The sequence below is a fragment of the Leptodactylus fuscus genome, chromosome 8, assembly GCF_031893055.1.
Source record: "Leptodactylus fuscus isolate aLepFus1 chromosome 8, aLepFus1.hap2, whole genome shotgun sequence".
NCBI classification, from domain to species: Eukaryota; Metazoa; Chordata; class Amphibia; order Anura; family Leptodactylidae; genus Leptodactylus; species Leptodactylus fuscus.
Genome location: NC_134272.1, coordinates 1,457,073 through 1,529,161, shown reverse-complemented (window position 1 = coordinate 1,529,161; position 72,089 = coordinate 1,457,073). Strand labels below are relative to the sequence as shown.

The 72,089-nt window shown below is 47.9% G+C and overlaps 4 protein-coding genes and 1 long non-coding RNA gene across 5 annotated transcripts; all 5 read left to right on the top strand.

The window, feature by feature from the left end:
• The first annotated feature begins 2,284 nt into the window (after window positions 1-2,284).
• Window positions 2,285-3,229, top strand: LOC142216825 (taste receptor type 2 member 40-like). Its single transcript, XM_075284862.1, has one exon. It carries the CDS (start codon window positions 2,285-2,287, stop codon window positions 3,227-3,229), a length of 945 nt encoding a protein of 314 aa, XP_075140963.1.
• A 4,537-nt stretch (window positions 3,230-7,766) lies between these two features.
• Window positions 7,767-8,669, top strand: LOC142216814 (taste receptor type 2 member 40-like). The gene has a single exon (XM_075284848.1). The coding sequence runs from the start codon at window positions 7,767-7,769 to the stop codon at window positions 8,667-8,669; it is 903 nt and encodes a 300-aa protein (XP_075140949.1).
• Window positions 8,670-15,808: 7,139 nt separating this feature from the next.
• LOC142216813 (taste receptor type 2 member 9-like) lies at window positions 15,809-16,855 on the top strand. Its single transcript, XM_075284846.1, has one exon. The coding sequence runs from the start codon at window positions 15,809-15,811 to the stop codon at window positions 16,853-16,855; it is 1,047 nt and encodes a 348-aa protein (XP_075140947.1).
• Window positions 16,856-24,644: 7,789 nt separating this feature from the next.
• Window positions 24,645-66,195, top strand: LOC142217638 (uncharacterized). The gene is made up of 10 exons (XM_075285962.1): window positions 24,645-24,736; window positions 25,877-27,842; window positions 41,820-41,919; window positions 42,648-42,731; window positions 49,535-49,606; window positions 50,052-50,187; window positions 51,864-51,975; window positions 52,045-52,163; window positions 58,319-58,393; window positions 65,932-66,195. The coding sequence occupies exons 1-10, from the start codon at window positions 24,700-24,702 to the stop codon at window positions 66,015-66,017; spliced, it is 2,787 nt and encodes a 928-aa protein (XP_075142063.1). The 5' UTR covers window positions 24,645-24,699; the 3' UTR covers window positions 66,018-66,195.
• On the top strand, window positions 54,043-55,097 carry LOC142216316 (uncharacterized). The gene is made up of 3 exons (XR_012717338.1): window positions 54,043-54,077; window positions 54,169-54,250; window positions 54,996-55,097. It is a non-coding gene; the product is annotated as an uncharacterized LOC142216316 (long non-coding RNA).
• Window positions 66,196-72,089: the final 5,894 nt, after the last annotated feature.

Here is a 72,089-nt window from a genome sequence, read left to right as displayed (position 1 = left end):
ATTCAGTCACTCAAATTAGTATCCACAAGACTGAAGACATTCCTATAGTGCCAGGTCTATATAGGAGAAGATGGCGTCCATGTTACCTGCTCCATCTCCTGTGTCTAAGTGAAGCTCCTACAACCCACAGAAGGAGACGAGTCCGAGGAGCTACGAGACCTCTCAGAATTTTTCTTGCATTGACCCTTTCCCTCCACTGGTTGTGTACACCCATCTATGACATGATTGTTCATTCTGTAAATAAATCCTTATTGTCACCTTATTATGTGCTTGTACTTATAGATTATTACATCATCATCGTGCTCATCACATATTACATCATCATCGTGCTCATCACATATTACATCATCTAAACACTGCTGTGTCTATAGGCATTAGTAGCACTATTTATTTATAGAGTAGCATTAATCCCAAAGTAGTATATACATTATTATATTAACCCCATGGTGCTCTACATTATTATGGGGTCATTCTTGTTTGGGACGTGTGGGTATGGGTGGGAGTGGGGTAGGCGGGCGATGGGGGGATTAAAGGTCTTTGGGTGGTGGGTTGGGGGTTTGGGGGTTGGTGACCGCTATATGGGGAGGTGGGGCTGAGTATTTGGTGCAGTGTAGCAGGAAGTGGGTCTCGTCTTCTAGGGCCCCCTGGTCACAGTGCTGGCACAGTCTGTTCTCCCGTGGCTTGTACGTCTGTCTGTATCGCCCTGTCTCTATCTCTAGGTTGTGGGCGCTCAGTCTGTATCGGCTCAGGGTCTGTCTGTGCTTGGGGTGGCGTATTCTCTCCAGGTAGGTGGCCATGGTGTAGTCCCTTTGTAGGGATTGGTACACGGTGAGTTTCTTGGAGTTACTTATTTCGTTTCTCCATTCTTCAATGTACCGCTCTCTGTTTGCCTCTGTGGTCGCCTTTATTTCGGCCTTGGTTATCATCTGTTGGTGTTTTTGGTTTGGTGGTTGGCTGTTGTTTGGTTGGTGAGTGTCTGGTTTGCTCCGGTGGCTTAGCCATGCTTGGTGGTGGTAGGAGTCGCTCCCCTGGATGTGTGCCTGGAAAGCTAGCGCCCTCTTCTGTATGGTGAGCCATAGGGGGAGTCTGCCTAGCTCTGCCCTGCAGGCTATGTTGGAGGTGTTGCGATGGACATGGAGCAGGTATTTGCAGAACTCCAGGTGGAAGTTCTCTGTTGGGCTGGAATCCCACTTTGACTGGTCTGGGTAGGTGGCTGGGCCCCAAACCTCGCTGCCATAGAGAAGGATCGGGGAGATGACAGCGTCAAATATCTTCATCCAGACCCTCACCGGTGGTTTGAGGTGGTACAGTTGTCTTCTGATGGCGTAGAAGGTTCTGCAGGCTTTTGCTTTCAGGGTTTCTATTGCTGCTTTGAAGCTTCCTGATTGGCTGAGCTCCAGCCCCAGGTAGGTGTAGCTGTTGGTTTTCTCCAGTGTGGAGCTGTTCAGTGTGAATTGTGGGGTGGTGGAGGCTTTATTGTGGCCCTTCTTCTGAAATACCATGACTTTGGTCTTCTTCTGGTTGATGGGTAGGGCCCATGAATTTTTCCAGCACTGATAGGCTGTCTTGGAGGTCTCTCTCTGTGGGGAACATGTCCAGAGATCTGGTGAGTGTCTCATGTGACATCTGGACAATGACCCGAGGGACAGGTTAGTATCACACAGACTACACAGTGCGGACCTATCCCAAGTAGTAACCGCAGGTATCAGGAAAAACTATGTCATCCAAGGTGTCAGATGACATGGATCCAACCAGAAATGGTGAAGACCGTCTGTGCTCTGAGCTCACCACTTCTCCGATGAACAGATCAATGGTGAGCCAGCAGGGACAGTGAGTTCTGGATCTTACTGTATGTTGTGGGAAAGTAAGATCTGGAAGTCACAATGGAGAGCCCATATAGAATAGACCAGATGAGCAGCTCAGTCTACTGCACTGACCACCATTATGGCTTCCAATCAGTCTGTCTTGTGTCTTTAGGTCACTTTGTGAACGTACTAATAAAACGTCATCCCAGTCTGTTAGTGTAGAATACAGATAACGCCCTGACTGGTCATACACCAGGTGATAACCAGTGATTGGGTCTGTTGGAGGAATAAGCCCTACTGTTGTAGTCACAATGCACTTCCTCTACCGGGACATCCAAATGAACACGGAAACCAAAACCTCCCAGATTTGCATTAAGATCTAATATCTGCCTAGTGGGGCAGAGAAGTCGCTCACAACTGGCTGAGGTCACACAGAGCGTGGAATCAAACACCACTCTCCAGTCTACACAGGAGCCATGATGTCGGCTCTGGAGATTTCCAGGGTGGTTGTAGGTATCACCATGGGCTTCACAGGAATGTGTTTGAACACAATGATCGTGTTGGTGAACCTCTGGGACTGGCTGATGGGCATCCACGTAAGTTCTTGTGACTTCGTTTTGAGTTTGATCGGGTTGGTTAATATCTTCTTTAATTTTGATTTAGTCTTGGACACAATATTTAGGGGATTTCAGACTTACATAACGTTATCAGGAGAAATTCTCCTAAGGATCCTCGGCCTCCTGATATATTTGGCTTCCTGCAACTTTTGGTTCACCGTCTGCCTCTGCACCTACTATTGCCTGAGAATTGTCTCCTTCACAAACGGCCTCCTCTTCCTCCTGAAGATGAGAATATCCATGTACTTGCCTAAGCTTTTGGTGATATCAGCCTTGGAGTCTTTCTTCATTGCAGTTCCGTCTATCTGGAACATCCAGCTGGAGAATTCTCACCAGTCTTTGCCGAACATTTCTTCTCCTTACCAGGTCATCTCCATAAAGTTTCCTTACAAGGTGACGTTGATGAGTGGGACAATTGCACCTTTGATATTAACCCTGATCCCCACAGTCTTCACCCTGAACTCTCTCTGGAGACATACTGTGATGATGAAGAAGAAGGTGTTGGGGTCAAGTAGCGCTCAGACACAGGCCCACGTCACAGCTGCCAGGACCATGGTGCTTCTCCTTGCCCTCCACGTCTTCCTATACATGGCCTCCATCACAGTCATATGGCATTCATTTAATGTAGATGACATCTCCCAGTACTTCAGCTGGTTCCTCGTATTCTCCTGCCCTACTTTACAGGCCCTGGTCCTTATAAATGGAAACACCAAACTGCGCAAATCTGCAAAACATATTACAGAGCAAATTAGAACAAGATATCAGATGTTTTGGGGAGAGCGGACCGGATCTCATCTCCAAGACTGAATCTGAAAAGGTCTCAGTGCACTTTAGAAGAGATGTCCATGGACATGGTCCCAACTGAGACTTAAGTATCATTAGAATCCCTCCCTTATTCTAAGTACATGTAGGAGTCGCCTTAAGAAAGTCTCTTCTTCTCTTACCTTTATTATTCTGATCCTGAGAAATGTCTTTTTTCTTCCTTATGTAAATGAGTTTCACTGGAGGCGTCCCCTATGATGTCTGAAAACTCTCCAGTGACGCCTCCCTCTTCTGCTCCAGACGCCTCTTCTCTTGCGCTCTTATTGCGTCCTCGTCCAAAAGTGCCGACTGCGCATGGTCTTCAGGAGAGGTGAGAGAAGAGGCGGTCCGGAGACGAAGATGGAGGCGTCACTGGAGAGTGAAACTCATTTACATAAGGAAGAAAGAAGAGATTTCTCAGGAATGGCGGGGCGGATCAGAATAATAAAGGTTAGAGAAGAAGGCGACATATGATTGAGCGTAATATTTTCAGACCCCCCTCTCCTGTGCTACAGACAGCCACCAAACCTCAGGAATATGATTATTAGCAGCTCTCTGTCACCTCCAACTAACAAAGGAACATTTCCATGTGGACAGAAGAGGTGCAAGACCTGCCCGCACATACTGACCACTGACAGGATAGAGATACCAAACTCTAACAGGGAATATAAAGTCCCAGGTACCTTCACCTGTAACACATCGCATGTAGTGTATGTAATAATGTGCACCAAGTGTCCCACTGATAATCTGTATGTTGGAGAGACTGGTCAGAAACTCCGAATGAGAATTAATTCACATCGCCATGCAATCAAACAACAGAGAACTGATCTTCCCGTGCCAAAACACTTCTGCCAGGAAGATCATAACATCATCAATGACATGAAAATCTTTATCTTAAAAGGGAACTTTAAATCAAGGAAACAGCGACTGATTTATGAGTACAAGGCCATGACCCTATTCCAGACGCTGGACAATGGAATGAACATCTCACGTGGGTTTATGTCTTTTTATACAAATCATTAAGACAGCCATTAAGATAAGAACCTGGGATCTGGCAATTGATTGTTTGTTTTTATAAGTATATAGTAATAAGCCTCTTCCCCCCTCCCTCCTGTAATCCTACCCCTGTGTCCAGTTATAAATATGCAGCCTCTACAGAGTGTTTTTAGTTATATCTGAAGAAGAAGCTCAGAGGAAGCTTCGAAACGTCATATTCTGTCATCATTATGAGTTAGCCATTAAAAAAGGTATCACCTACTGAAGACTTGCAAAGTTTTTTTGTTTTTTTATATTTCATAACCACTGGCTAACACGGTACCAAAACAAACATTTTCCTTTTACCATAGAGCCTTTGGTGAGATGAAGAAGAGGTTGTCGTCTTCCATCATAACAATCCTCGTAGTGAAGTCCTTTGGGCTGTTCCTCACTAACCTTCCCTATATCAGTCAGAATGGAAGTGTTTGCCAATAAGACCATCATCGTTCATCAGGAGGACACGTTCACTGTCTTTAATGTATTCCTTGGCTGATTCCTTCCAGTGGTGGTGACTCTTGTCTGTATTGGGCTCAGTGTGGGGTCTCTGGTCAGACCGATGTCCAGGATAAGACACAATGCTTCTCAGTTCAGCTCTTCTCCTCGGCTCCAGGGCCACGGCCGGGCTGCCAGGACAATCACCCTACAACTGCTCCTGAGCTTATTTCTCTATCTTTCTGTCTTGGGTTTGTCTTTTCTTCTCAGGCTTTGACTTTGATGTCTTGGAGCAGCATCATGATAAATCCCTGCGCTCAGACCCTCATCATCATCCTGGGAAATCCCAAATTAAAAAAGATATTAGTTGGTCAGTGACTCGACCAAGATCTTCTGCAGAAATTGTGGTCTTTCCCGGCCGTTACCCGCTTCTTACATTTCATCCTTCCTTGTCTCATCTTAGTCTAGAAATGTCCTGAACTACTCCTAAAGGTTTAGATGTTTGGCAGATGTGTCCCTCAAAGTTTATTAAATCCTGAAATCTTATAACATTTCATCCACACATCCCCACAGAACGTGGCTGCTGCTGACCACTGATGGTGGACGAGACCACCATAAAAGCTCTGACCCCTGCGCCCTCCAGCACTACACACTGACCCCCATGCACTGGCCTACAAGAGCTAAGATGGATTCTCCCTCTTCAGGATTGTTGGGGTGTTTTAGAGCCCGGAACAATCTTTACAAATTGTAAGAATTGATCTGCCTAAGAGCACAGAGCTACAGGAAAAAGATACAACAAGACAGAAATCTGAGCGGTCAGTGCCCAAAATACAGACGTCTTACTAAGCCCGGCCATGGAGCTGGGCAAGAGGACAGATTACAAGATTGGTTGCATCTCCAGGTATAATCGAGTCCCATCGACGACCAAACCGAATCCTCCCAATTGTGACCAATTTTGGCCATTAACATGTTAATAGTTATCATTGACCTGACTTATCATTGGAATAGGCCAGAACTAAAAGTAAAACATAAAAAATAAAAAAAACCTACTCACCTTCCGTTACCAGTTTTGGGTCTCCTTGCCATGTTCAGGGCTCTTCTGGTGACTTCATAAGCCTGGGGTCACCACTGAGGACTGTGATTGGACCACAGCAGTCACATGGGTACGCTTAGCATCATGACATCACTGAGGAAACCAAAAGAGTCTCAAGAGACTCGAGCCATCTGAATCTGAAGCAAGTCTTGAGAAGTTTGCCCTTCTCTAGTGATAAGTTTCAAGAAGCCTCCGGACTCCTCCCCCCATCATTCTCTATTACTCTCTTTGCTTATTTGACATATATACTGTGACAGGACCAAGGGTAGAAGGAGCTCGCAGTACGAAAGCTGTGCTCCTTGCTGGAGGATTGTATCTCTCCTTCCTTCCTTCCTTCCTCCCTTCCTCCCTCCCGGATTGTAGGTAGTAGCTGAGAGCTCATTGGCTGATGTCCGGTGGGAGGCTGTGGGCTCATTGGCTTATGTCCGGTGGGAGGCTGTGGGCTCATTGGCTGATGTCCGGTGGGAGGCTGTGGGCTCATTGGCTGATGTCCGGTGGGAGGCTGTGGGCTCATTGGCTGATGTCCGGTAGGAGGCTGAGAGCTCATTGGCTGATGTCTGGTGGGAGGCTGTGGGCTCATTGGCTGATGTCTAGTAGGAGGCTGAGAGCTCATTGGCTGATGTCCGGTGGGAGGCTGTGGGCTCATTGGCTGATGTCCGGTGGGAGGCTGTGAGCTCATTGGCTGATGTCTGGTGGGAGGCTGTGGGCTCATTGGCTGATGTCTAGTAGGAGGCTGAGAGCTCATTGGCTGATGTCCGGTGGGATGCTGTGGGCTCATTGGCTGATGTCCGGTAGGAGGCTGAGAGCTCATTGGCTGATGTCTGGTGGGAGGCTGAGAGCTCATTGGCTGATGTCCGGTGGGAGGCTGTGGGCTCATTGGCTGATGTCCGGTGGGAGGCTGTGGGCTCATTGGCTGATGTCCGGTGGGATGCTGTGGGCTCATTGGCTGATGTCCGGTAGGAGGCTGAGAGCTCATTGGCTGATGTCCGATGGAAGGCTGAGAGCTCATTGGCTGATGTCCGGTGGGAGGCTGTGGGCTCATTGGCTGATGTCCGGTAGGAGGCTGAGAGCTCATTGGCTGATGTCTGGTGGGAGGCTGTGGGCTCATTGGCTGATGTCTAGTAGGAGGCTGAGAGCTCATTGGCTGATGTCCGGTGGGAGGCTGTGGGCTCATTGGCTGATGTCCGGTGGGAGGCTGTGGGCTCATTGGCTGATGTCCGGTGGGAGGGCAGTCACTTGTTGTCCTGCTCTGCATTGCTGAGGTCTTAATATGGCCGTTGATGGAGACATTCTGAACGTCCATCAGTGGTCAAATTGGGGCTGCAGCTCTGTGAATATGTGTGAGCAGCTGACGACCCCCGAGTGGCCTTTAGGAGGTTGGGAGCCACACTTTGGGAATCCCTTCTTCAGGGTTCACACCAATAAGTCCATCCTGTAGCGTACACACATACATGCCGGGCTCCTGATTTTTCTTGTGAGCTTTTCATAGTCAATATATGGTTAACAGGCAACAGCTCGTTTGCTCGGTCATGTTCATGAATGTTCCGTCACGTGAGATGATATTTACTAGAGATCACGGAACCAGTTCAGATCAAATCAAATGTTTGGTATGAACCAAAGAACCCAAACCAGAATGGGGCCTAGAAAGGAGATTCTTCTGTACGGCCTCGATCTAACCTTCTTCCTGAAAGACTAGATGCCCATTGTATATAACAGGAATGACAAGACCAGCAGGACATGGTCTTCTATTCTTCACATTCTGTCTAGACGTCCATGGCTAGCTCCTACATGTGGACATCATGTGACTATGAGTGGCCGGTCAGTGCACTTGTCTCCAGGCTTGCAGCATAGATATGATGTATTGGTCATTTGCATTTCTTACTTGATTCATCCAAACAGCTGTAAACCCGAGCGAGATCATCTGTGCTCAGTCCCAGCTCAGGTATCTTCAGCTGCGTCCAGCCACGGTCCAGAAGATACAGAATGATGACCCCTCTAGACCTATTACAGATCCTCATCGCCATCATTACGTTGCCTCCAGGGACAGTTCTGAATTCCTTCATTGTCTCTGTCTACTTCAACCTCAGCAGGAAGAAAAATGTCAGTGCCTGTGACCAGATCTTCTTCTCCACGGCTCTCACCAGCCTGGTCCTCCAGTGGTTCTCCATCCTCATCACTATGACATTTTATGTTATTATGGAGTTCCCAAGGGTCGGGATGATCTACCTCTACGTATGTGTCTTCCTCTTTTGTATGAGCTACTTCTACTTCTGGAATACGGCCTGGCTCTCCATTCAGTACTGTCTGAAACTTTTTACCTTCTCCAGTATCTTCTGGACTTGGCTGAAGGTGAAGTTGTCCTACTTCATGTCTCAAGTCCTTGTTGCTTCATTGATCTGGGTTTTCATTATTAGTATCCCAGTCTATTGGACGGTCACACTGGATAATGCCAATGGGACTGATCATAGTGGTGTGACAGTGAACATGGAGTGTTTGGTGTGGAACGTTCTGCTGGGTTGTGTCCTTCCGTTTATCCAGACTCTCATCTGTATTGGGTTCAGCGTGATGTTCCTCTTAAGACACGTGTGGAGGATCAGACAGAATCAGTCCGAGTTTGGTTCCTCTCCTCAGGTCAGTGGTCATGTCCGGGCTGTCAGGATCATGATAGTACAAGTGCTCCTGAATACGGCTCTGCAGGCGGCCATCACTGGCAAGACCATATCAGCCTTCTTCCCGACAGCCTTCACTTCTGGTACAATGTTCAAAGAAATCACCGAGATTATCCTCATGACATATCCGTCAGCCGAAGCCTTAACTATAATCCTGGGGAATCCCAAACTAAAGAGTAGACTAAGGAGAAAGCTAGCCATCTTCTATCCCAAGTAACATCTATCTCCTATCTATCTATCTATCTATCTATCTATCTATCTATCTATCTATCTATATATCTTCTATCTATCTATCTATCTATCTATCTATCTATCTATCTCCTATCTATCTATCTATCTATCTATCTATCTATCTATCTATCTATCTCCTATCTATCTAGCTATCTATCTATCTATCTCCTATCTATCTATCTATCTATCTATCTCCTATCTATCTATCTATCTATCTCCTATCTATCTATCTATCTATCTATCTATCTATCTATCTATCTATCTATCTATCTCCTATCTATCTATCTATCTCCTATCTATCTATCTCCTATCTATCTATCTATCTCCTATCTATCTATCTATCTATCTATCTATCTATCTATCTATCTATCTATCTCCTATCTATCTATCTCCTATCTCCTATCTATCTATCTATCTATCTATCTATCTATCTATCTATCTATCGATAGACACTTTCTATACTGTATATTAAGGATTAGATTTTGTATTAGATACAAGTCGTCTACACGGATGGATTGCCCGGTGCGGATACTTTGTGGCCTGATATCTTTTTGGACGCGCTTTGCCCTGCAGGCTCTTGGGATGTCAATCTGGCCCAGGACATGGACTGTAACACTGGGGCTGATGTATTCAGACTGGGGTATTTAGGGTTTGGCTTCTTTCTTTCTCCTTTGTGTCACCCATTGATTTCAGTGTAGAAAGTTCTCTTGGGGTGGACACAGGTGGACGTAGCGGCCCGGCGCAGATACATGACACATTTCCGCCATCCTATTTCAGGATCTGGGGCTCATTTTCATAGTAAAATATATGATATCCATCAGAACAAACAATGTGACACCCGAGACGCCTCCTGGAACTCGATAGGACACCCCGGCTCTATGACATGGCCCTCGTAGATTTGCATGTCTGATGGATTGACTGGACTTGGCTGAGATTCCTTATCTTCTATCTCTGTGGTATTAGGGATGTTGCGGCCTCACATCTGTAATGGTGTCCAGAACAATGAAGGCCTGGCCTGGGCCTGAAGGTTTCTCTTCAGATCTCCGCACCTTTCTAGTAGGTTTCACATTCTGGACTCTGTTTCTGTGGCGTCCACTTGTGAGGTTGGTCCAGCGTCTTCTCCTAGGTTCTCCACTGATGACCTCCATCTCCTACCAAGGTCCCACTGGTGGTTCTTGGCCTCATTCGCTCAGCTGGGTCCCGGCCATTGGTTATGTGACGTGTCCACAGAATATTCTGCTCCACCTTCCTCTGCCTCGGCCCCAGCGGAGAAGCTTCTTGTGATCGGTTCCTATATGTGATTGCTTCTATACAATAAAGAAATGTCTATAAGATCCCGAGGTTTGGATTTACTTGTAAAGTTACACATAGAAAGTGACAAAGTCTTCCCTCCCTGCAGATATACCGAAAGCCTCCGGAGAAACCGTATGGTTGTAGTTTGTTCTCTGGTACTTGGTTTTATCAGGACGTAGAAAAACCCTGGTCACTGACTAGGTCTATCTATGAGACATAGAAAGAGGGGGAAGAAAAATATAGAAGTCTATGGAGAGGGGAGAATGATGGAGTATGAGTATAAGTGGAGAATGATGGAGAGAAAGAAGGTGAAGAAAATACAAAAGAAACCAAACTGTCTGTAATACTGAGTGTGACCAGCAGGGGCCTGTGCCGCTACATGATGTGAGACGGGATTTACATTATTAGGGTGACGACAATCCCTGGAGGACGGCGACAAAATGAGGAAGACGGTGATTTCTCCATCTCTGACAGTGACATCCCGCACCATAAGATCTGCACACACAACACGACAGCCTAAGATCACCAAAGATAATCACACAAGAGACCGAGGAAGGATAGTGGGGTGCGAGGTGAGCGGGAGCCTCCTGAAATCTCCCCCATGTACACATATACAGTAATACCCCCTATATACATATATACAGTAATACCCCCTATACACATATATACGGTAATACCCCCTATACACATATATACAGTAATACCCCCTATACACATACATACAGTAATACCCCCTATATACATATATACAGTAATACCCCCTATACACATATATACAGTAATACCCCCTATACACATATATACAGTAATACCCCCTATACACATATATACAGTAATACCCCCTATATACATATATACAGTAATACCCCCTATATACATATATACGGTAATACCCCCTATACACATATATACAGTAATACCCCCTATACACATATATACAGTAATACCCCCTATATACATATATACAGTAATACCCCCTATACACATATATACGGTAATACCCCCTATACACATATATACAGTAATACCCCCTATATACATATATACGGTAATACCCCCTATACACATATATACAGTAATACCCCCTATACACATATATACAGTAATACCCCCTATATACATATATACAGTAATACCCCCTATACACATATATACAGTAATACCCCCTATACACATATATACAGTAATACCCCCTATACACATATATACAGTAATACCCCCTATACACATATATACGGTAATACCCCCTATACACATATATACAGTAATACCCCCTATACACATATATACAGTAATACCACCTATATACATATATACAGTATTACCCCTATACACATATATACAGTAATACCCCTATACACATATATACAGTAATACCCCCTATACACATATATACAGTAATACCCCTATACACATATATACGGTAATACCCCCTATACACATATATACAGTAATACTCCCTATACACATATATACAGTAATACCCCTATACACATATATACGGTAATACCCCCTATACAAATATATACAGTAATACCCCCTATACACATATATACAGTAATACCCCCTATACACATATATACAGTAATACCCCTATACACATATATACGGTAATACCCCCTATACACATATATACAGTAATACCCCCTATACACAGTAATAGCCCCTATACACATATATACAGTATTACCCCTATACACATATATACAGTAATACCCCCTATACACATATATACGGTAATACCCTCTATACACATATATACGGTAATACCCCCTATACACATATATACAGTAATACCCCCTATACACATATATACAGTAATACCCCCTATATACATATATACAGTAATACCCCCTATACACATATATACAGTAATACCCCCTATACACATATATACAGTAATACCCCCTATACACATATATACAGTAATACCCCCTATACACATATATACAGTAATACCCCCTATACACATATATACGGTAATACCCCCTATACACATATATACAGTAATACCCCCTATACACATATATACAGTAATACCACCTATATACATATATACAGTATTACCCCTATACACATATATACAGTAATACCCCTATACACATATATACAGTAATACCCCCTATATACATATATACAGTAATACCCCCTATATACATATATACAGTAATACCCCCTATACACATATATACAGTAATACCCCCTATACACATATATACAGTAATACCCCCTATATACATATATACGGTAATACCCCCTATACACATATATACAGTAATACCCCCTATACACATATATACGGTAATACCCCCTATACACATATATACAGTAATACCCCCTATACACATATATACAGTAATACCCCTATACACATATATACGGTAATACCCCCTATACAAATATATACAGTAATACCCCCTATACACATATATACAGTAATACCCCCTATACACATATATACAGTAATACCCCCTATACACATATATACAGTATTACCCCTATACACATATATACAGTAATACCCCCTATACACATATATACAGTAATACCCTCTATGCACATATATACAGTAATACCCCCTATATACATATATACAGTAATACCCCCTATACACATATATACAGTAATACCCCTATATACATATATACAGTAATACCCCCTATACACATATATACAGTAATACCCCCTATACACATATATACAGTAATACCCCCTATACACATATATACAGTAATACCCCCTATACACATATATACAGTAATACCCCCTATACACATATATACGGTAATACCCCTATATACATATATACAGTAATACCCCCTATACACATATATACAGTAATACCCCCTATACACATATATACGGTAATACCCCCTATACACATATATACAGTAATACCCCTATACACATATATACGGTAATACCCCCTATACAAATATATACAGTAATACCCCCTATACACATATATACAGTAATACCCCCTATACACATATATACAGTAATACCCCCTATACACATATATACAGTAATACCCCCTATACACATATATACAGTAATACCCCCTATACACAGTAATAGCCCCTATACACATATATACAGTATTACCCCTATACACATATATACAGTAATACCCCCTATACACATATATACAGTAATACCCCCTATACACAGTAATAGCCCCTATACACATATATACGGTATTACCAGCAGCAGCCTTAGGAGGCCATACAGTGCCCAGGGACAGAGAGGGGCGGTGGGTGGCACATACACTACCTGCTGTCCATGGTGGCACTTGGCATCAGGCGGTGGCAGCATCAGAATAGCAGCGGAGTTTGGTAACCAAAAGACATCGGTCTCTTTTGATAAGGTTTGGGTGAGACATCAGGGATAATTGGTGGGTGGAGGTCCAGGCTGATCCGCGCCTCATTCATCTCCATAAAGCTCAGTCTCTCCACATTTTGGGTGGACAGGCGAGTTCTCGTTGGGGTAACTATGGCCCCTGTTGCACTGAACCCCCGCTCTGATGTCACTACTGGACAAGATAACTGCGGAGATTAGTAATATAGATAGATAATACTATTTTTGGCGGTAATTTTGGGGTGCATTGGTATAATGACAGTCAGTGCAGTAAGTCGTCGTATGGTAACGCCCCAGGTGACCCCTGACCTGCTCCTCTATTCTGGATTATTCCTCCCTCTTCTTTGAAGAGCAAAATCTCAGTTTCTTGTGTTTTCTCCCGCTGTCCGCGGCACCTGCTGACGTCTGTCCCTGCACTAAGTATCACTGGGAAATGCCTGAACCTAAGATGGCGGAGGGTATGTATAGGGCTGTGACATCACCGGGGCGGCTGCTGATTGGCTGTACACATAGTATTGTGGGTGATCCTGCATTCTCAGGATCCATGTCCTAACGTGTGCAGCCGCCATTATAGGAAAAAGTGTGATTCGTTACCACAAAGTGTCTGGAAATCCGGATCCTATGCAAATTGAATATTTCCTGAAATTCGGATAGAATTCCACTGCATCAGCTTCAATTCACTCATTTCTACCTGGCACCTACCTGCCCGGTAATGTATACCTACCTCCCAACTTTCTCGATTTCCGCGGGACAGTCACGATTTCGGTGTCCTGATCCACGGTCCCGGTCGGCAGGAGGTATGTCCCGATTTCAACTCAGATCTGCATCCGGAGTTAAATACATACGTTAAAGCAAGGAGCTGTCACAACCCAGCTCCTTGCTTTACCGCTGCGCTCTGGCTAGTAGAGAGAGGCATGAAACTGTGCAGAGATGGGGGGACATGAAACTGGGGGCAGAGGTGGGGGGGACATGAATCTGGGACAGAGGTGGGGGGACATGAAACTGGGGATAGAGATGGAGGGGACAAGATACTGGGGGCAGAGATGGAGGGGACATGAAACTGGGGGCAGAGGTGGGGGGACATGAAACTGGGGGCAGAGATGGGGGGGACATGAAACTGGGGGCAGAGGTGGAGGGGACATGAAACTGGGGGCAAAGGTGGAGGGGACATGAATCTGGGGGCAGAGATGGAGAGGACATGAAACTGGGGGCAAAGGTGGAGGGGACATGAATCTGGGGCAGAGGTGGGGGACATGAAACTGGGGATAGAGATGGAGGGGACATGAAACTGGGGGCAGAGGTGGGGGGACATGAATCTGGGGGCAGAGGTGGGGGGACATGAAACTGGGGATAGAGATGGAGGGGACATGAATCTGGGGGCAGAGATGGAGGGGACATGAAACTGGGGGCAGAGATGGGGGGACATGAATCTGGGGGCAGAGATGGAGGGGACATGAAACTGGGGATAGAGATGGAGAGGACATGAATCTGGGGGCAGAGATGGGGGGACATGAAACTGGGGATAGAGATGGGGGACATGAAACTTGGGGAGAGATAATTTACGGGTGACTGTAGGAGGATTATACTATGTGGGAGCACATAAAAAATAAATGAGATTGGGCGGAGTCAACATAAAAGTGGGTGGAGCTAAATTATGCGCACCGCACATTTTTTCCCTCTTTCAGTTCTTCAAAAGTTGTGAGGTATGATGTATATATCCTGATATCTACCTGCCCGGTAATGTATATACCCCGGCACCCATCAGTCCTGGCACCTACCTGCCCAGTAATGGGATATCAGATATCACGGCCATTCATGGTTGACTTGGGAAAGACGGGGAAGGGGGGGGATGTGCAAACACTCATTGTGTATAATGGAAGAGGAAGCTACAAAATAGCGAAACCCCAAGATTTTCACAATGGTTGTAGAATAGAGAAGTGGGATGGTGGTTGTCCCTGCAAAATGCAGAGTATACAGTGTCCTGGGGTGTGGAACGTCCCCTATAGATTCTATAATGTGAAGTACATGAGGCCCGTGAAAGAGAGCCAAGAGGTAAAGGGTAAAAGTAGAAAAAGAAGATGCCATCGGTTTCTAAGAAGGAGACCATTGTGCCCGTGCTCTTACTATAGGTGCCTTAGTGGGTCACACATAGATTGGACAGTACACTATGAGGTCTTAGTGGTTGGAGATGATGGGCTCTTCTACAACTTCTGATATCACTTACAGCCACAGCTTAGAGAATCCCTGTCGTTCCTCCAGGAGATAATAGCCAACTAGTGACTCCCCAATGGCCAATATCACGGCTAATACTCCTGACGTGATGAATAATCACAACGCACTGTGCGATCCTTCAAGTACCAGATGGTTTTCCATTCTGGCCTTCTGTATAGACCTCCGGTCCTTGGCTATTACTGACGGTGTGTCCTCCATGCGACCATCATGGGTGTAGCCATATCCTTTGCGTGAGGACGGAGAATGAATCTTCTCAGATATTTGCATGACGACAAGGTCAATCAATCTCTGATGGTGAAAACTCCTGAACTTGTCTCCAGTCAACGTCAAATCCATCTGAAGCTTGAGGAGACCACGGAGAATAGCTGGGGACAAATGACGCCCTTTTCCTGGGGATCTGTGTTCATCTTTGCGGTGGTTGAATGTATTTTGGGGGTTCTTTTTAACTCCTATATTATAATGCAGAATGTCGTGGACTGGAGACAAGGGAGACGGTTGAGCCTGTGCGATCAGATCCTGGTCCTCATGGCTGTGAACAATATCTGCCTTCAGTGTGATATGAATGTCGCCACCTTCTTGTACATTGTCTTCCCTGAAATGGTTCAGTATAAGGACACTTACTCCACCTTGTCGGTTTTCCTGATCTTCCAGTTTTACTTCAGCTTCTGGGTCACGGCTGGTCTCTGCATCTTTTACTGCCTGAGGATTGTCAGCTTCAAGCATCGTCTCTTTGTCCGGCTGAAGATGAACATATCTGACGTGATCTCCAGGTTTCTCACGTTGGCAGCCGTGGGCTCCTTTGGCCTTAGTGCTCTCTCCATTTGGCATGTTAAAGTGGGTCCTACCAGCCAGAATGTCAATGTCTCCACTGGCATCTTCATGAACAATGTCACCATAGTCTTCAGTCCCACCTACAAGGTTCTGACCATCCTTGTGGGCTGCTGCTTGCCCTTTGTGCTGACTCTCCTCTCCATTCTTCTCACTCTGTCCTCCCTTATTAGCCACATCTGGAGGATGAGGAACAACAAGGCTGGCGTCAGTATTCCCAGGCTGGACGCTCATATTCGAGCTGCTCGGATCATGGTTCTCCTCACAGTCCTTTACGCTGAGTTTTACGTTTCTGAGATCTGTCTCCTGGCATCTACATTTTCTTTGGACAACTTCTGGGAATTTTTGTCATTGGTTTTTGTCTTAATTTATCCCACGGCTCAGTCTTCGACCATCATCTTAGGGCACTCGAAGCTTCGTCCTTCATGTCTACGGAGGAGCTGCTGTACCGGACATCTATAAGTTCCCACCGCCTGCATTCAGCCCTGGTTTCCACTCAGACTCCTCATGAACTTTTGTTCTATCAGATTAGAATGAACCTTAGAAGATTCGCGAGGTTTGTCGGACACTTTTGTTTTAGAATGAACTAGAATCAGCGGAGTCCCGGGGGAGTAAAATATGATATCTGGCCTCTTCTGGCCTCCTGGGTGACATCACAGGCCTTGGGGACAGCTGAGGACTGTGATTAGGGTTTTTGTGGTCTAAAGAGACCCCGGAGTATGATAGTGATTTGTGGGTAACAAACCCCAAAAATTTCAGGTGGCCGAACAAAATATTTTTGATAAATGTGTAATTTGTCTTGTTATGAATCGGTTCATTCATCTCTAGCCCGGAACCCATTCTAGTCGGTTGTGTGTGTGAAGTTAGAGCTGTGTACACACTGGAGCTTGTGTAGACATTTTCAGAGGTCTTGTGCACCAGAGCTTGTGCCATGTCTGACCACGAGCTCTCTGGTCTACAGCTATGGGACATGTAGAGTAATATCAGGTCTCAGCCTCATCAGGCTGGTTCTGTGGAGTCTCCATTGTGGGGCTATGGAAGGATTATCTTAGAGGTGGGGAGGTCCAGCATATTGGGTGGGATATGGAAGACCTCTTGTAGGGCCACTTCTTGTTCTGTGTAGTAAAATAATAAATGTCAATGTTTGTGACCCCCTGCTCTCATGTTATTGCTCGTGGAGGGGCCAGGACTGGGAGAGATGAGACAGAAGATCAGAGGACATTAGGAGGGATCCAAGTCAGAGAACCCATCGATCAGGTCAATCCATCCACCGACCACACAGTACAAAACTGGGCCCAGTGCTTTATATGGGGAACCCATGGTCTGTAATATGAGGGGGATCGTGAATGGTTTATGTGCAAGATGCCCAAACACCCATCAAACTGTGGGCTGGAGAGAAGCGTCGCTCACCGAGGGCCATTATCCATAGTGGCTTTACCCAGATACATGGTAATGATGGGGAGGGGGATCTAATTCCAAGAACAGGACGGACCACGGGCCACATTTATCAATACTGTCTATCTCTGCACTTGTCTTACACTATGAATCCCATTCGTAGCTTTAGACATATTTATGAATCTGTCCTACCGACCATCATAAATGCGGGGTTTCTAGAAGCTCCAAAATTCTGTCCCACCAGGAGATAAATATGAGCCGTACATAACATAAGAGACAATCATCTGTGGTTCGTGGATAAGTCAGACATATCATTCACTATACAAGTTTACACCAATGTAGACAGGAAGGTGTCGGACTTGGATTGATAAATGTGAGGGGGCCATGGATGCAACAACACATTACAGTGGAGGTCTGAGCCCACCGCCCATACATGTGCTGGTGACAGCTCTACTATAGGCAGCACACGGAGGTAAAGCCCCAGGATAGATGGGGGGTCCTGGAGGTGTTATCTCATCATTCACTCCACAATCAGCTGCTCCATCTCCTGGAACTCCTATCACAGTATAAAGAGAAACGTAGTGAGCAAGGGGGTGCACGATGGCGGTGGTAGTCCAGGGCTGATGGGCTAGTAGTCACAGATGTGTCACAGGCCTGAGTGCTATACACCCCTGTTCCCCTGTCACATACATGGACCTTTCCTTACTTGTCTACAGTGCACAGGGTGCAATGACTTCTGTGAGTCCGGTAACAACGGTTTGGAAGAACTTTACTTGGAAATCTGTTGTGCAGGCGAAGTCCAGGTATCTCAGTGTCTTCTCACAAGTCATTGCAGCACGTCAGTCCCAGTCCCATATCCTCTGCAGTAGCAGGTATACAGATTCTGGGTAGGTAATGGTTAATCAGTCACAGTCCCATATCCTCTGCAGTAGCAGGTATACAGATTCTGGGTAGGTGATAGCTCATTGATATACAGTCCAGTGCAGCTTCAGCTCTACCTTGGCAGATGTAACACAGCTCGGCTATACTGTACAATGTGGTGCAAGAGAGAACTTACAGAGCAGGTGCTAGAGCAATGAATCAGCGACGTGGAAGCCGCTTAGGTTAGATCCAGCTGGGGAACCCATGAGAAGCGTGGATCCAGGCAGAGGACTTCTTTATCTAACAGGTTATTTCTCTGATTTAGGATAATAGGACAGGATTAGACTTTAGGATGATCTCCCAGGCGTGGACTGGCAGGACTTCAGTAGTCGGGATGGACTGGTCGCTGTATGTAGCCCATGTGAGGTTCTGACTGGCCTGGAGCAATGCTGGCAGACATGTGGACTGGCTGGAGCCCGGGCTTACACTCCATTCTGCAGTCACCTCTAAGGGTGCATTCAGACTACGTAACGCCGGGCGTGTATGAGAGCCGTACACGCCGGCGTTACGGCAGACTGCCGAACACTTCCCATTCACTTCAATGGGAGCGCTCGTAACAGCGGCGTTTACGAGCGCTCCCATTGAAGTGAATGGGAAGTGTTCGGCAGTCTGCTGTAATGCCGGCGTGTACGGCTCTCATACACGCCCGGCGTTACGTAGTCTGAATGCACCCTTACTGTGAACGCAGGGGCTGGACTGGGACAAATCTCATCTCCCCCAGAAGCAGCTTGTGCTCCTATAGGCTGAGAGCAAAACATGTGACTGAAGCTGCAAGATGCTAAAACATGTGGGTTTGCAAAGTTAAAACAAGGTGCAAAGCTAGTTAACCTCTACACTGCTGCAGACAATGCTAAGTGTATGCCAAGTAATACAATACAATACAATACACTATACAGCACACAGAAAATGGCTGACATCAGACATTACCATCCGACAATATAAGAGACAAAATAGTGACAAAACATAACAGAACATCAACATCTTGTTCTGGGACACTGCAGTAATAACTCCAAGAAACTCACCAATGTGTACCAATCCTTACAAAGGGACTACACCATGGCCACCTACCTGGAGAGAATACGCCACCCCAAGCACAGACAGACCCTGAGCCGGTACAGACTGAGCGCCCACAACCTAGAGATAGAGACGGGGCGATACAGACAGACGTACAAGCCACGGGAGAAGAGACTGTGCCAGCACTGTGACCAGGGGGCCCTAGAAGACCAGACCCACTTCCTGCTACACTGCACCAAATACTCAGCTGTGAGGGCCGTCTACTACCAAAGACTCTCTGCCCACATCCCAGACTGGGAGAAGAGGAAACTCTACATCCTACTGGGAGAAGAAGAGGCCACTGTGGAGATCGCTGCCCAATACGTGTCCAGCTGTCACCAAACCAGAGGAAGATGAGACTCCACAGACTGTTATATTTATCCCAATACACCCGCCCCACCCACCCCCACCTCCCCATATAGCGGTCACCAACGAAGAGGAAGATGAGACTCCACGGACTGTTATATTTATCCCAAAACACCCGCCCCACCCCACCTCCAACCCCCCCATATAGCAGTCACCAACGAAGAGGAAGATGAGACTCCACGGACTGTTATATTTATCCCAATACACCTCTGCAATGTAACTGGGCCAGCAGGGGGCGCATGTCTGGGGGCATCTAACACCCCAAAGCCCCTCTATTACCCCACTATCACAGCCTAACAACTACACACTATACACACTCACTACAACCTCTATCACAGTGGGGGGAAAATACCGGGAAACCTTCTTTACTCCCCAAATGGAGGGACACAAACCCCAATGTAAGCTCCACAAACATTACCAAGCCCCCCTTTATATCACATTGCCCATGACACCCACAGATGGAATAGACAATGGGAAATCCTTCAGTCCCCCCCTGACCTGTCATTGTGGATGTGTGTGATGTGTATATGTATATATATATGTGTGATGTGTATATATATATGTGTGTGATGTGTATATGTATGTATGTATGTATGTATGTGTGTATATATATATGTGTGTGATGTGGGGAGACCTTCCAAAATTCACTTTTATAGCCCTTAACATGAGCCCGTACAATCTCTGCTGAGCTCCAGCAGAGATTGGGGCCCTTCAGGTGACTTCAGCCTCTACCTGCAGAGATTTAGATTTTGGCCTTTAAAAAGCAGAGTTTTTGACTGGACCCCCAGCTGGACATCCTCGCCCACATCCTCGCCCCCGTCCTCGCCCACATCCTCGCCCCCGTCCTCGCCCACATCCTCGCCCCCGTCCTCGCCCACGTCCTCGCCCCCGTCCTCGCCCACGTCCTCGCCCCCGTCCTCGCCCACGTCCTCGCCCCCGTCCTCGCCCACGTCCTCGTCCCCGTCCTCGCCCACGTCCTCGCCCCCGTCCTCGCCCCCGTCCTCGCCCCCGTCCTCGCCCCCGTCCTCGCCCCCGTCCTCGCCCCCGTCCTCGCCCACGTCCTCGCCCCCGTCCTCGCCCCCGTCCTCGCCCCCGTCCTCGCCCACGTCCTCGCCCACGTCCTCGCCCCCGTCCTCGCCCACGTCCTCGCCCCCGTCCTCGCCCACATCCCCTGCTGCTGTATGGTTTACAGATTGATTTATATTTAGCTCTGAATAGATCTGTTATTTCCGGCCTACCTAAAGCTAAATGCCCTGTATCGCCCTGACACCGCGCTCTCCCTATCACTCCAAAACTGAAATGAGATGAAGATGGCCGACACTATTCTTATGAATGGGAGGTCACCTGATTTCAGCAGCCAATGGGTTTTTTCATTTTCTTTCCCTGCCTCCGTTGTCGTAGTTCCCGTCCCACCTCCTCTGCACAGTTATTGGTTCAAAAAAGCGCCAGGGAAGGTGGGAGGGGACACGAATTTTTACTGCGTTTACGGCCTTGTATTCGATTGGAATTGAATATCCTGAACGGCCTGATATCTGATTGAACGGCGTTGGCTCATCTGTACGTAGTAATATTCCATGGTGATCTGGGACATATACTTGCCTTTGTCTGGTCCCTGAGCGGCGGGGCCGATGTGGAGTTTTCGCCCGATCACATGACCTGCTGTTACGTCTCTGGGATAGCGCTGTTCGCTCCTGTGATGTAACGTCGTGTGATTGCACATATTCTGCGCAGTTTGATTGGGCTTTTATTCATTGCCTAATAGATTCTCCAGATACTGACATCGGCATTTGGTTTTTAGGAGCATTAAAAAGCCAGATTTGCATGTGTGAGATAGAATGTGCCGTGTCTGTATTGCGTCCTGTATGAAATGTCTCCTGTGATACTATCAGTATGAATGAGATCTGTGGGATTTATACGCGGCTGTTCTCTATGACAATATATATTATACGCGGCTGCTGTGGATTTGGGATTAGGGATCTACCTTCATATTTACCCTCAGGGGTTAATGTTTTATGGGCGGGGTTAGTAATTAAGGATTCTGTTATTAAGTCGAGCTTTACAAAACATGAGGAAGGAACGTTGGTTCTGAAACGCGCAGCCTTAGCTTCAATGTGTTGGTCTTTCCTCCATCCAATCTGACAACCATGATGGGAATCTTCTTTTAAAAGAGAAATAAAAGTTTTATTCCTCTCCTCGGTCTGACGCCGGATTGTCTTGGACAATCTGTCTGTGACCCCCCCACCATGTCATTATAATACTGGTGCCCCCCATAGGGGTACATACCCCGGGCACCGCACTGGGGCATCTCTGGATGTGAGAGGCAGAGTCTGTGACCCCCCCACCATGTCATTATAATACTCATGCCCCCCATAGGGGTACATACCCCGGGCACTGCACTGGGGCATCTCTGGATGTGAGAGGCAGAATCTGTGACCCCCCCACCATGTCATTATAATACTCATGCCCCCCATAGGGGTACATACCCCGTCACCGCACTGGGGCATCTCTGGATGTGAGAGGCAGAATCTGTGACCCCCCCACCATGTCATTATAATACTGGTGCCCCCCATAGGGGTACATACCCCGGGCACCGCACTGGGGCATCTCTGGATGTGAGAGGCAGAGTCTGTGACCCCCCCACCATGTCATTATAATACTCATGCCCCCCATAGGGGTACATACCCCGTCACCGCACTGGGGCATCTCTGGATGTGAGAGGCAGAATCTGTGACCCCCCCACCATGTCATTATAATACCGATGCCCCCCATAGGGGTACATACCCCGTCACCGCACTGGGGCATCTCTGGATGTGAGAGGCAGAATCTGTGATCCCCCCACCATGTCATTATAATACCGATGCCCCCCCATAGTTGCTATTGAGTAGATAAGGGGAGCTGAGAACATCAGAACTCTTAGGGCCCCTCCGATGGGGCCCCAGAACCTCTAAGCTCCAGGTTAGACCTCCAGCCCTATGGTCTGATCCCTGAAGGATTCTGGGAAATACCGACTCCATTGTGCTGCGATTGTGTCGTGTACAGTGTGGATTAGGTCCTGAATAGAAGTGACATCTGCAGGTGACACAAAACCCTGGGACAAGATGTAACTCAAGACTCAGCCCCATTAACCCTTCCCTGCCTACACTCATCACATAGACTGCAAAGCCCCTGTAATAGGAAGGGCTGAGCAGGTAAAAGACAGGTCCGGTCCTGAGCTGTGGACTCTCCTCTAGGGGGCACTTACTTACTGAGCTGCGGACACTCCTCTAGGGGGCACTTACTTACTGAGCTGCGGGCACTCCCATAGGGGGCACTTACTTACTGAGCTGCGGACACTCCTCTAGGGGGCACTTACTTACTGAGCTGCGGATACTCCTCTAGGGGGCACTTACTTACTGAGCTGCGGACACTCCTCTAGGGGGCACTTACTTACTGAGCTGCGGGCACTCCCATAGGGGGCACTTACTTACTGAGCTGCGGACACTCCTCTAGGGGGCACTTACTTACTGAGCTGCGGATACTCCTCTAGGGGGCACTTACTTACTGAGCTGTGGACTCTCCTCTAGGGGGCACTTACTTACTGAGCTGTGGACTCTCCTCTAGGGGGCACTTACTTACTGAGCTGCAGACACTCTCATAGGGGGCTCTTGCTTACTGAGCTGCGGACACTCCTATAGGGGGCACTTACTTACTGAGCTGCGGACACTCCCATAGGGGGCTCTTGCTTACTGAGCTGCGGACACTCCTATAGGGGGCACTTACTTACTGAGCAGCGGATACTCCTCTAGGGGGCACTTACTTACTGAGCTGCGGGCACTCCTCTAGGGGGCACTTACTTACTGAGCTGCGGACACTCCTCTAGGGGGCACTTACATACTGAGCAGTGGATACTCCTCTAGGGGGCTCTTACTTACTGAGCTGCGGACACTCCTCTAGGGGGCACTTACTTACTGAGCAGCGGACACTCCTCTAGGGGGCACTTACTTACTGAGCTGCGGACACTCCCATAGGGGGCTCTTACTTACTGAGCTGCGGACACTCCTCTAGGGGGCACTTACTTACTGAGCAGCGGACACTCCTCTAGGGGGCACTTACTTACTGAGCTGCGGACACTCCTCTAGGGGGCACTTACTTACTGAGCTGCGGACACTCCTATAGGGGGCACTTACTTACTGAGCTGCGGACACTCCTCTAGGGGGCACTTACTTACTGAGCTGCGGACACTCCCATAGGGGGCTCTTACTTACTGAGCTGCGGACACTCCTCTAGGGGGCACTTACTTACTGAGCAGCGGACACTCCTCTAGGGGGCACTTACTTACTGAGCTGCGGACACTCCCATAGGGGGCTCTTACTTACTGAGCAGCGGACACTCCTCTAGGGGGCACTTACTTACTGAGCTGCGGACACTCGAGGGTTATTTCTGCTGGACGGGGCTCAGTAGCTCAGTAAGTGGTTGGGTTGGTTTTAAGGAAGTGACAGGCGGACCTCAGACTGGGCAGAGAAGTCTCACAGACAGTAAGAAGGAGCATCTAAGGAGGGTCAGCTGGAGGCGACGTCTGCGGCACATACACAATGCTGCTCCTCCTGGTCACAGCGCTGCTGATACAAGGTGAGTGCCAGGGCTAGGGGATGGGGATCGAATGGTTAATAGAAAGCTCGTTATTTATTAACATAAAGGGTCTGGGGGAATAAGAGACCCCCCCCCCCCACATCCCCAAGAGACGAAGGTCACACCCTGGTAAATGTGTAAGCCGAGTGCCAGGGGCCAACGTATAGTACAGTATGTACAAGCTGTGCACATAGCGGGGGCCCGGCAGATAAGGGGGGGTGTAATATAGATAACAAATAACTGCTGTCAATTAACCAGTCCGTATACACCATAGACTAACGAACGTAACCGAGGGGTCTATAGGAGGAAAGAGGTCTATGGAGGGGTAGAGGAGTCTGGAGGAGGAAAAAGAGGGGTCTAGAGAAGGACAGAGGTCTATGGAGGGGACAGAAGAGTCTGGAGGAGGGGTCTAGAGAAGGAAAGAGGTCTATGGAGGAGACAGAGGAGTCTGGAGGAGGGGTCTAGAGAAGGAAAGAGGTCTATGGAGGAGACAGAGGAGTCTGGAGGAGGAAAAAGAGGGGTCTATAGGAGGAAAGAGGTCTATGGAGGGGACAGAGGAGTCTGGAGGAGGAAACAGAGGGGTCTAGAGAAGAACAGAGGTCTATGGAGGGGACAGAGAAGTCTGGAGGAGGAAAAAGAGGGGTCTAGAGAAGGACAGAGGTCTATGGAGGGGACAGAGGAGTCTGAAGAGGACAGAGAAGTCTGGAGGAGGGAACAGAGGACTTATTTGAGAAGACAAGGGTTTTGGAGGAGGACAGAGAATCTGGAGGAGGACTGTGGAGTCTGGAAGTAGACAGAGAGGTCTGGGGGAAACAGGGGTCTTGAGGAGGAAAAAGAAGTCTGGAGGAGGACAGAGGAGTCTGGAGAGGACAAAGATCTCTGGAAGGGACAGATGGGGCTGGAGAGGATATTGAAGTTTGGAAGAGATAGAAGAGTCCCTGAGGGGCAGATAGGTTGGGAGGAGACAGGAGAGGATATATGGGGGTACTCTATGGTATGTTACTAGAGAACAGTTACCCCTTTACTCTCCTTGTACTCAGGACCTTTGCTGTTTTTTAGCAGTCCCTGACACGGCCACCAATCTGCAGCTCCCTTCAAGTTTGGTTCATTCTGTTTCATCATTTCTATTTCCCTATCCAGACTCTGAGTCCCAAGGAGACTTAAAAGCCCAGATACAGATGGCGAGCACAACCGGCTCCATCTCAATCAACACCAACACCTTTATTCTCTGGACCAACCTCACCGGCTCATGTGGCCCTGTCAGCATCTCCATCCATGAGTTCCCAGTGGTGCACGGAGAGTCGAGGGATCCTTGTGATGAGGAGTTCATTGGTCGGCCTTGTTACAATGTCACTATGGGTGGAGTTGGAGAAATGGTCATTGACAGTAAGATAAGATATGGGGGACGATCTCTGGCTCTGGAGACCTGTGGCCAAAAGACATGTGTCAACCTCCAGGACAGTTCTCAGCGTACATGGCAAGCCAAGCTCAATTCCTTCATTATCGGCCAAGTCTACTTTTTGCAGTCTCAGAACATGATGGTGGGTTTGCTGGATCTGGCCATGTTGGAAGAGATTCCCACACTGAACACCTCTCTGCTGTTCTCTAGCACATGCCACCTAGATGATGGACTTGTTTTTGGCAGCATTGAACCTGGAAGTGAGAAGAAGTTTGTCAAGAGCCGGTTAGAGCTGAGTGATGTCACCATCATGCCATTTCTTCTGGTAAAGTACAATGAGAGATGGACATGTACAGAAGTGAAGACTGTAACCTCAAAGGAGGCGTCTGCACCAATCAGCATGCTCGGAATCAACGGAAGCTTCACATTCAGACAAGAGTCTCCGTTCTCTCCCACTCACATAGCTATTAACCTAGAGCGACTTCATGGACATGCCGGACACTATAGGATTCATTCTCTTCCTGTTCTTCCACGTCAAGAGCCAGGACAGGACCTGTGTGCTACAGAAGATATCGGGAAGCTGTGGGATCCCTTGGATGTTACCAGTCAGTTTTCATCCCCTCAAGGTGCTCATAGTTCTTGGCCATTAGGTGACTTGAGTGGGCGTCATGGCACGCTTCAGGATCAAAAGAACTTTAAGACTGAGCTAATCGACTGGAATTTGCCAGTGTTTGGTAACAACAGTATTATTGGTCGCTCTATTGTCATCTCCAGGACCAGTGGTGAAGCGTGGGCCTGCAGCACCATACGACTGGGTGGAGAAGCCATGAAAGCCACTGCAATCTTCCGGAAAGGTGTGATTGGTAGAGTCATGTTCCAGCAGGCGCTGGGTGATCCATATAGTGACCTCTCCATATACGTGGAGTTGTCTCATGGTTCAGATAACATTAGTCAGGGTCATAATTGGCACATTCATCAATTTCTCCTCCAGACAGAGTCAGAGAGTTGCACCAATGCTGGGGGACACTTCAACCCCTACAATGTACCCATCAATGCGAAATACAGTGATGAGTGTAACCCTTGGCATCCTCTGAGGTGTGAGGCTGGAGACTATGCCTCCAAACATCAGCCCATCTCATTCTCTAGGGCCAATCCGACCAGACATGTATTTACTGATACATCAACATCACTCAGTGGGCCGAATTCTATCATCGGAAGATCTATGGTGGTTCATGGAGCAGATGGTGCCGCCACACGTATAGCCTGTGCCAACATTCTCCTTCACCGCAACTCAGAAGGAAGGACCGGTGCTTGGTTTGGTTTTGGCAATGCTCATGGGGAACTCCGAGCTTCACAAGTCTCTGAACTGGACCCAACATTTGTTCAGTTCAGTTTCCATGATCTGAGAGGCCTCGCTGGGGGGTTCCACATCCATCTTCTTCCAGTGACTGGAGCATTGGATGAGCCTTGTTCAAATGCTCTGATACAAGGTCACTTTAACCCCTTCAGCATAAACATATCCACTTCTCCAGTGGCAGGGAATGGCACAGATGATGAATATGAGGTGGGGGACATCAGTGGTCGGCAGGGGCTTCTAACCAACCAAGACAATGTGACTAAACAGTACATGGACATGAACTTCCCGATGTCAGGGAGACACAGCATCCTGGGACGATCACTGGTGATTCATTACGCCAATGGCTCTCGGTAAGTGATGTCACGGAAGAGGATGATGATGGTATCGTGTGCTGATTGACCCTGGAGTGTGGAAGATCATTGACAAAACTGAATTCAAGGCAGTTCTGTTAGGTGACTTATGTAGGGTGAAGGGGGAGGGGATTAGCACAGGCACATATAGATCCCTTCTAAGACAATATACATGGAGAGAGCTGTCAATCATAAACTGTGGGCGGGGGAGACATAAAAAAAAACAATACCAGCCCCCCACCATAGGAAGTCATGAGAGCTGCACCTGAGCCACGCTTATAATACACACCTTAAGGACACAGATACAATTGGTGGAAGAGCCTGGAGATACCCCATTAAAGCCTGGTGGCCTGTACGGCGGGATGGTTAGCACATGGCCAAGATCCAACCATGCCTGCCTGTGACATTGTCTTCTATCCGTTTCTTTTGCCTTTGTCTTCTGTCCCTGTTACCTGTGGCTTTGTCTTCTGTCCCTGTTACCTGTGGTTCTGTCTTCTGTCCCTATTATCTTTGGCTTTGTCTTCTGACCCTGTTACATTTGGTTTTGTCTTCTGTCCCTGTTACGTTTCGTTTTGTCTTCTGTCCCTGTTACATTTGGTTTTGTCTTCTGTCCCTGTTACGTTTCGTTCTGTCTTCTGTCCCTGTTACCTGTGGCTTTGTCTTCTGTCCCTGTTACCTGTGGTTTTCTCTTCTGTCCCTGTTACGTTTGGTTTTGTCTTCTGTCCCTGTTACCTGTGGCTTTGTCTTCTGTCCCTGTTACGTTTCGTTCTGTCTTCTGTCCCTGTTACCTGTGGCTTTGTCTTCTGTCCCTGTTACCTGTGGCTTTGTCTTCTGTCCCTGTTACCTGTGGTTTTCTCTTCTGTCCCTGATACCTGTGGCTTTGTCTTCTGTCCCTGTTACCTGTGGCTTTGTCTTCTGTCCCTGTTACCTTTGGTTCTGTCTTATGTCCCTGTTACATTTGGTTTTGTCTTCTGTCCCTGTTACATTTGGTTTTGTCTTCTGTCCCTGTTACCTGTGGTTCTGTATTCTGTCCCTGTTACATTTGGTTCTGTCTTCTGTCCCTGTTACCTGTGGCTTTGTCTTCTGTCCCTGTTACCTGTGGTTTTGTCTTCTGTCCCTGTTACGTTTCGTTCTGTCTTCTGTCCCTGTTACCTTTTGTTTTGTCTTCTGTCCCTGTTACCTGTGGCTTTGTCTTCTGTCCCTGTTACGTTTAGTTTTGTCTTCTGTCCCTGTTACCTGTGGCTTTGTCTTCTGTCCCTGTTACCTGTGGTTCTGTCTTCTGTCCCTGTTACCTGTGGCTTTGTCTTCTGTCCCTGTTACATTTGGTTTTGTCTTCTGTCCCTGTTACATTTGGTTTTGTCTTCTGTCCCTGTTACCTGTGGTTCTGTCTTCTGTCCCTGTTACATTTGGTTCTGTCTTCTGTCCCTGTTACCTGTGGCTTTGTCTTCTGTCCCTGTTACCTGTGGTTTTGTCTTCTGTACCTGTTACCTGTGGCTTTGTCTTCTGTCCCTGTTACCTGTGGTTCTGTCTTCTGTCCCTGTTACCTGTGGCTTTGTCTTCTGTCCCTGTTACCTGTGGCTTTGTCTTCTGTCCCTGTTACCTGTGGTTTTGTCTTCTGTCCCTGTTACCTGTGGCTTTGTCTTCTGTCCCTGTTACCTGTGGCTTTGTCTTCTGTCCCTGTTACTTGTGGCTTTGTCTTCTGTCCCTGTTACCTGTGGCTTTGTCTTCTGTCCCTGTTACTTGTGGCTTTGTCTTCTGTCCCTGTTACCTGTGGCTTTGTCTTCTGTCCCTGTTACTTGTGGCTTTGTCTTCTGTCCCTGTTACCTGTGGCTTTGTCTTCTGTTCCTGTTACATTTGGCTTTGTCTTCTGTCCCTGTTACGTTTGGTTTTGTCTTCTGTCCCTGTTACGTTTGGTTTTGTCTTCTGTCCCTGTTACGTTTGGTTCTGTCTTCTATCCCTGTTATGTTTGTTTTTTTCTTCTGTCCCTGTTGGCTTTGGTTTTATTTTCTGTCCCTGTTACCCTGTACCAGTTTTCTATCATGGTGGGTCCACGATCCTCCGCCCCCGTGACAGTTTGCTCAGCCCAAGGGTCTCGCAGACATTCCTGAACCTTTCATGAACCTGTTCTGTGTCTTGTAATTTATTAGCCGGATTATTTTATCTTGACCTGTTTCCGTCTTGTCTGATCTGTATCTGAACTTGTTCTGTATTTGTTAATTTGTGGTATAAAGCTGACCTAAACCTTGTGAATCCTGAGTGTAAACCTGTTCCTGTCTCAACAGTGGAAGTTTTTGGTGCAATTTAATTCTTAAGGACATCTTAGATCAGGCCATTTTATTTTGGACTTAAAAAGGAGGGTTGAAGAGGGAGGGGGTACTGAAATACCTCTCACGGTTACCCATAGCATGTGTCTTCTGTCCCTGTGACTTTGTCTTCTGTCCCTGTTACCTTTGTCTTCTGTCCCTGTTACCTGTGACCTTTGCCTTCTGTCTCTGTTACCTTTTGTTTTGTCTTCTGTCCCTGTTACTTGTGGCTTTGTCTTCTGTCCCTGTTACCTGTGGCTTTGTCTTCTGTCCCTGTTACCTTTTGTTTTGTCTTCTGTCCCTGTTACTTGTGGCTTTGTCTTCTGTCCCTGTTACCTTTTGTTCTGTCTTCTGTCCCTGTTACCTGTGACCTTTGCCTTCTGTCCCTGTTACTTGTGGTTTTGTCTTCTGTCCCTGTTACCTTTTGTTCTGTCTTCTGTCCCTGTTACCTTTTACCTTTGTCTTCTGTCCCTGTTACCTTTTACCTTTGTCTTCTGTCCCTGTTACCTTTTGTTTTGTCTTCTGTCCCTGTTACCTGTGGCTTTGTCTTCTGTCCCTGTTACCTGTGGGGGTTTTTTTCTGTCCCTGTTACCTGTGACCTTTGTCTTCTGTCCCTGTTACCTGTGACCTTTGTCTTCTGTCCCTGTTACCTGTGACCTTTGTCTTCTGTCCCTGTTACCTTTTGTTATGTCTTCTGTCCCTGTTACCTTTGACCTTTGTCTTCTGTTCCTGTTACCTTTGACCTTTGTCTTCTGTTCCTGTTACCTTTGACCTTTGTCTTCTGTCCCTGTTACCTGTGGCTTTGTCTTCTGTCCCTGTTACCTGTGGCTTTGTCTTCTGTCCCTGTTACCTGTGGCTTTGTCTTCTGTCCCTGTTACCTGGGGCTTTGTCTTCTGTCCCTGTTACATTTGGTTTTGTCTTCTGTCCCTGTTACCTGTGGTTTTGTCTTCTGTCCCTGTTACCTGTGGCTTTGTCTTCTGTCCCTGTTACCTGTGGTTTTGTCTTCTGTCCCTGTTACCTGGGGCTTTGTCTTCTGTCCCTGTTACATTTGGTTTTGTCTTCTGTCCCTGTTACCTGTGGTTTTGTCTTCTGTCCCTGTTACCTGTGGCTTTGTCTTCTGTCCCTGTTACCTGTGGTTTTGTCTTCTGTCCCTGTTACCTGTGGCTTTGTCTTCTGTCCCTGTTACCTGTGGTTCTGTCTTCTGTCCCTGTTACCTGTGGCTTTGTCTTCTGTCCCTGTTACATTTGGTTTTGTCTTCTGTCCCTGTTACATTTGGTTTTGTCTTCTGTCCCTGTTACCTGTGGCTTTGTCTTCTGTCCCTGTTACCTGTGGTTTTGTCTTCTGTCCCTGTTACCTGTGGCTTTGTCTTCTGTCCCTGTTACCTGTGGTTCTGTCTTCTGTCCCTGTTACCTGTGGCTTTGTCTTCTGTCCCTGTTACATTTGGTTTTGTCTTCTGTCCCTGTTACATTTGGTTTTGTCTTCTGTCCCTGTTACCTGTGGCTTTGTCTTCTGTCCCTGTTACATTTGGTTTTGTCTTCTGTCCCTGTTACATTTGGTTCTGTCTTCTGTCCCTGTTACATTTGGTTCTGTCTTCTGTCCCTGTTACCTGTGGCTTTGTCTTCTGTCCCTGTTACCTTTTGTTCTGTCTTCTGTCCCTGTTACCTGTGACCTTTGCCTTCTGTCCCTGTTACTTGTGGTTTTGTCTTCTGTCCCTGTTACCTTTTGTTCTGTCTTCTGTCCCTGTTACCTTTTACCTTTGTCTTCTGTCCCTGTTACCTTTTACCTTTGTCTTCTGTCCCTGTTACCTTTTGTTTTGTCTTCTGTCCCTGTTACCTGTGGCTTTGTCTTCTGTCCCTGTTACCTGTGGGGTTTTTTTTCTGTCCCTGTTACCTGTGACCTTTGTCTTCTGTCCCTGTTACCTGTGACCTTTGTCTTCTGTCCCTGTTACCTGTGACCTTTGTCTTCTGTCCCTGTTACCTTTTGTTATGTCTTCTGTCCCTGTTACCTTTGACCTTTGTCTTCTGTTCCTGTTACCTTTGACCTTTGTCTTCTGTTCCTGTTACCTTTGACCTTTGTCTTCTGTCCCTGTTACCTGTGGCTTTGTCTTCTGTCCCTGTTACCTGTGGCTTTGTCTTCTGTCCCTGTTACCTGTGGCTTTGTCTTCTGTCCCTGTTACCTGGGGCTTTGTCTTCTGTCCCTGTTACATTTGGTTTTGTCTTCTGTCCCTGTTACCTGTGGTTTTGTCTTCTGTCCCTGTTACCTGTGGCTTTGTCTTCTGTCCCTGTTACCTGTGGTTTTGTCTTCTGTCCCTGTTACCTGGGGCTTTGTCTTCTGTCCCTGTTACATTTGGTTTTGTCTTCTGTCCCTGTTACCTGTGGTTTTGTCTTCTGTCCCTGTTACCTGTGGCTTTGTCTTCTGTCCCTGTTACCTGTGGTTTTGTCTTCTGTCCCTGTTACCTGTGGCTTTGTCTTCTGTCCCTGTTACCTGTGGTTCTGTCTTCTGTCCCTGTTACCTGTGGCTTTGTCTTCTGTCCCTGTTACATTTGGTTTTGTCTTCTGTCCCTGTTACATTTGGTTTTGTCTTCTGTCCCTGTTACCTGTGGCTTTGTCTTCTGTCCCTGTTACATTTGGTTTTGTCTTCTGTCCCTGTTACATTTGGTTCTGTCTTCTGTCCCTGTTACATTTGGTTCTGTCTTCTGTCCCTGTTACCTGTGGCTTTGTCTTCTGTCCCTGTTACCTGTGGTTTTGTCTTCTGTCCCTGTTACCTGTGGTTTTGTCTTCTGTCCCTGTTACCTGTGGCTTTGTCTTCTGTCCCTGTTACCTGTGGTTTTGTCTTCTGTCCCTGTTACCTGTGGTTTTGTCTTCTGTCCCTGTTACCTGTGGCTTTGTCTTCTCTCCTTGTTACCTGTGGATTTGTCTTCTGTCCCTGTTACCTGTGGTTTTGTCTTCTGTCCTTGTTATATTTGGTTCTGTCTTCTGTCCTTGTTACCTGTGGCTTTGTCTTCTGTCCCTGTTAAGTTTGGTTTTGTCTTCTGTCCTTGTTACCTTTGACCTTTGTCTTCTGTCCCTGTTACCTGTGGTTTTGTCTTCTGTCCCTGTTACCTGTGGTTCTGTCTTATGTCCCTGTTACCTGTGGTTTTGTCTTCTGTCCCTGTTACGTTTGGTTTTGTCTTCTGTCCCTGTTACCTGTGGCTTTGTCTTCTGTCCCTGTTACCTTTGGTTCTGTCTTATGTCCCTGTTACCTGTGGTTTTGTCTTCTGTCCCTGTTACCTGTGGTTTTGTCTTCCGTCCCTGTTACGTTTGGTTTTGTCTTCTGTCCTTGTTACCTTTGACCTTTGTCTTCTGTCCCTTTTACCTGTGGTTCTGTCTTCTGTCCCTGTTACCTGTGGCTTCTGTCCCTGTTACCTGTGGCTTTGTCTTCTGTCCCTGTTACCTTTGGTTCTGTCTTATGTCCCTGTTACCTGTGGTTTTGTCTTCTGTCCCTGTTACCTGTGGTTTTGTCTTCTGTCCCTGTTACGTTTGGTTTTGTCTTCTGTCCTTGTTACCTTTGACCTTTGTCTTCTGTCCCTGTTACCTGTGGCTTCTGTCCCTGTTACCTTTGACCTTTGTCTTCTGTCCCTGTTACCTGTGGTTTTGTCTTCTGTCCCTGTTACCTTTGACCTTTGTCTTCTGTCCCCGTTACCTTTGACCTTTGTCTTCTGTCCCTGTTGCCGTGTACCAGTTTGCTATCATGGTGGGTCCACGATCCTCCGCCCACGTGACAGTTTGCTGAGCCCCAGGTTCTTGCTGACGTTCCTGAACCTGTTCTGTGTCTTGTAATTTATTAGCCGGATTATTTTATCTCGACCTGTTTCCGTCTGATCTTATCTGAACTTTTTCTGTATTTGTTAACCCTTTGGGTGTGGTGCTGCATCCTCTGCTCTCCCTCAAGTTACTCTCTTGGTCTTCTGTCCCTGTTACTTGTGACTTTTGTCTTCTGTGCCTATTATGTCTTGGGGGAATATGGTCACTCCTTAGGGAGAGACCACCATATAGGGGTGTGGAGTCTTATTAAGCCACGAGCGCTCCACTGTGCAAAGGAACATGGGAAGAATATGCAAATCTGACTTCCATGATGTAATTAGGATGTCAGTGCCTCAGTCATACAAGCCTATAGAGGGCGCTCACTGAGGATGTGCAAGTCTATCTTCCATGATGTAATTAGGAAGACAGAGTCTCAGTCATACAAGCCTATAGAGGGCGCTTCCTCTAACATCATGCCTGACCTTCTCAGAGGCTGTTGTTTGCAATGATGTTGGGATTATACCAGACACCAGGCTCTGAAGACTGTACCTGAGGCACTGGCGTCCTAATTACATCAGGGAAGACAGACTCGCACATCCTCAGGGAGCGCCCTCTATTGGTGTGCATACTAGAGGCACTGACATCCTAATTACATCAGGGAAGACAGACTTGCACATCCTCAGGGAGCGCCCTCTATTGGTGTGTATGACTGAGGCACTGACGTCCTAATTACATCAGGGAAGACAGACTTGCACATCCTCAGGGAGCGCCCTCTATTGGTGTGCATACTAGAGGCACTGACGTCCTAATTACATCAGGGAAGACAGACTTGCACATCCTCAGGGAGCGCCCTCTATTGGTGTGTATGACTGAGGCACTGACGTCCTAATTACATCAGGGAAGACAGACTTGCACATCCTCAGGGAGCGCCCTCTATTGGTGTGTATGACTGAGGCACTGACGTCCTAATTACATCAGGGAAGACAGACTTGCACATCCTCAGGGAGCGCCCTCTATTGGTGTGCATACTAGAGGCACTGGCGTCCTAATTACATCAGGGAAGACAGACTCGCACATCCTCAGGGAGCGCCCTCTATTGGTGTGCATACTAGAGGCACTGACGTCCTAATTACATCATGGAGACAGACTCGCACATCCTCAGGGAGCGCCCTCTATTGGTGTGTATGACTGAGGCACTGACGTCCTAATTACATCATGGAGACAGACTCGCACATCCTCAGGGAGCGCCCTCTATTGGTGTGCATACTAGAGGCACTGACGTCCTAATTACATCATGGAAGACAGACTCGCACATCCTCAGTGAGCGCCCTCTATTGCTGTGTATGACTGAGGCACTGACGTCCTAATTACATCATGGAGACAGACTTGCACATCCTCAGGGAGCGCCCTCTATTGGTGTGTATGACTGAGGCACTGGCGTCCTAATTACATCAGGGAAGACAGACTCGCACATCCTCAGGTAGCACCCTCTATTGGTGTGTATGACTGAGGCACTGGCGTCCTAATTACATCAGGGAAGACAGACTTGCACATCCTCAGGGAGCGCCCTCTATTGGTGTGTATGACTGAGGCACTGGCGTCCTAATTACATCACGGAAGACAGACTTGCACATCCTCAGTGAGTGCCCTCTATTGGTGTGCATGACTGAGGCACTGACATCCTAATTACATCATGGAGACAGACTTACACATCCTCAGGAAGCGCCCTCTATTGGTGTGTATGACTGAGGCACTGACATCCTAATTACATCATGGAGACAGACTTGCACATCCTCAGGGAGCGCCCTCTATTGGTGTGTATGACTGAGGCACTGGCGTCCTAATTACATCATGGAAGACAGACTCGCACATCCTCAGTGAGCGCCCTCTATTGGTGTGTATGACTGAGGCACTGACGTCCTAATTACATCACGGAAGACAGACTTGCACATCCTCAGTGAGCGCCCTCTATTGGTGTGCATGACTGAGGCACTGACATCCTAATTACATCATGGAGACAGACTTACACATCCTCAGGAAGCGCCCTCTATTGGTGTGTATGACTGAGGCACTGACGTCCTAATTACATCAGGGAAGACAGACTTGCACATCCTCAGTGAGCGCCCTCTATTGGTGTGTATGACTGAGGCACTGACATCCTAATTACATCATGGAGACAGACTTGCACATCCTCAGGGAGCGCCCTCTATTGGTGTGTATGACTGAGGCACTGGCGTCCTAATTACATCATGGAGACAGACTTGCACATCCTCAGGGAGCGCCCTCTATTGGTGTGCATGACTGAGGTACTGACGTCCTAATTACATCAGGGAAGACAGACTTGCACATCCTCAGTGAGCGCCCTCTATTGGTGTGTATGACTGAGGCACTGGCGTCCTAATTACATCAGGGAAGACAGACTTGCACATCCTCAGGGAGCGCCCTCTATTGGTGTGTATGACTGAGGTACTGACGTCCTAATTACATCAGGGAAGACAGACTTGCACATCCTCAGTGAGCGCCCTCTATTGGTGTGTATGACTGAGGCACTGACATCCTAATTACATCATGGAGACAGACTCGCACATCCTCAGGTAGCGCCCTCTATTGGTGTGTATGACTGAGGCACTGACATCCTAATTACATCATGGAGACAGACTTGCACATCCTCAGGGAGCGCCCTCTATTGGTGTGTATGACTGAGGCACTGGCGTCCTAATTACATCAGGGAAGACAGACTCGCACATCCTCAGGGAGCGCCCTCTATTGGTGTGTATGACTGAGGCACTGACATCCTAATTACATCATGGAGACAGACTCGCACATCCTCAGGTAGCGCCTTCTATTGGTGTGTATGACTGAGGCACTGACATCCTAATTACATCAGGGAAGACAGACTTGCACATCCTCAGGGAGCGCCCTCTATTGGTGTGTATGACTGAGGCACTGACGTCCTAATTACATCATGGAGACAGACTTGCACATCCTCAGGGAGCGCCCTCTATTGGTGTGTATGACTGAGGCACTGGCGTCCTAATTACATCAGGGAAGACAGACTTGCACATCCTCAGGGAGCGCCCTCTATTGGTGTGTATGACTGAGGCACTGACGTCCTAATTACATCATGGAGACAGACTTGCACATCCTCAGGGAGCGCCCTCTATTGGTGTGTATGACTGAGGCACTGGCGTCCTAATTACATCAGGGAAGACAGACTTGCACATCCTCAGGGAGCGCCCTCTATTGGTGTGCATACTAGAGGCACTGACGTCCTAATTACATCATGGAGACAGACTCGCACATCCTCAGGGAGCGCCCTCCATTGGTGTGCATACTAGAGGCACTGGCGTCCTAATTACATCAGGGAAGACAGACTCGCACATCCTCAGGGAGCGCCCTCTATTGGTGTGTATGACTGAGGCACTGACATCCTAATTACATCAGGGAAGACAGACTTGCACATCCTCAGGGAGCGCCCTCTATTGGTGTGTATGACTGAGGCACTGACGTCCTAATTACATCAGGGAAGACAGACTTGCACATCCTCAGGTAGCGCCCTCTATTGGTGTGTATGACTGAGGCACTGGCGTCCTAATTACATCAGGGAAGACAGACTTGCACATCCTCAGGGAGCGCCCTCTATTGGTGTGCATACTAGAGGCACTGACGTCCTAATTACATCATGGAGACAGACTCGCACATCCTCAGGGAGCGCCCTCCATTGGTGTGCATACTAGAGGCACTGGCGTCCTAATTACATCATGGAGACAGACTTGCACATCCTCAGGGAGCGCCCTCTATTGGTGTGTATGACTGAGGCACTGACGTCCTAATTACATCATGAAGACAGACTTGCACATCCTCAGGGAGCGCCCTCTATTGGTGTGTATGACTGAGGCACTGACATCCTAATTACTTCAGGGAAGACAGACTTGCACATCCTCAGGTAGCGCCCTCTATTGGTGTGTATGACTGAGGCACTGACGTCCTAATTATATCAGGGAAGACAGACTCGCACATCCTCAGGGAGCGCCATCTATTGGTGTGTATGACTGAGGCACTGACATCCTAATTACATCATGGAGACAGACTTGCACATCCTCAGGGAGCGCCCTCTATTGGTGTGTATGACTGAGGCACTGACGTCCTAATTACATCAGGGAAGACAGACTTGCACATCCTCAGGGAGCGCCATCTATTGGTGTGTATGACTGAGGCACTGACGTCCTAATTACATCAGGGAAGACAGACTTGCACATCCTCAGGGAGCGCCCTCTATTGGTGTGTATGACTGAGGCACTGACATCCTAATTACATCAGGGAAGACAGACTTGCACATCCTCAGGGAGCGCCCTCTATTGGTGTGTATGACTGAGGCACTGACGTCCTAATTACATCAGGGAAGACAGACTTGCACATCCTCAGGTAGCGCCCTCTATTGGTGTGTATGACTGAGGCACTGGCGTCCTAATTACATCAGGGAAGACAGACTTGCACATCCTCAGGGAGCGCCCTCTATTGGTGTGCATACTAGAGGCACTGACGTCCTAATTACATCATGGAGACAGACTCGCACATCCTCAGGGAGCGCCCTCCATTGGTGTGCATACTAGAGGCACTGACATCCTAATTACATCATGGAAGACAGACTCGCACATCCTCAGTGAGCGCCCTCTATTGGTGTGTATGACTGAGGCACTGGCGTCCTAATTACATCAGGGAAGACAGACTTGCACATCCTCAGGGAGCGCCCTCTATTGGTGTGTATGACTGAGGCACTGACGTCCTAATTACATCATGAAGACAGACTTGCACATCCTCAGGGAGCGCCCTCTATTGGTGTGTATGACTGAGGCACTGACATCCTAATTACTTCAGGGAAGACAGACTTGCACATCCTCAGGTAGCGCCCTCTATTGGTGTGTATGACTGAGGCACTGACGTCCTAATTATATCAGGGAAGACAGACTCGCACATCCTCAGGGAGCGCCATCTATTGGTGTGTATGACTGAGGCATTGACATCCTAATTACATCATGGAGACAGACTTGCACATCCTCAGGGAGCGCCCTCTATTGGTGTGTATGACTGAGGCACTGACGTCCTAATTACATCATGAAGACAGACTTGCACATCCTCAGGGAGCGCCCTCTATTGGTGTGTATGACTGAGGCACTGACGTCCTAATTACATCATGGAAGACAGACTCGCACATCCTCAGTGAGCGCCCTCTATTGGTGTGTATGACTGAGGCACTGACGTCCTAATTACTTCAGGGAAGACAGACTTGCACATCCTCAGGGAGCGCCCTCTATTGGTGTGCATACTAGAGGCACTGACGTCCTAATTACATCAGGGAAGACAGACTTGCACATCCTCAGGGAGCGCCCTCTATTGCTGTGTATGACTGAGGCACTGACGTCCTAATTACATCATGGAGACAGACTTGCACATCCTCAGGGAGCGCCCTCTATTGGTGTGTATGACTGAGGCACTGGCGTCCTAATTACATCAGGGAAGACAGACTCGCACATCCTCAGGTAGCGCCCTCTATTGGTGTGTATGACTGAGGCACTGGCGTCCTAATTACATCAGGGAAGACAGACTTGCACATCCTCAGGGAGCGCCCTCTATTGGTGTGTATGACTGAGGCACTGACATCCTAATTACATCATGGAGACAGACTTGCACATCCTCAGGGAGTGCCCTCTATTGGTGTGTATGACTGAGGCACTGGCGTCCTAATTACATCAGGAAAGACAGACTCGCACATCCTCCGGTAGCGCCCTCTATTGGTGTGTATGACTGAGGCACTGGCGTCCTAATTACATTATGGAGACAGACTTACACATCCTCAGGGAGCGCCCTCTATTGGTGTGTATGACTGAGGCAATGACGTCCTAATTACATCATGGAGACAGACTTGCACATCCTCAGGGAGCGCCCTCTATTGGTGTGCATGACTGAGGCACTGACGTCCTAATTACATCAGGGAAGACAGACTCGCACATCCTCAGGTAGCGCCCTCTATTGGTGTGTATGACTGAGGCACTGGCGTCCTAATTACATCAGGGAAGACAGACTTGCACATCCTCAGGGAGCGCCCTCTATTGGTGTGTATGACTGAGGCACTGACGTCCTAATTACATCAGGGAAGACAGACTTGCACATCCTCAGGGAGCGCCCTCTATTGGTGTGTATGACTGAGGCACTGACGTCCTAATTACATCAGGGAAGACAGACTTGCACATCCTCAGGGAGCGCCCTCTATTGGTGTGTATGACTGAGGCACTGGCGTCCTAATTACATCAGGGAAGACAGACTCGCACATCCTCAGGGAGCGCCCTCTATTGGTGTGCATACTAGAGGCACTGACGTCCTAATTACATCATGGAGACAGACTCGCACATCCTCAGGGAGCGCCCTCTATTGTTGTGTATGACTGAGGCACTGGCGTCCTAATTACATCAGGGAAGACAGACTCGCACATCCTCAGGTAGCGCCCTCTATTGGTGTGTATGACTGAGGCACTGACGTCCTAATTACATCATGGAGACAGACTTGCACATCCTCAGGGAGCGCCCTCTATTGGTGTGTATGACTGAGGCACTGACGTCCTAATTACATCATGGAGACAGATTCGCACATCCTCAGGGAGCGCCCTCTATTGCTGTGTATGACTGAGGCACTGACATCCTAATTACATCATGGAGACAGACTTGCACATCCTCAGGGAGCGCCCTCTATTGGTGTGTATGACTGAGGCACTGGCGTCCTAATTACATCAGGGAAGACAGACTCGCACATCCTCAGAGAGCGCCCTCTATTGGTGTGTATGACTGAGGCACTGACGTCCTAATTACATCAGGGAAGACAGACTCGCACATCCTCAGAGAGCGCCCTCTATTGGTGTGTATGACTGAGGCACTGACGTCCTAATTACATCATGGAGACAGACTTGCACATCCTCAGGGAGTGCCCTCTATTGGTGTGTATGACTGAGGCACTGACGTCCTAATTACATCATGGAGACAGACTCGCACATCCTCAGGTAGCGCCTTCTATTGGTGTGTATGACTGAGGCACTGACATCCTAATTACATCAGGGAAGACAGACTCGCACATCCTCAGGGAGTGCCCTCTATTGGTGTGTATGACTGAGGCACTGACGTCCTAATTACATCATGGAGACAGACTTGCACATCCTCAGGGAGCGCCCTCTATTGGTGTGCATGACTGAGGCACTGACGTCCTAATTACATCAGGGAAGACAGACTTGCACATCCTCAGGGAGCGCCCTCTATTGGTGTGTATGACTGAGGTACTGACGTCCTAATTACATCAGGGAAGACAGACTTGCACATCCTCAGGGAGCGCCCTCTATTGGTGTGTATGACTGAGGCACTGACATCCTAATTACATCATGGAGACAGACTTGCACATCCTCAGGGAGCGCCCTCTATTGGTGTGCATGACTGAGGCACTGACGTCCTAATTACATCATGGAGACAGACTTGCACATCCTCAGGGAGCGCCCTCTATTGGTGTGCATGACTGAGGCACTGACGTCCTAATTACATCATGGAGACAGACTTGCACATCCTCAGGGAGCGCCCTCTATTGGTGTGTATGACTGAGGCACTGGCGTCCTAATTACATCAGGGAAGACAGACTCGCATATTCTTCCTATATTACGTCTTGACAATTGTCTCCTGTCCCAGTTACGTCTTGGCCAACTTCTCAGACATCTGCCTTATCATGTACTTGATTTGACATTCTGGACTATTGCCTTCCGCTCTGCATTTTGGGATTTCCATGTTGGTAGAACGTTCATGTCCTTTATACTTGGAGCGGTTTTCAGTCCCGTCTGTGACCTTTGTGCTGTTTCCCAGAATGCAATGTACCAGGTTCCTGCAGGACTTGCCCTTAGATGGAGAATGGGTTCGAGCCACAGCTGAGTTTTCCGGACACCTCAATGGGAGAATCTCCTTGGTAAGAAGAGGGCACTTCTAGGTACAAGGGTCGGGGGGCATCAGCGGTCACGGCTGGAGGCCATGAAGTACATACAAATATCTCTACACCTGGAGACCACTAGGGGGCAGCGTCACACAACTCTATAGGGCACAGTCTACACCAAGCCCGCGCAGGCGCAGCGCCCTGGTCACCCCACCAGCAATCAGGAACATCAAGGTAATGTCCTGTCTATAAAAGCCTAAAGTGACAGAACTCCTCACGTCAGCAGAGAGAGTCACCGGGAAAGATTCAGCTTCTTCCCCCTCGTAAAACACAAGTTATCTCCTGTATACAGGACTGAAGCCGGGACATGGCGTGAGTCACCTGAATCCCCATGTGTGGTGGGCGGACTACAACTACCATGTGGCACCACACTGGAGAACAGACGTATATATAGCACTAGTGTACTGCCAGTATATACAGCGCCCCACAGTCCTATGTAGTGGGGGTATTTTATAACAAGCAGAAGAGCTGGGATCTGCCGACACCCCCAATCTCCATATCTGCACCGTCACTGTAGTCAGGTCCCACCTGCCCCTCCCAGGCCAGGAATCATCATTATAAGATATGAGGTCTGACCTTATAGATAGGGGGTCACTGGGAGGTACCCCCCCCCCCCCCCCAATCTGGCCGCATCCATTCCATCCTCCAGGGGGTCTCCATTCAGCGCCTTCATCTTGTCTAATCTTCTTATTGTTCTGTGACAGAGTCAGATTGTTTATCCGGACGGGGGATCTAGTGATACGACTGTCCTGGTGGATCTACGATCGTCCTCCTCCACCCCAGGGAAGGTAACGCAACCCTCACTGAATGACAAGTATGGTGGGACCAGGGACATGGAGGTCCGTGTAAGAACATGACCAGGGACATAGAGGCAGCCATATTACTGTATGACCTGAGACATGAAGGTCCACATGATCGTGTGACCAGAGATAACGAATTCTCATATAATTGTTAGACTGGGGACATTGAGGCCATTATATCTATATGATCAGGGACATTGAGGCCATTATATCTATATGATCAGGGACATTGAGGCCATTATATCTATATGAGTAGAGACATTGAGGCCCATATATCTATATGAGCAGGGACATTGAGGCCATTATATCTATATGATCAGGGACACTGAGGCCATTATATCTATATGAGCAGGGACATTGAGGCCCATATATCTATATGATCAGGGACATTGAGGCCATTATATCTATATGAGTAGAGACATTGAGGCCATTATATCTATATGATGAGGGACACTGAGGCCATTATATCTATATGAGTAGAGACATTGAGGCCCATATATCTATATGAGCAGGGACATTGAGGCCATTATATCTATATGAGCAGGGACATTGAGGCCATTATATATATATGAGTAGAGACATTGAGGCCCATATATCTATATGAGCAGGGACATTGAGGCCCATATATCTATATGATCAGGGACATTGAGGCCATTATATATATATGAGCAGGGACATTGAGGCCATTATATCTATATGATCAGGGACATTGAGGCCCATATATCTATATAAGTAGGGACATTGAGGCCCATATATCTATATGATCATGGACATTGAGGCCCATATATCTATATAAGTAGGGACATTGAGGCCCATATATCTATATGATCAGGGACATTGAGGCCATTATATCTATATGAGCAGGGACATTGAGGCCATTATATCTATATGAGCAGGGACATTGAGGCCCATATATCTATATGATCAGGGACATTGAGGCCATTATATCTATATGAGCAGGGACATTGAGGCCATTATATCTATATGAGCAGGGACATTGAGGCCATTATATCTATATGAGCAGGGACATTGAGGCCCATATATCTATATGAGCAGGGACATTGAGGCCATTATATCTATATGAGTAGGGACATTGAGGCCCATATATCTATATGATCAGGGACATTGAGGCCATTATATCTATATGAGCAGGGACATTGAGGCCATTATATCTATATGAGCAGGGACATTGAGGCCATTATATCTATATAAGCAGGGACATTGAGGCCATTATATCTATATGAGCAGGGACATTGAGGCCCATATATCTATATGATCAGGGACATTGAGGCCATTATATCTATATGAGCAGGGACATTGAGGCCATTATATCTATATGAACAGGGACATTGAGGCCCATATATCTATATGAGCAGGGACATTGAGGCCATTATATCTATATGATCAGGGACATTGAGGCCCATATATCTATATGATCAGGGACACTGAGGCCCATATATCTATATGAGCAGGGACATTGAGGCCATTATATCTATATGAGCAGGGACATTGAGGCCCATATATCTATATGATCAGGGACATTGAGGCCATTATATCTATATGAGCAGGGACATTGAGACCATTATATCTATATGAGCAGGGACATTGAGGCCATTATATCTATATGAGCAGGGACATTGAGGCCCATATATCTATATGAGCAGGGACATTGAGGCCATTATATCTATATGAGTAGGGACATTGAGGCCCATATATCCATATGATCAGGGACATTGAGGCCATTATATCTATATAAGCAGGGACATTGAGGCCATTATATCTATATGAGCAGGGACATTGAGGCCATTATATCTATATGAGCAGGGACATTGAGGCCATTATATCTATATGAGCAGGGACATTGAGGCCATTATATCTATATGAACAGGGACATTATGGCCATTATATCTATATGAGCAGGGACATTGAGGCCATTATATCTATATGAGCAGGGACACTGAGGCCCATATATCTATATGAGCAGGGACACTGAGGCCATTATATCTATATGAGCAGGGACATTGAGGCCATTATATCTATATGAGCAGGGACATTGAGGCCCATATATCTATATGAGCAGGGACACTGAGGCCCATATATCTATATGAGCAGGGACATTGAGGCCCATATATCTATATGAGCAGGGACACTGAGGCCATTATATCTATATGAGCAGGGACATTATGGCCATTATATCTATATGAGCAGGGACATTGAGACCCATATATCTATATGATCAGGGACATTGAGGCCCATATATCTATATGATCAGGGACATTGAGGCCATTATATCTATATGAGCAGGGACATTGAGGCCATTATATCTATATGAGCAGGGACATTGAGGCCATTATATCTATATGAACAGGGACATTGAGGCCCATATATCTATATGAGCAGGGGCATTGAGGCCATTATATCTATATGATCAGGGACACTGAGGTCCATATATCTATATGAGTAGGGACATTGAGGCCCATATATCTATATGAGCAGGGACATTGAGGCCGTTATATCTATATGATCATGGACATTGAGGCCCATATATCTATATGAGTAGGGACATTGAGGCCCATATATCTATATGAGTAGGGACATTGAGGCCATTATATCTATATGAGCAGGGACATTGAGGCCATTATATCTATATGAGTAGGGACATTGAGGCCCATATATCTATATGATCAGGGACATTGAGGCCATTATATCTATATGAGCAGGGACATTGAGGCCATTATATCTATATGAGCAGGGACATTGAGGCCATTATATCTATATGAGCAGGGACATTGAGGCCATTATATCTATATGAGCAGGGACATTGAGGCCATTATATCTATATGAGCAGGGACATTGAGGCCATTATATCTATATGATCAGGGACATTGAGGCCCATATATCTATATGAACAGGGACATTGAGGCCCATATATCTATATGAGCAGGGACATTGAGGCCATTATATCTATATGATCAGGGACATTGAGGCCCATATATCTATATGATCAGGGACACTGAGGCCCATATATCTATATGAGCAGGGACATTGAGGCCATTATATCTATATGAGCAGGGGCATTGAGGCCCATATATCTATATGATCAGGGACATTGAGGCCATTATATCTATATGAGCAGGGACATTGAGGCCGTTATATCTATATGATCAGGGACATTGAGGCCCATATATCTATATGAGCAGGGACATTGAGGCCATTATATCTATATGAGCAGGGACATTGAGGCCCATATATCTATATGATCAGGGACATTATGGCCATTATATCTATATGAGCAGGGACATTGAGGCCGTTATATCTATATGATCAGGGACATTGAGGCCCATATATCTATATGAGCAGGGACATTGAGGCCATTATATCTATATGAACAGGGACATTGAGGCCGTTATATCTATATGATCAGGGACATTGAGGCCCATATATCTATATGATCAGCGACATTGAGGCCATTATATCTATATGAGCAGGGACATTGAGGCCATTATATCTATATGATCAGGGACATTGAGGCCCATATATCTATATGAGCAGGGACATTGAGGCCATTATATCTATATGAGCAGGGACATTGAGGCCGTTATATCTATATGATCAGGGACATTGAGGCCCATATATCTATATGATCAGCGACATTGAGGCCATTATATCTATATGAGCAGGGACATTGAGGCCATTATATCTATATGATCAGGGACATTGAGGCCATTATATCTATATGATCAGGGACATTGAGGCCCATATATCTATATGATCAGGGACATTGAGGCCCATATATCTATATGAGCAGGGACATTGAGGCCATTATATCTATATGATCAGGGACATTGAGGCCATTATATCTATATGATCAGGGACATTGAGGCCATTATATCTATATGATCAGGGACATTGAGGCCATTATATCTATATGAGCAGGGACATTGAGGCCCATATATCTATATGAGTAGGGACATTGAGGCCCATATATCTATATGAGCAGGGACATTGAGGCCGTTATATGTATATGATCAGGGACACTGAGGCCCATATATCTATATGAGCAGGGACATTGAGGCCATTATATCTATATGATCATGGACATTGAGGCCCATATATCTATATGAGTAGGGACATTGAGGCCATTATATCTATATGATCAGGGACATTGAGGCCCATATATCTATACGAGCAGGGACATTGAGACCCATATATCTATATGATCAGGGACATTGAGGCCATTATATCTATATGAGCAGGGACATTGAGGCCATTATATCTATATGAACAGGGACATTGAGGCCCATATATCTATATGAGCAGGGACATTGAGGCCCATATATCTAAATGATCAGGGACATTGAGGCCCATATATCTATATGAGCAGGGACATTGAGGCCATTATATCTATATGAGCAGGGACATTGAGGCCATTATATCTATATGAACAGGGACATTGAGGCCCATATATCTATATGAGCAGGGACATTGAGGCCATTATATCTATATGAGCAGGGACATTGAGGCCATTATATCTATATGAACAGGGACATTGAGGCCCATATATCTATATGAGCAGGGACATTGAGGCCCATATATCTATATGAGCAGGGACACTGAGGCCCATATATCTATATGAGCAGGGACACTGAGGCCCATATATCTATATGATCAGGGACATTGAGGCCCATATACCTATATGAGCAGGGACACTGAGGCCCATATATCTATATGAGCAGGGACACTGAGGCCCATATATCTATATGAGCAGGGACACTGAGGCCCATATATCTATATGAGCAGGGACATTGAGGCCATTATATCTATATGAGCAGGGACATTGAGGCCCATATATCTATATGATCAGGGACACTGAGGCCCATATATCTATATGAGCAGGGACATTGAGGCCCATATATCTATATGATCAGGGACATTGAGGCCCATATATCTATATGAGTAGGGACATTGAGGCCCATATATCTATATGAGCAGGGACATTGAGGCCCATATATCTATATGAACAGGGACATTGAGGCCATTATATCTATATGATCATGGACATTGAGGCCCATATATCTATATGAGCAGGGACATTGAGGCCATTATATCTATATGAGCAGGGACATTGAGGCCCATATATCTATATGAGCAGGGACATTGAGGCCCATATATCTATATGAACAGGGACATTGAGGCCATTATATCTATATGATCATGGACATTGAGGCCCATATATCTATATGAGTAGGGACATTGAGGCCATTATATCTATATGAGCAGGGACACTGAGGCCCATATATCTATATGAGCAGGGACACTGAGGCCCATATATCTATATGATCATGGACATTGAGGCCATTATATCTATATGAGCAGGGACATTGAGGCCCATATATCTATATGATCAGGGACACTGAGGCCCATATATCTATATGAGCAGGGACATTGAGGCCCATATATCTATATGATCAGGGACATTGAGGCCCATATATCTATATGAGTAGGGACATTGAGGCCCATATATCTATATGAGCAGGGACATTGAGGCCCATATATCTATATGAACAGGGACATTGAGGCCATTATATCTATATGATCATGAACATTGAGGCCCATATATCTATATGAGCAGGGACATTGAGGCCATTATATCTATATGAGCAGGGACATTGAGGCCCATATATCTATATGAGCAGGGACATTGAGGCCCATATATCTATATGAACAGGGACATTGAGGCCATTATATCTATATGATCATGGACATTGAGGCCCATATATCTATATGAGTAGGGACATTGAGGCCATTATATCTATATGAGCAGGGACACTGAGGCCATTATATCTATATGAGCAGGGACATTGAGGCCGTTATATCTATATGAGCAGGGACATTGAGGCCCATATATCTATATGAGCAGGGACATTGAGGCCCATATATCTATATGATCAGGGACATTATGGCCATTATATCTATATGAGCAGGGACATTGAGGCCATTATATCTATATGAGCAGGGACATTGAGGCCATTATATCTATATGAGCAGGGACATTGAGGCCATTATATCTATATGAGCAGGGACATTGAGGCCCATATATCTATATGAGCAGGGACATTGAGGCCATTATATCTATATGAGCAGGGACATTGAGGCCATTATATCTATATGAGCAGGGACATTGAGGCCCATATATCTATATGAGCAGGGACACTGAGGCCATTATATCTATATGAGCAGGGACATTGAGGCCATTATATCTATATGAGCAGGGACATTGAGGCCATTATATCTATATGAGCAGGGACATTGAGGCCGTTATATCTATATGAGCAGGGACATTGAGGCCGTTATATCTATATGAGTAGGGACATTGAGGCCGTTATATCTATATGAGCAGGGACATTGAGGCCGTTATATCTATATGAGCAGGGACATTGAGGCCATTATATCTATATGAGCAGGGACATTGAGGCCATTATATCTATATGAGCAGGGACACTGAGGCCATTATATCTATATGAGCAGGGACATTGAGGCCATTATATCTATATGAGCAGGGACATTGAGGCCATTATATCTATATGAGCAGGGACATTGAGGCCGTTATATCTATATGAGTAGGGACATTGAGGCCATTATATCTATATGAGCAGGGACACTGAGGCCATTATATCTATATGAGCAGGGGCATTGAGGCCATTATATCCATATGATCAGGGGCATTGAGGCCATTATATCCATATGATCAGGGGCATTGAGGCCCATATCACTGTCTATATTGTTTGCAGACTATTGAGTGGCTGATCCGTACACAGGAGCGGGGAGCAGAACCCTACAATCCATACGATGTCCCCAGTCAGGTGAGACGCTCTGCAGATGTGAGGTCCACTCCAGTGTAATGGACATGTATAGTATAGCCTATAGCGGCTGCTCCGAGGATTCTCCACCTACTTTCATACATTGGGGCCACATTAGTTCCTTGCACAAGGGCCGTCTGCTGACTAGTTTGTTATCACCCAGTTTCTTATAAGGACTTCCAAGGCTGCTGGAGATCTTGTACAGGTAAGGGCAGGCTGTGTTGGGTCGGGGTTACCACCAATACCACTAAGGTATTCACTTGCTCCTTTTTGGGTTAGTCCAAATTTTCCAGGGAAGCCATGTAATGGAGAACATACTAGCTATGACCCAGCTTTCCATATGTAACTATTGTGGGTAAGAGGGATGTGACACATGAAGATCTGCTGGGGGTCCCATCAGGGCCACCATTGTCCGCACCTTGTTACCTCCTCTGCTTCATCTCTCTAGACTGGAGATTTGTGCACAAGGAGGAGTCCACAGCTCTGCCGAGTCGGAGACCTGACCGGGAAGCATGGACCTGTGACTGCAGAACAGAAGGTGCTGGTGACGGACCCCAACCTGCCCCTGACCGGAGATTACACAGGTATAGTGTAGGGGCCCCAAAAAGCTCTGACTATTGTCCATTGTATACAGTTTCAAGAAAAAGTAAGTGAACCCTTTGGATTTCTCTGAATTTCTTTGGAGAATGCTGTGTAATGCGATATAATATAATTGTAAGTGACAATAAGAGACAAACACAATGTAACAGCAGACAGTTATATCATGTCTATTATGGGGCACATGGAGAGAAGAAGTAAGTGAACCCCTAAGCTTAATAACATCCACATGTAGCTGCAGCCTCCTCCACCTGCCTTTAGCTCCAAATAACATTTGCCCAACATTGAAGAGGAATTTTGGACCTTTCGTGCGAGAAGATGTTAGTGCTTGTCAGGATTTCTGGAAAGCCTTGTGTGCACAAACTTCTTCTTCTTCATTATTATTATTATTATTATTATTATTATTATTATTATTATTATTATTATTATATTACATTATTATTATTATTATTATTATTATTATTATTATTACATTATTATTATTATTATTATTATTATTATTATTATTATTATTATATTACATTATTATTATTATTATTATTATATTACATTATTATTATTATTACATTATTTTTATTATTATTATTATTACATTATTATTATTATTATTATTATTATTATATTACATTATTATTATTATTATTATTATTATTATTATTATTATTATTATTATTTATTGCAAATGATGGTGGTGATAAAATAATATTAATAATAATAATAATAATAATAATAATGTATAATAATAATAATAATAATAATAATAATAATAATAATAGCAATTACCAACAATTACAGCAGTATCAGATGTTCTAGCTCACAGAAGTGAGTGATGATGATGGTGATGGTGATGGTGATGATGGTGATGGTGATGATGGTGATGGTGATGGTGATGATGGTGATGGTGATGATGGTGATGGTGATGGTGATGATGGTGATGGTGATGATGGTGATGGTGATGATGGTGATGGTGATGGTGATGATGGTGATGGTGATGATGGTGATGGTGATGGTGATGATGGTGATGGTGATGATGGTGATGGTGATGGTGATGGTGATGATGGTGATGGTGATGATGATGATGATGATGGTGATGGTGATGATGGTGATGGTGATGGTGATGATGGTGATGGTGATGATGGTGATGGTGATGGTGATGATGGTGATGATGGTGATGGTGATGATGGTGATGGTGATGGTGATGATGGTGATGGTGATGATGATGATGGTGATGATGATGATGGTGATGGTGGTGATGATGGTGATGGTGATGATGGTGATGGTGATGGTGATGATGGTGATGATGGTGATGGTGATGATGGTGATGGTGATGATGGTGATGATGGTGATGGTGATGATGGTGATGATGGTGATGATGGTGATGATGATGATGGTGATGGTGATGGTGATGATGGTGATGATGGTGATGATGATGATGGTGATGGTGATGATGGTGATGGTGATGGTGATGATGGTGATGATGGTGATGGTGATGGTGATGATGGTGATGATGGTGATGGTGATGGTGATGATGGTGATGATGGTGATGGTGATGGTGATGATGGTGATGATGGTGATGATGATGATGGTGATGGTGATGATGGTGATGATGATGGTGATGATGATGATGATGAACATGTTTATGATTCTGTCTTTGTGTCACCAGTTATCGGGAGGCCTCTGACGGTCACATTGGACGCCCTGGAGTTGTCCTCCCTCATTATTCCTGATGTTCCTATCACAACTCTATATTTCCAGAGGATGACCTCACTTAATAGGTGCTGTGATGTCATGTGTAGGGGCGGGGTCTGTCTCTATAATGTGTGATGTAACATGTCTTCTTTCAGATCTGCCTTCCGGGAATCGTTGTCGATCGCCCTAAATGTCACTCCCTGGAAAGTCATATTTTTACCTGACAGTCCGAATAACAACACGACGTGCCAAGGCCTGACCTTCTACATCATAGGTAATGTCATAGTGGCATCCAACACTCATGGATAGTCCTGAAATACTCTGTGCTGCTGGGACCCTGCTCCTCCACTATGTAACTCTCACCCTGTGACCTCCTCTATAAGATCAGCACACTCCTCTCCTGACATCCTCTGTGCTGCTGTGGCCCTGCTCCTCCACTATGTAACCCTGTGACCTCCCCTATAATATCAGCACACTGCTCTCCTGACATCCTCTGTGCTGCTGTGACCTGCTCCTCCCACTATGTAACTCTGTGACCTCCTCTATAGTATCAGCACACTGCTCTCCTGACATCCTCTGTGCTGCTGTGACCTGCTCCTCCCACTATGTAACTCTGTGACCTCCCCTATAGTATCAGCACACTGCTCTCCTGACATCCTCTGTGCTGCTGGGACCTGCTCCTCCACTATGTAACCCTGTGACCTCCCCTATAGTATCAGCACACTGCTCTCCTGACATCCTCTGTGCTGCTGTGACCCTGCTCCTCCACTATGTAACCCTGTGACCTCCTCTATAGTATCAGCACACTGCTCTCCTGACATCCTCTGTGCTGCTGTGACCTGCTCCTCCCACTATGTAACTCTGTGACCTCCTCCATAGTATCAGCACACTGCTCTCCTGACATCCTCTGTGCTGCTGTGACCTGCTCCTCCCACTATGTAACTCTGTGACCTCCCCTATAGTATCAGCACACTGCTCTCCTGACATCCTCTGTGCTGCTGTGACCCTGCTCCTCCCACTATGTAACTCTTTGACCTCCTCTATAGTATCAGCACACTGCTCTCCTGACATCCTCTGTGCTGCTGTGACCCTGCTCCTCCACTATGTAACTCTGTGACCTCCTCTATAGTATCAGCACACTGCTCTCCTGACATCCTCTGTGCTGCTGTGACCCTGCTCCTCCACTATGTAACTCTGTGACCTCCTCTATAGTATCAGCACACTGCTCTCCTGACATCCTCTGTGCTGCTGTGACCCTGCTCCTCCACTATGTAACCCTGTGACCTCCTCTATAATATCAGCACACTGCTCTCCTGACATCCTCTGTGCTGCTGTGACCCTGCTCCTCCACTATGTAACCCTGTGACCTCCTCTATAGTATCAGCACACTGCTCTCCTGACATCCTCTGTGCTGCTGTGACCTGCTCCTCCCTCTATGTAACCCTGTGACCTCCTCTATAGTATCAGCACACTGCTCTCCTGACATCCTCTGTACTGCTGGGACCTGCTCCTCCACTATGTAACCCTGTGACCTCCTCTATAGTATCAGCACACTGCTCTCCTGACATCCTCTGTGCTGCTGTGACCCTGCTCCTCCACTATGTAACTCTGTGACCTCCTCTATAGTATCAGCACACTGCTCTCCTGACATCCTCTGTGCTGCTGTGACCCTGCTCCTCCACTATGTAACTCTGTGACCTCCTCTATAGTATCAGCACACTGCTCTCCTGACATCCTCTGTGCTGCTGTGACCCTGCTCCTCTACTATGTAACTCTGTGACCTCCTCTATAGTATCAGCACACTGCTCTCCTGACATCCTCTGTGCTGCTGGATCCCTGCTCCTCCCACTATGTAACTCTCACCCTGTGACCTCCCCTATAGTATCAGCACACTGCTCTCCTGACATCCTCTGTACTGCTGTGACCCTGCTCCTCCACTATGTAACCCTGTGACCTCCCCTATAGTATCAGCACACTGCTCTCCTGACATCCTCTGTGCTGCTGTGACCTGCTCCTCCTCTATAGTATCAGCACACTGCTCTCCTGACATCCTCTGTACTGCTGGGACCTGCTCCTCCACTATGTAACCCTGTGACCTCCTCTATAGTATCAGCACACTGCTCTCCTGACATCCTCTGTACTGCTGGGACCTGCTCCTCCACTATGTAACTCTGTGACCTCCTCTATAGTATCAGCACACTGCTCTCCTGACATCCTCTGTGCTGCTGGATCCCTGCTCCTCCCACTATGTAACTCTCACCCTGTGACCTCCCCTATAGTATCAGCACACTGCTCTCCTGACATCCTCTGTACTGCTGGGACCCTGCTCCTCCACTATGTAACCCTGTGACCTCCCCTATAGTATCAGCACACTGCTCTCCTGACATCCTCTGTACTGCTGTGACCCTGCTCCTCTACTATGTAACTCTGTGACCTCCTCTATAGTATCAGCACACTGCTCTCCTGACATCCTCTGTACTGCTGGGACCTGCTCCTCCACTATGTAACCCTGTGACCTCCTCTATAGTATCAGCACACTGCTCTCCTGACATCCTCTGTACTGCTGGGACCTGCTCCTCCACTATGTAACTCTGTGACCTCCTCTATAGTATCAGCACACTGCTCTCCTGACATCCTCTGTACTGCTGTGACCCTGCTCCTCTACTATGTAACTCTGTGACCTCCTCTATAGTATCAGCACACTGCTCTCCTGACATCCTCTGTGCTGCTGTGACCCTGCTCCTCCACTATGTAACTCTGTGACCTCCTCTATAGTATCAGCACACTGCTCTCCTGACATCCTCTGTGCTGCTGTGACCTGCTCCTCCACTATGTAACCCTGTGACCTCCCCTATAGTATCAGCACACTGCTCTCCTGACATCCTCTGTACTGCTGTGACCCTGCTCCTCTACTATGTAACCCTGTGACCTCCCCTATAGTATCAGCACACTGCTCTCCTGACATCCTCTGTACTGCTGTGACCCTGCTCCTCTACTATGTAACTCTGTGACCTCCTCTATAGTATCAGCACACTGCTCTCCTGACATCCTCTGTGCTGCTGGGACCTGCTCCTCCACTATGTAACCGTGTGACCTCCTCTATAAGATCAGCACACTGCTCTCCTGACATCCTCTGTACTGCTGTGACCTGCTCCTCCCACTATGTAACTCTGTGACCTCCTATAGTATCAGCACACTGCTCTCCTGACATCCTCTGTGCTGCTGTGACCCTGCTCCTCCACTATGTAACTCTGTGACCTCCTCTATAGTATCAGCACACTGCTCTCCTGACATCCTCTGTACTGCTGTGACCCTGCTCCTCCACTATGTAACTCTGTGACCTCCCCTATAGTATCAGCACACTGCTCTCCTGACATCCTCTGTACTGCTGTGACCTGCTCCTCCACTATGTAACTCTGTGACCTCCTCTATAGTATCAGCACACTGCTCTCCTGACATCCTCTGTACTGCTGTGACCCTGCTCCTCTACTATGTAACTCTGTGACCTCCTCTATAGTATCAGCACACTGCTCTCCTGACATCCTCTGTGCTGCTGTGACCCTGCTCCTCCACTATGTAACTCTGTGACCTCCTCTATAGTATCAGCACACTGCTCTCCTGACATCCTCTGTGCTGCTGTGACCCTGCTCCTCCACTATGTAACCCTGTGACCTCCTCTATAGTATCAGCACACTGCTCTCCTGACATCCTCTGTGCTGCTGTGACCCTGCTCCTCCACTATGTAACTCTGTGACCTCCTCTATAGTATCAGCACACTGCTCTCCTGACATCCTCTGTGCTGCTGTGACCCTGCTCCTCCACTATGTAACCCTGTGACCTCCTCTATAGTATCAGCACACTGCTCTCCTGACATCCTCTGTACTGCTGTGACCCTGCTCCTCCACTATGTAACTCTGTGACCTCCTCTATAGTATCAGCACACTGCTCTCCTGACATCCTCTGTGCTGCTGTGACCCTGCTCCTCCACTATGTAACTCTGTGACCTCCTCTATAGTATCAGCACACTGCTCTCCTGACATCCTCTGTGCTGCTGTGACCCTGCTCCTCCACTATGTAACTCTGTGACCTCCTCTATAGTATCAGCACACTGCTCTCCTGACATCCTCTGTACTGCTGTGACCCTGCTCCTCTACTATGTAACTCTGTGACCTCCTCTATAGTATTAGCACACTGCTCTCCTGACATCCTCTGTGCTGCTCTTCCGCACACCTGTCTTGTTGGGTGTCTTGTGGCTCCAGTGGGTGATGGTCGCATCAGTCACAGGTTTACAATAGGGATTAGTCAGCGGCTCTGACACAGTGCACACAGGGCGGCGCCGCCTCTCACTCTCCTCATATTCCGATGATCTGCACATAAAGCTAATCCTGCAGAGACAGAAGAAAGGCGGAATATTCTGGTCTGACCGCCCCGAGAGATTGATGGCTGGAGCCGATCTGCAGATGTGCTAAAAAGAACAGACCCCATTGATGATCAGCAGAGATCACATGACCAGAGCAGATCCCTGATCCCCGTCACCAACCACAGGAACCCAAGTCTAGGCGCAGGGTCCTATCATCTGACAACTTATAGATATCGGCATGGGGGAACTCTGAAAGCTGTGACATCATCAGTGTGCTCCATACATGTCCTGAGGGGGCGCTGCAGCCTCTCCCATATTGGCAGCATTGCCTGAGCTCAGCTAGAGAAGGGGCAGCTGTACCTGCTGGGATGTTCTCCTACACTCAGGAGCAGAGGTCCATGTCCTAAACCATCCTCCCCCACAATCTCACCCCATCAGCCACCCTCACTCACAATTTCACCTCTTCTCCACCCACTCTCACATTTGTGCCCCTCTTCCACCCTTTCTCACAGGCTCACTCACACCTTCCACACTTCTCCAAACAGTCTTCCCCTACCCCCTCACACCTCCTTCCCTTTCCTCACACTTCACTCCTCGTCTCTCACTCAGTCTCACCCCCTCCCTATTACACAGTCTCTCCCGCTCCCTATTACACAGTCTCCCCCCCCCACTCAGTCCCACCCCCTCCCTAGAACACAGTCTCACCCCCTCCCTATTACACAGTCTCTCCCCCCTCTCTCACTCAGTCTCTCCCCCTCCCTATTACACAGTCTCACCCCCTCCCTATAACACAGTCTCTCCCCCCTCCCTATAACACAGTCTCTCCCCCTCCCTATAACACAGTCTCTCCCCCTCCCTATAACACAGTCTCTCCCCCCTCTCTCACTCAGTTTTACCCCCTCCCTATTACTCAGTCTCACCTCCTCCCTATAACACAGTCTCACCCCCTCCCTATTACACAGTCTCACCCCCTCTCTCACTCAGTCCCACCCCCTCCCTATTACACAGTCCCACCCCCTCCCTATTACACAGTCTCACCCCATCTCTCACTCAGTCCCACCCACTCCCTATTACACAGTCTCTCCCCCATTCAGTCTCACCCCCTCCCTATTACACAGTCTCTCCCCCCTCTCTCACTCAGTTCCACCCCCTCCCTATAACTCAGTCTCACCCCCTCCCTATTACACAGTCTCTCCCCCCTCTCTCACTCAGTCTCACCCCCCCCATTCAGTCTCACCCCCTCCCTATAACACAGTCTCACCCCCTCCCTATTACACATTCTCTCCCCCCTCTCTCACTCAGTCTCACCCCCTCCCTATTACACAGTCTCTCCCCCTCCCTATAACACAGTCTCTCCCCCCTCTCACTCAGTCTCACCCCCTCCCTATTACGCAGTCTCTCCCCCCTCTCTCACTCAGTCTCACCCCCCCCATTCAGTCTCACCCCCTCCCTATTACACAGTCTCTCCCCCCTCCCTATTACACAGTCTCTCCCCCCTCTCTCACTCAGTCTCACCCCCTCCCTATTACACAGTCTCACCCCCTCCCTATTACACAGTCTCTCCCCCCTCTCTCACTCAGTCTCACCCCCTCCCTATTACACAGTCTCACCCCCATTCAGTCTCCCCCCCCCATTCAGTCTCCCCCCCCATTCAGTCTCACCCCCTCTCTCACTCAGTCCCACCCCCTCCCTATTACACAGTCTCACCCCCATTCAGTCTCCCCCCCCCCATTCAGTCTCACCCCCTCTCTCACTCAGTCTCACCCCCTCTCTCACTCAGTCTCACCCCCTCTCTCACTCAGTCTCACCCCCATTCAGTCTCCCCCCCCCATTCAGTCTCACCCCCTCTCTCACTCAGTCTCACCCCCTCTCTCACTCAGTCTCACCCCCTCCCTATTACACAGTCTCTCCTCGGCATCTTTATGTTCTTCCATTCAGTGAGTGCAGAGATTCTGAGCACTTACAGGCAATAGATTATCCAGGAGAGAGGGAAGAGGCTGCAAACTCCAGAGCTCCGGTCCAATCAAATTCTGTATAAAATCTAAGATAAAGTATTTGTGTCTCCCCAGGATACAATGACACCGGAGCCCTGGCCTCCATACACACCCAAGACTCGCTGGGGCGGCCCTGTCTGACTCCTTCAGGTAAATGAAGCCACTGCTACTGGGCAATGAGGAGGAGGATGATGATGAAGGGAAGATGAAGAGGATGAGGGGAAGGAAGGAGATACTAACCTGACTCCATCATCTGATTGTCTATGACATGGCCGCTCCATACAAAATATCAGGATTCAGGCTTAAAAGCTCTTCATGATGTTTAACCTCAGACCCAGAAATGGCAGAACCTCAGCGAGACGTCAGTCATCTCTCCATAAACTAGAGGGAACCGCCAACTAGAGGGAACCGCCAACTAGAGGGAACCACCAACTAGAAGGAACCGCCAACTAGAGGGAACCTTCACCTAGAGGGAACCGCCAACTAGAGGGAACCATCAACTAGAGGGAACCGGGGAACCGCCAACTAGAGGGAACCGCCAACTAGAGGGAACCACCAACTAGAAGGAACTGCCAACTAGAGGGAACAATCAACTAGAGGGAACCGGGGAACCGCCAACTAGAGGGAACCGCCAACTAGAGGGAACCATCAACTAGAGGGAACCGCCAACTAGAGGGAACCACCAACTAGAAGGAACCGCCAACTAGAGGGAACCTTCACCTAGAGGGAACCGCCAACTAGAGGGAACCATCAACTAGAGGGAACCGCCAACTAGAGGGAACCACCAACTAGAAGGAACCGCCAACTAGAGGGAACCTTCACCTAGAGGGAACCGCCAACTAGAGGGAACCATCAACTAGAGGGAACCGGGGAACCGCCAACTAGAGGGAACCGCCAACTAGAGGGAACCACCAACTAGAAGGAACTGCCAACTAGAGGGACCCATCAACTAGAGGGAACCGGGGAACCGCTAACTAGAGGGAACCGCCAACTAGAGGGAACCACCAACTAGAAGGAACCGCCAACTAGAGGGAACCTTCACCTAGAGGGAACTGCCAACTAGAGGGAACTGCCAACTAGAGGGAACCATCAACTAGAGGGAACCGGGGAACCGCTAACTAGAGGGAACCGCCAACTAGAGGGAACCACCAACTAGAAGGAACCGCCAACTAGAGGGAACCTTCACCTAGAGGGAACCGCCAACTAGAGGGAACCATCAACTAGAGGGAACCGGGGAACCGCCAACTAGAGGGAACCGCCAACTAGAGGGAACCACCAACTAGAAGGAACCGCCAACTAGAGGGAACCTTCACCTAGAGGGAACCGCCAACTAGAGGGAACCATCAACTAGAGGGAACCGGGGAACCGCCAACTAGAGGGAACCGCCAACTAGAGGGAACCGCCAACTAGAGGGAACCGCCAACTAGAGGGAACCATCAACTAGAGGGAACCACCAACTAGAGGGAACCATCAACTAGAGGGAACCACCAACTAGAGGGAACCGGGGAACCGCCAACTAGAGGGAACCGCCAACTAGAGGGAACCGCCAACTAGAAGGAACTGCCAACTAGAGGGAACCTTCACCTAGAGGGAACCGCCAACTAGAGGGAACCGTCAACTAGAGGGAGCCGCCAACTAGAGAGAACCGTCAACTAGAGGGAACCATCAACTAGAGGGAACCACCAACTAGAGAGAACCGGGGAACCGCCAACTAGAGGGAACCGCCAACTAGAGGGAACTGCCAACTAGAGGGAACCGCCAACTAGAGGGAACCGCCAACTAGAGGGAACCGCCAACTAGAGGGAACCGCCAACTAGAAGGAACTGCCAACTAGAGGGAACCTTCACCTAGAGGGAACCGCCAACTAGAGGGAACCGCCAACTAGAGGGAACCGCCAACTAGAGGGAACCGTCAACTAGAGGGAGCCGCCAACTAGAGGGAACCGCCAACTAGAGGGAACCATCAACTAGAGGGAACCACCAACTAGAGGGAACCATCAACTAGAGGGAACCGGGGAACCGCCAACTAGAGAGAACCGCCAACTAGAGGGAACCGTCAACTAGAGGGAACCACCAACTAGAGGGAACCGCCAACTAGAGGGAACCGCCAACTAGAAGGAACCGGGGAACCGCCAACTACAGGGAACCGCTAACTAGAGTGAACCACCAACTAGAGGGAACCGCCAACTAGAGGGAACCGCCAACCAGAGGGAACCGCCAACTAGAGGTAACCACCAACCAGAGGGAACCGCCAACTAGAGGGAACCGCCAACTAGAGGTAACCACCAACCAGAGGGAACCGCCAACTAGAGGGAACCGCCAACTAGAAGGAACCGGGGAACCGCCAACTACAGGGAACCGCTAACTAGAGTGAACCACCAACTAGAGGGAACCGCCAACTAGAGGGAACCGCCAACCAGAGGGAACCGCCAACTAGAGGGAACCACCAACCAGAGGGAACCACCAACTAGAGGGAACCACCAACTAGAGGGAACCACCAACTAGAGGGAACCGCCAACTAGAGGGAACCGCCAACTAGAGGGAACCACCAACCAGAAGGAACCGCCAACTAGAGGGAACTGCCAACTAGAGGGAACCACCAACTAGAGGGAACTGCCAACTAGAGGGAATCACCAAGTAGAGTGAACCGCCAACTAGAGGGAACCGCCAACTAGAGGGAACCACCAACTAGAGGGAACCGCCAACTAGAGGGAACCGCCAACTAGAAGGAACCGGGGAACCGCCAACTAGAGGGAACCGCTAACTAGAGTGAACCACCAACTAGAGGGAACCGCCAACTAGAGGGAACCGCCAACCAGAGGGAACCGCCAACTAGAGGAAACCACCAACCAGAGGGAACCGCCAACTAGAGGGAACCACCAACTAGAGTGAACCGCCAACTAGAGGGAACCACCAACTAGAGGGAACCGCCAACTAGAGGGAACCGCCAACTAGAAGTAACCGGGGAACCGCCAACTAGAGGGAACCACCAACTAGAGGGAACCGCCAACCAGAGGGAACCGCCAACTAGAGGGAACCACCAACCAGAGGGAACCACCAACTAGAGGGAACCGCCAACTAGAGGGAACCACCAACTAGAGTGAACCGCAAACTAGAGGGAACCGCCAACTAGAGGGAACCGCCAACTAGAGGAAACCGCCAAGTAGAGGGAACCGCCAACTAGAGGGAACCACCAACTAGAAGGAACCGGGTGGCCGCCAACTAGAGGGAATCTTCACCTAGAGGGAACCGCCAACTAGAGGGAACCACCAACTAGAGGGAACCACCAACTAGAGGGAACCGTCAACTAGAGGGAACCGCCAACTAGAGGGAACCGCCAACTAGAGGGAACCTTCACCTAGAGGGAACCGCCAACTAGAGGGAATCAACAACTAGAGGGAACCGTCAACTAGAGGGAACCGCCGAACCGCCAACTAGAGGGAACCGCCAACTAGAGGGAACCACCAACTAGAGGGAACCGTCAACTAGAGGGAACCGCCAACTAGAGGGAACCGCCAACTAGAGGGAACCATCAACTAGAGGGAACCGCAAACTAGAGGGAACCACCAACTAGAGGGAACCGCCAACTAGAGGGAACCATCATCTAGAGGGAACCGCCAACTAGAAGGAACCGGGGAACCGCCAACTAGAGGGAACCGCCAACTAGAGGGAACCACCAACTAGAGGGAACCGCCAACCAGAGGGAACCGCCAACTAGAAGGAACCGGGGAACCGCCAACTACAGGGAACCGCTAACTAGAGTGAACCACCAACTAGAGGGAACCGCCAACTAGAGGGAACCGCCAACCAGAAGGAACCGCCAACTAGAGGGAACCACCAACCAGAGGGAACCGCCAACTAGAGGGAACCGCCAACTAGAAGGAACCGGGGAACTGCCAACTACAGGGAACCGCTAACTAGAGTGAACCACCAACTAGAGGGAACCGCCAACTAGAGGGAACCGCCAACCAGAGGGAACCGCCAACTAGAGGGAACCACCAACCAGAGGGAACCACCAACTAGAGGGAACCACCAACTAGAGGGAACCACCAACTAGAGGGAACCGCCAACTAGAGGGAACCACCAACTAGAGGGAACCGCCAACTAGAGGGAACCGCCAACTAGAGGGAACCACCAACCAGAGGGAACCGCCAACTAGAGGGAACTGCCAACTAGAGGGAACCACCAACTAGAGGGAACTGCCAACTAGAGGGAACCACCAACTAGAAGGAACCGGGGAACCGCCAACTAGAGGGAACCACCAACTAGAGGGAACCACCAACTAGAGGGAACCGCCAACTAGAGGGAACCGCCAACTAGAAGGAACCGGGGAACCGCCAACTAGAGGGAACCGCTAACTAGAGTGAACCACCAACTAGAGGGAACCGCCAACTAGAGGGAACCGCCAACCAGAGGGAACCGCCAACTAGAGGGAACCACCAACCAGAGGGAACCGCCAACTAGAGGGAACTGCCAACTAGAGGGAACCACCAACTAGAGTGAACCGCCAACTAGAGGGAACCACCAACTAGAGGGAACCACCAACTAGAGGGAACCGCCAACTAGAGGGAACCACCAACTAGAGGGAACCGCCAACTAGAGGGAACCACCAACTAGAGGGAACCACCAACTAGAGGGAACCGCCAACTAGAAGGAACCGGGGAACCGCCAACTAGAGGGAACCACCAACTAGAGGGAACCGCCAACTAGAGGGAACCACCAACTAGAGGGAACTGCCAACTAGAGGGAACCGCCAACTAGAAGGAACCGGGGAACCGCCAACTAGAGGGAACCGCCAACTAGAGGGAACCACCAACTAGAGGGAACCGCCAACTAGAGGGAACCGCCAACCAGAGGGAACCGCCAACTAGAGGGAACCACCAACCAGAGGGAACCGCCAACTAGAGGGAACCGCCAACTAGAGGGAACCACCAACTAGAGTGAACCGCCAACTAGAGGGAACCGCCAACTAGAGGGAACCGCCAACTAGAGGAAACCGCCAAGTAGAGGGAACCGCCAACTAGAGGGAACCACCAACTAGAAGGAACCGGGTGGCCGCCAACTAGAGGGAACCTTCACCTAGAGGGAACCGCCAACTAGAGGGAACCACCAACTAGAGAGAACCACCAACTAGAGGGAACCGTCAACTAGAGGGAACCGCCAACTAGAGGGAACCGCCAACTAGAGGGAACCTTCACCTAGAGGGAACCGCCAACTAGAGGGAATCACCAACTAGAGGGAACCGTCATCTAAAGGGAACCGCCGAACCGCCAACTAGAGGGAACCGCCAACTAGAGGGAACCGTCAACTAGAGGGAACCGCCAACTAGAGGGAACCGCCAACTAGAGGGAACTGTCAACTAGAGGGAACCGCCGAACCGCCAACTAGAGGGAACCGCCAACTAGAGGGAACCGTCAACTAGAGGGAACCACCAACTAGAGGGAACCGTCAACTAGAGGGAACCGCCAACTAGAGGGAACCGCCAACTAGAGGGAACCATCAACTAGAGGGAACCGCAAACTAGAGGGAACCACCAACTAGAGGGAACCGCCAACTAGAGGGAACCGTCAACTAGAGGGAACCGCCAACTAGAGGGAACCACCAACTAGAGGGAACCTTCACCTAGAGGGAACCGCCAACTAGAGGGAACCACCAACTAGAGGGAACCGCCAACTAGAGGGAACCGCCAACTAGAGGGAACCTTCACCTAGAGGGAACCGCCAACTAGAGGGAACCGCCAACTAGAGGGAACTGCCAACTAGAAGGAACCGCCAACTAGAGGGAACCACCAACTAGAGGGAACCGTCAACTAGAGGGAACCGCCAAACCGCCAACTAGAGGGAACCGTCAACTAGAGGGAACCTCCGAACTGCCAACTAGAGGGAACCGCCAACTAGAGGGAACCGCCAACTAGAGGGAACCGTCAACCAGAGGGAACCGCCAACTAGAGGGAACCGCCAACTAGAGGGAACCACCAACTAGAGGGAACCACCAACTAGAGGGAACCGCCAACTAGAGGGAACCGCCAACTAGAGGGAACCACCAACTAGAGGGAACCGCCAACTAGAGGGAACCACCAACCAGAGGGAACCGCCAACTAGAGGGAACCACCAACCAGAGGGAACCGCCAACTAGAGGGAACCGCCAACTAGAGGGAACCACCAACTAGAGTGAACCGCCAACTAGAGGGAACCACCAACTAGAGGGAACCGCCAACTAGAGGGAACCGCCAACTAGAGGAAACCGCCAAGTAGAGGGAACCACCAACTAGAGGGAACCACCAACTAGAAGGAACCGGGTGGCCGCCAACTAGAGGGAACCTTCACCTAGAGGGAACCGCCAACTAGAGGGAACCACCAACTAGAGGGAACCACCAACTAGAGGGAACCGTCAACTAGAGGGAACCACCAACTAGAGGGAACCGCCAACTAGAGGGAACCTTCACCTAGAGGGAACCGCCAACTAGAGGGAATCACCAACTAGAGGGAACTGTCAACTAGAGGGAACCGCCGAACCGCCAACTAGAGGGAACCGCCAACTAGAGGGAACCACCAACTAGAGGGAACCGTCAACTAGAGGGAACCGCCAACTAGAGGGAACCGCCAACTAGAGGGAACCATCAACTAGAGGGAACCGCAAACTAGAGGGAACCACCAACTAGAGGGAACCGCCAACTAGAGGGAACCGTCAACTAGAGGGAACCGCCAACTAGAGGGAACCACCAACTAGAGGGAACCTTCACCTAGAGGGAACCGCCAACTAGAGGGAACCACCAACTAGAGGGAACCGCCAACTAGAGGGAACCGCCAACTAGAGGGAACCTTCACCTAGAGGGAACCGCCAACTAGAGGGAACCGCCATGGGGATGACACGTGCCCCATCCAATACCACTTCATTTCTGGAGCTTCCAATCCCATTCCAAGCTGTTACTCACATCAGTATGGACTTTGTAGGATTTGTAGGTGATTTTATCTTTATTTGGAGGGTCCAGAACTGAATTAGAAACTTGTGTTAAAGGGATTGTCCGACCCCAAAAATGATTGTTATACTGATGACCTGTCCACAGGATCAGGCTGGTGTCTTGTGGTAGGAGACACAATGTGGTGGCATCACTTACATGGGAATTTAGACAGACACGAACTCTACAGGGAACTGAGGATTCTGCAAGAAAGCCTGGGAAGGAAAAACCTTGCCTGTGCTCGGCGCTCCGTAATGCTCTAGCGGTGCCCCGGGGATTGTCCCAGTGGAAGTCCTTGATACATGTGACCACTGAGGCCAATGAGTGACCTAAGGATAGGACACAAGACGGCAATGGTGACCTATATGAGTGACGTCCTAGTTCCTTTCCTTAGGCCAATCAGTGGCCTCAGCAGACGTGAGATTTTTTTTTACCGTGCAGAAACCTGTAATTCCTGGACAACCCCTTTAAGTTTTTGTCTTAAGCAAGTGAAATGGATTAGAGATGAGCGAGTACTATTCAAACTGCCGGCACAGGAATGAATGGACGCAGCCGGAGCGCAGGGGGTTAAGCGGCTGGACGCCGGCACAGGCTGTGTGCCAACTGCATCCATTGACTCCTATGGGAGCGTGAAAGAGATGAAGGATGGGGTTGAGACCTCCCTCCCTATTACAGCAGCCCCTCCCCCCTCACCATTTTGGAGGTAACACTATATATTGTTTTCTTTTTAGAGTCATTGGAGTCCAGCGCTGGCCGTGACCTGAGGACAATGGCCGCCTACTGGGTTATGGTGTCCCTGATCCTCCTTCTGTGGTGACCCCAAGACATTCACGATTACCTGCTCCCTGTGATGTGTGATCTTCTAGGAGACCCCCAACCTCATCATGTCTGGGTCACTGCCCACCACGGATCCCATAACTTGGGTTTTATCTGCAGATTTCTCTTCATCCGGGTCCATTCTACATTGCTCATCCCTGGACAGAACATAAATCTGCTCTGCACTGTCTGGTAGATCCCCTCTCTGTACTCTGCAGTATATACAGTAGATCCGCTCTCTGTACTCTGCAGTATATACAGTAGATCCGCTCTGTACTCTGCAGTATATACAGTAGATCTGCTCTCTGTACACTGCAGTATATACAGTAGATCCGCTCTCTGTACTCTGCAGTATATACAGTAGATCCGCTCTCTGTACTCTGCAGTATATACAGTAGATCCGCTCTCTGTACTCTGCGGTATATACAGTAGATCCGCTCTCTCTACTCTGCAGTATATACAGTAGATCCGCTCTCTGTACTCTGCAGTATATACAGTAGATCCGCTCTCTGTACTCTGCGGTATATACAGTAGATCCGCTCTCTGTACTCTGCAGTATATACAGTAGATCCGCTCTCTGTACTCTGCAGTATATACAGTAGATCCGCTCTCTGTACTCTGCAGTATATAAAGTAGATCCGCTCTCTGTACTCTGCAGTATATACAGTAGATCCGCTCTCTGTACTCTGCAGTATATACAGTAGATCCGCTCTCTGTACTCTGCACTATATACAGTAGATCCGCTCTCTGTACTCTGCAGTATATACAGTAGATCCGCTCTGTACTCTGCAGTATATACAGTAGATCCGCTCTCTGTACTCTGCAGTATATACAGTAGATCCGCTCTCTGTACTCTGCGGTATATACAGTAGATCCGCTCTCTGTACTCTGCGGTATATACAGTAGATCCGCTCTCTGTACTCTGCCGTATATACAGTAGATCCGCTCTCTGTACTCTGTGGTATATACAGTAGATCCGCTCTGTACTCTGCAGTATATACAGTAGATCCGCTCTGTACTCTGCAGTATATACAGTAGAGCCGCTCTCTGTACTCTGCGGTATATACAGTAGATCCGCTCTGTGTACTCTGCGGTATATACAGTAGATCCGCTCTCTGTACTCTGCAGTATATACAGTAGATCCGCTCTCTGTACTCTGCAGTATATACAGTAGATCCGCTCTGTACTCTGCAGTATATACAGTAGATCCGCTCTCTGTACTCTGCAGTATATACAGTAGATCCGCTCTGTACTCTGCAGTATATACAGTAGATCCGCTCTCTGTACGCTGCAGTATATATAGTAGATCCGCTCTCTGTACTCTGCAGAATATACAGTAGATCCGCACTCTGTACTCTGCGGTATATACAGTAGATCCGCTCTCTGTACTCTGTGGTATATACAGTAGATCCGCTCTGTACTCTGCAGTATATACAGTAGATCCGCTCTGTACTCTGCAGTATATACAGTAGATCCGTTCTCTGTACTCTGCGGTATATACAGTAGATCCGCTCTGTACTCTGCAGTATATACAGTAGATCCGCTCTCTGTACTCTGCAGTATATACAGTGGATCCGCTCTCTGTACTCTGCAGTATATACAGTAGATCCGCTCTCTGTACTCTGCGGTATATACAGTAGATCCGCTCTCTGTACTCTGCACTATATACAGTAGATCCGCTCTCTGTACTCTGCAGTATATACAGTAGATCCGCTCTCTGTACTCTGCAGTATATACAGTAGATCCGCTCTGTACTCTGCAGTATATACAGTAGATCCGCTCTCTGTACTCTGCAGTATATACAGTAGATCCGCTCTCTGTACTCTGCAGTATATACAGTAGATCCGCTCTCTGTACTCTGCGGTATATACAGTAGATCCGCTCTCTGTACTCTGCAGTATATACAGTAGATCTGCTCTCTGTACTCTGCAGTATATACAGTAGATCCGCTCTCTGTACTCTGCGGTATATACAGTAGATCCGCTCTCTGTACTCTGTGGTATATACAGTAGATCCGCTCTGTACTCTGCAGTATATACAGTAGATCCGCTCTGTACTCTGCAGTATATACAGTAGATCCGTTCTCTGTACTCTGCGGTATATACAGTAGATCCGCTCTCTGTACTCTGCAGTATATACAGTAGATCCGCTCTCTGTACTCTGCGGTATATACAGTAGATCCGCTCTCTGTACTCTGTGGTATATACAGTAGATCCGCTCTCTGTACTCTGCCGTATATACAGTAGATCCGCTCTGTACTCTGCAGTATATACAGTAGATCCGCTCTGTACTCTGCAGTATATACAGTAGATCCGCTCTGTACTCTGCAGTATATACAGTAGATCCGCTCTCTGTACTCTGCAGTATATACAGTAGATCCGCTCTCTGTACTCTGCCGTATATACAGTAGATCCGCTCTCTGTACTCTGCACTATATACAGTAGATCTGCTCTCTGTACTCTGCAGTATATACAGTAGATCCGCTCTGTACTCTGCAGTATATACAGTAGATCCGCTCTCTGTACTCTGCAGTATATACAGTAGATCCGCTCTGTACTCTGCAGTATATACAGTAGATCCGCTCTGTACTCTGCAGTATATACAGTAGATCCGCTCTCTGTACTCTGCACTATATACAGTAGATCCGCTCTCTGTACTCTGCGGTATATACAGTAGATCTGCTCTCTGTACACTGCAGTATATACAGTAGATCCGCTCTCTGTACTCTGCAGTATATACAGTAGATCCGCTCTCTGTACTCTGCAGTATATACAGTAGATCTGCTCTGTACTCTGCAGTATATACAGTAGATCCGCTCTCTGTACTCTGCGGTATATACAGTAGATCCGCTCTGTACTCTGCAGTATATACAGTAGATCCACTCTCTGTACTCTGCAGTATATACAGTAGATCCGCTCTCTGTACTCTGCAGTATATACAGTAGATCCGCTCTGTACTCTGCAGTATATACAGTAGATCCGCTCTCTGTACTCTGCAGTATATACAGTAGATCCGTTCTCTGTACTCTGCGGTATATACAGTAGATCCGCTCTCTGTACTCTGCGGTATATACAGTAGATCTGCTCTCTGTACTCTGCCGTATATACAGTAGATCCGCTCTCTGTACTCTGCAGTATATACAGTAGATCCGCTCTCTGTACTCTGCGGTATATACAGTAGATCCGCTCTCTGTACTCTGCAGTATATACAGTAGATCCGCTCTCTGTACTCTGCAGTATATACAGTAGATCCGCTCTCTGTACTCTGCAGTATATACAGTAGATCCGCTCTCTGTACTCTGCAGTATATACAGTAGATCCGCTCTCTCTGTACTCTGCAGTATATACAGTAGATCCGCTCTCTGTACTCTGCAGTATATACAGTAGATCCGCTCTCTGTACTCTGCAGTATATACAGTAGATCCGCTCTGTACTCTGCAGTATATACAGTAGATCCGCTCTCTGTACTCTGCAGTATATACAGTAGATCCGCTCTGTACTCTGCAGTATATACAGTAGATCCGCTCTCTGTACTCTGCAGTATATACAGTAGATCCGCTCTCTGTACTCTGCAGTATATACAGTAGATCCGCTCTCTGTACTCTGCGGTATATACAGTAGATCCGCTCTGTACTCTGCAGTATATACAGTAGATCCGCTCTCTGTACTCTGCGGTATATACAGTAGATCCGCTCTGTACTCTGCAGTATATACAGTAGATCCGCTCTCTGTACTCTGCAGTATATACAGTAGATCCGCTCTGTACTCTGCGGTATATACAGTAGATCCGCTCTCTGTACTCTGCAGTATATACAGTAGGGATCCGCTCTGTACTCTGCAGTATATACAGTAGATCCGCTCTCTGTACTCTGCAGTATATACAGTAGATCCGCTCTCTGTACTCTGCAGTATATACAGTAGATCCGCTCTCTGTACTCTGCGGTATATACAGTAGATCCGCTCTGTACTCTGCAGTATATACAGTAGATCCGCTCTCTGTACTCTGCAGTATATACAGTAGATCCGTTCTCTGTACTCTGCGGTATATACAGTAGATCCGCTCTGTACTCTGCAGTATATACAGTAGATCCGCTCTCTGTACTCTGCAGTATATACAGTAGATCCGCTCTCTGTACTCTGCGGTATATACAGTAGATCCGCTCTGTACTCTGCAGTATATACAGTAGATCCGCTCTCTGTACTCTGCGGTATATACAGTAGATCCGCTCTGTACTCTGCAGTATATACAGTAGATCCGCTCTCTGTACTCTGCAGTATATACAGTAGATCCGCTCTCTGTACTCTGCGGTATATACAGTAGATCCGCTCTGTACTCTGCAGTATATACAGTAGATCCGCTCTCTGTACTCTGCAGTATATACAGTAGATCCGCTCTCTGTACTCTGCGGTATATACAGTAGATCCGCTCTGTACTCTGCAGTATATACAGTAGATCCGCTCTCTGTACTCTGCGGTATATACAGTAGATCCGCTCTCTGACTTGATATTTTGTGGCTCATTATATGAGATTTACTAATAAAGGATCAGGTGACCCTGCGGCAATTCTATGATGTCAGGAGATTATCTGCAGTGTGCGCGGAGGGATCTCGCTGAGCCGCTCTCGCTGTTGTTGTTGTTTTTGTTGTCCTGACACAAGGACATGTCGAGGCAAGTGGTGGAGTGTGAGGCGGTTGTCAGACCCCTGCTAATCCCTACTCCACCCTGACCCTGCATAACATTCCCCTCACTCACAGGGAAGGAGCACACCCCGGACAGGTGTGAGCCATGTACAGCACGAGAGAAGTGGTACTGTGCACTGCCCGTATATACAGGAGAGAAGTGGTACTGTGCACTGCCCGTATACACAGGAGAGAAGTGGTACTGAGCACTGTCCATATATACAGGAGAGAAGTGGTACTGTGCACCGTCCATATATACAGGAGAGAAGTGGTACTATGCACTGCCCATATACACAGGAGAGAAGTGGTACTGTGCACTGTCCATATATACAGGAGAGAAGTGGTACTGTGCACTGTCCATATACACAGGAGAGAAGTGGTACTGTGCACCGTCCATATATACAGGAGAGAAGTGGTACTGTGCACTGTCCATATATACAGGAGAAGAGAAGTAGTACTGTGCACTGTCCATATACACAGGAGAGAAGTGGTACTGTGCACCGTCCATATATACAGGAGAGAAGTGGTACTGTGCACTGTCCATATACACAGGAGAGAAGTGGTACTGTGCACCGTCCATATATACAGGAGAGAAGTGGTACTGTGCACTGTCCATATATACAGGAGAGAAGTGGTACTGTGCACTGTCCATATACACAGGAGAGAAGTGGTACTGTGCACTGCCCGTATATACAGGAGAGAAGTGGTACTGTGCACTGCCCGTATATACAGGAGAGAAGTGGTACTGAGCACTGTCCATATATACAGGAGAGAAGTGGTACTGTGCACTGTCCATATACACAGGAGAGAAGTGGTACTGTGCACCGTCCATATATACAGGAGAGAAGTGGTACTGTGCACTGTCCATATATACAGGAGAGAAGTGGTACTATGCACTGCCCATATACACAGGAGAGAAGTGGTACTATGCACTGCCCATATACACAGGAGAGAAGTGGTACTGTGCACTGCCCGTATATACAGGAGAGAAGTGGTACTGTGCACTGTCCATATATACAGGAGAGAAGTGGTACTGTGCACTGTCCATATATACAGGAGAGAAGTGGTACTGTGCACTGTCCGTATATACAGGAGAGAAGTGGTACTGTGCACTGTCCGTATATACAGGAGAGAAGTGGTACTGTGCACTGTCCATATATACAGGAGAGAAGTGGTACTGTGCACTGTCCGTATATACAGGAGAGAAGTGGTACTGTGCACTGTCTGTATATACAGGAGAAGTAGTGCCAAAGTTCATCAACCTCAGTCATCCTCACCATCCTCCTCATCACCTTTATAATCCTCCCCACCATCCTCATCCTCATCATCCTTTCCATCATCTTCACCATCCTCCCCACCCTCATCATCCTCCTCACCATCCTCATGTCAATGCGT

Coding starts and splice junctions, on each gene's coding strand:
- LOC142216813 (XM_075284846.1), top strand. CDS start 15,809: ATGAATCTTCTCAGATATTTGCATGACGACAAGGTCAATCAATCTCTG.
- LOC142217638 (XM_075285962.1), top strand. CDS start 24,700: ATGCTGCTCCTCCTGGTCACAGCGCTGCTGATACAAG. Junction 24,737..25,876: donor CACAGCGCTGCTGATACAAG/GTGAGTGCCAGG, acceptor TTCCCTATCCAG/ACTCTGAGTCCCAAGGAGAC. Junction 52,164..58,318: donor CCTGACCTTCTACATCATAG/GTAATGTCATAG, acceptor GTGTCTCCCCAG/GATACAATGACACCGGAGCC.
- LOC142216814 (XM_075284848.1), top strand. CDS start 7,767: ATGATGACCCCTCTAGACCTATTACAGATCCTCATCGCCATCATTACG.
- LOC142216825 (XM_075284862.1), top strand. CDS start 2,285: ATGTCGGCTCTGGAGATTTCCAGGGTGGTTGTAGGTATCACCATGGGC.